This window comes from Microcebus murinus, chromosome 5 (assembly GCF_040939455.1).
Source record: "Microcebus murinus isolate Inina chromosome 5, M.murinus_Inina_mat1.0, whole genome shotgun sequence".
NCBI classification, from domain to species: Eukaryota; Metazoa; Chordata; class Mammalia; order Primates; family Cheirogaleidae; genus Microcebus; species Microcebus murinus.
The window spans coordinates 86875554-86947642 of NC_134108.1; the positions used below are offsets into that span (position 1 = coordinate 86875554).

Below are 72089 nucleotides of genomic sequence, written 5' to 3' on the forward strand. Positions count from 1 at the left end.
AAAAGAGGAAATATGGACAACACCAGCTACTAAATTTCCTAAATTAATAGTGTTATAAAAATGTATTCTGTGGCACTTTCCTTCTTAAAAATAGCTTGGGCTGTTTTGGAATAATTTTTAACTCATTATATGTGATTGCAAGCTCCTTATGTGCTTTGGAATTCAGAATTTCATGCTTCCACATTCTCAACTGACTTCATTTAACTTTATGAAGTTTGTGCTAAATATATAAATGCTTAAGGATATGTGCATATCATTGAAAGTGCTGAATTAAAATGATTTTAAACAAGTTCTTTATTGTATCAACTTGACATAATTATCATGTATTTTTTTCAGGGAGTTGCATTGTTTTCTACACATTGCTTAATTAGGTTTAAAGAAGGGGAAAATGACAGGGGAAATTAACTTTATAGAGTAAATGAAAGGGACAAAAAGAAGTTCTTCAGGTTCCCTGCCAATGTGTGTTCCTTCTCAGCCCTGAATTCACTAATCCTCTGCTTGTCCCCACTCCAATTATTTATTTATTTATTTTTACAGATTTTCAATCTCAATCCTGTAAAAAGATCTACCATTTTCTTAGAGAATCAGCTGTTTCTGAACAGAACTAGGAAGTGGTAGGAGCTGAGTATGTGGAGAGGACTTTTGGGGGCTTTTGTGAACAGGTGTTCTAGAACTACTAGGACATTGAAATATTACTCTTCATAATTTTTGCACCACATTCTCCATAATAAAAGGTGTCATTGCAGTCTTCCAGTTGTCTATGTCACATTGGATGCATATAAAGGAAGAATAAATCGATGCAGCTTGTAAAACAATCACAAATTTGGAGAAAGCTAAGGTGGAAGTATTCTTCTGTCATGGTTATTATGGCCTTATGCTCACCTGAAACTACATTTCTGTGATAGATGAAGGTTGTGGGAAAGACTATTCCCTTCTTGGACTCATATATTATTCTCAAAAATCATTCCCTTGGTTCCACTGGGCATGTTTTTATCCTATTTCTTTAACAGTTAGTGCTGGGATGGCAAAAACTTTGTGTTGCATACACTATACTGTAACATATAATTACATAAACATAAAACAAAACCAGAATTATTGTGATTGCATTTTCCCCCACAATAAAAAAATAGGTTTAATCCTTTACTTAATTTGCATCCTTGCTCCTCCAATCCTATTTCATAATTCATTAGTAGGGAGTAGCTTAGTCATAAACAACATACTGTTTCCCCTTGTTGGTACTTAGTAAACTTTAGCTTCTGTAATCTGTTCTCATAAAATGAATCCCATAATTCCTTTAATCATTTTAGTCACTCTTCTCTAGATCCATTCAATTAGATTATAACTTTTTGGCAAGAGAAGTACTTGAGTTGAACAGTCTTCCCATATGTCGTCTCAGAAGAGTGGTTGGGGAAAGGCTTAAATCTTTTACATTTATGGCTCAATGGCTACAGTCATTTTGACTGATGTAGCTCTCGGAATATAATAGGTATTGAACAGATGCTTGTGAATGAAAAATGTTGAATATGGACTTATTGACAATTTATTATTTTTCCCATCTATCTCTTAAGCCCTTTACTGACATGTAGTTTCTCCTTTGGAAGAACTCATTTTAAATAACAGAAAGACTTTTAATGTATATCATGCTAATATCATAGATTTTGTTATAATACCATATGTACAACAAAGCTTTACAATATTTTTACAAAAGTGGTCATAAGAAGTGTTAGTATTATACATTGGTATGAAATCAAGGGCCCAGGAAAGGATATTAGAAAAAACTCATGGGTACACATTGAGAAGATGAGATTGTCAAAACAAGGTATGGGAAACAAGACAAAATTAATCAAATTGGATATTAGAAGATGATAAAATTCCCAGGAAAAAATTTGGGTAAGTAGTGCTATAAAGAGAGAATTTTGTTTTTAATGTGGCCTAATATGTAACCCAGCTTGGATAGTTCTTTTCTTTGACATAGGGAAGCATTTCAGAAATGGAATGAAATGAACATTTTCCATAAAACACTTCTTCTTAGCACAATGGCACCTATTTTGCATGGAGATGAGCACAAGCTGGAAAGAGTTGTAAAAATGGAAGTAACTATTAGGTTTTTAAGTATGAAATGTCCTATTTCCTTAAGTATTCAGTTTGACAGTTGTTATCTCTGACATTTCACTTTGACACTCTTTGTGTTATTTTTATTGTACATCCTCAGTCTTTCAAACACACATTTTGGTTTGTGATTATCTTTAAAAAAATTTTTTTAGAGCAATGTTTGTGAAACCGTGGATAAGTAAAAAAATTGTGTTTTTCAAATATGGGTTCTGTCATGGAACCAATGCTACGCAGACAGCTCAAAATATCAACAAAGTGTTTGGGAAGTATGTGGCTAATGAACATACAGTACGTTGATGGTTTGAGAAGTTGTGTTCTGGTGATTTTAATCTTGAAAATGAGCCATGTGGGTGGCTTGACACCAAGGTAGATAATGATGACCTGAAAGCTAAAGTGGAAGCAAATCCATCTCAACCTATGCCTGAATTAGCATCAAGGCTATTTTTTTTTAATTTTTAAATTTATTTTTTATTTTTTTAAATTTCAGACTGTTAACAGGGGTACAAATGCTTTGGTTACATAAATTGCCTTTGCACCACCTGAGTCAAAGATATAAGCAGGCCCAGACAGCATGCACTGCAGCTGTTAGGTGTGAGTTTATCTATCCCTTTCTCCCCCCTTCCTCCTGCCCAACACCTGATGAATGTTACTTCTATACATATGCATAAGTTTTGATCGATTAGTACCAATTTAATGGTGGGCACATGTTATATTGGTTATTCCATTCTTGTGATACTTCACTTAGAAGAATGGGCTACAGCTTCATCCAGGATAACACAAGAGGTATTAGTTCACCATTTTTTTATGGCTGAGTAGTACTCCATAGTATACATACACCACATTTTATTAATCTGCTCATGGATTGATGGGCACCGGGTTGTTTCCACATCTTTGCAATTGTGAATTGTGCTGCTATAAACATTCATGTGCAAATGTCTTTTTTATGGAATATGTTTTTTTTCCTTTGGGTAGATGTCCAGGAATGGGATTGCTAGGTCAAAGGGTAGTTCTACCTGTAGCTCTTTGAGGTATCTCCATATTACTTTACACAGAGGTTGTACTAGTTTGCAGTCCCACCAACACTGTACAAGGGGGCTTCATCCCAGAGATTCAGGGATGGTTCAATGTATGCAAATCTATGAATGTAATTCACCACATCAATAGAAGAAAAAATGAATATCATATGATCCTCTCAATAGATGCAGAAAGAGCATTTCACAAAATTCAGCACCATTTTATGATAATAATGCTTAAGAAAATAGGCATAGATGGGACTTACCTAAAACTGATACAAGCCACATATGACAAACCCAAGGCCAACATCACACTGAATGGGGAAAAATTGGAAACATTCCTGCTTAGAACGGGAACCAGACAAGATTACCCTCTATCACCACTTCTATTCAACATAGTGCTGGATGTCCTAGACAGAGCAATCAGACAAGAGAAGGAAATCAAGGACATCCAAATGGGGACAGGAGAGGTCAAACTATTGCCCAAAGAATCTGCCAAGAGACTACTGGAATTGATAAATAAATTCAACAAAGTCTCAAAATCAATGTACACAAATCAGTAGCATTCATATATGCCAACAACAGTCAAACTGAGAACCAAATCAAAGACTTAATACCTTCCATAATAGCAACAAAGAAAATAAAATACTTAAGAATGTATTTAAGGGATGAAAGACCTCTACAGGGAGAGTCATGAAGCATTGAGGAAGGAAATAGCAGAGGATGTAAACAGATGGAAAACTATACCATGATCATGGATTGGCAGAATCAACATTGTTAAAATGTCTAATAGTACCCAAAGTGATCTACAGATTCAATGCAATCCCTATTAAAATATCAACAACATTTTTTTGCAGATCTAGAAAAAATAATTCTACATTTGTATAGAACAGAGAAGACCCCATATAGCCAAAGCAGCCTTAAGCAAAAAGAACAGATTTGGAGGTATCAGTTTACCAGACTGACTACAAGGCTATAGTAGCCAAAACAGAATGTTATTGGCATAAGAACAGAGAGATAGACCAATGGAATAAGACTGAGCACCCAGATATAAAATCATCCTCATATAGGTATCTGATCTTTGACAAAGCAGACAAAAACATACATTGGAGAAAAGAATCCCTATTTAATAAATGTTGCTTGGAAAAATTGGATAGCCACATGTAAAAGATTGAAACAGGATCTACACTTTTCACCACTCACAAAAATCAACTCACGATAGATAACAGACTTAAACCTAAGACATGAAACCATAAGAATTCTAGAAGAAAATGTTGGAAAAACTCTTATAGACATCAGCCAAGGCAAAAAATTTATGAAGAAGACCCCAAAAGCAATCAAAGCAACAACAAAAATAAATAAATGGAACCTAATTGAATTAAAAAGCTTCTGCACAGTCAAGCAACTATCATTAGAATGAATAGACAACTTACAGAATGGGAGAAAATATTTGCATGCTATATATTTCATAACAGGCTGATAACTAGAATCTATATAGAACACAGGAAAATCAGCAAGAAAAAAACCATACAACCCCATTAAAAAGTGGGGCAAAGGACATGAAGAGAAACTTTCAAAAGAAGATAGACTAATGGACAACAAACATATGAAGAAATGCTCTACAGCTTTAATCATCAGACAAATGCAAATCAAAACCACAATGATATATCATTTAACTCCAGTGAGAATAGCTTTTATCACAAAGTCCCCAAACAACAAATGTTGGCATGGATGTGGAGACATAGCATAAAGGTTTGACATTATTATTCCAACAATATTGGACCATTTCAAACAAATCAGCAGGGCAAAGAAGCTGTATGGATAGATGGGTTCTGCATAAATTAAATGAGCATCAAAAGAGAAATCATCTCGAAGCTTGCCTTTCTTTGCTGTCACAACATAAACGTGAACAATTACTACACCATATTGTTAAGGGTAATGGAAAGTGGATTCTTTTTGACAATCTTAAGTGTTTGGAACATGCTGAGATAAAGATGAAGTGGCAAAATTCAGTCCAAAACTGAATGTTCATCCAAAACGCTAATGGTGTCTTTTGGTGGTCCAGCGCTGGTATCCACTACAGCTTCATGAAACCTGGTCAATTGATGACAACAGATGTCTTCTGCAACCAGTTGGATGAAATTATGAGGATGCTTGCAATTAAGCAAAGCTGCTCAAACTAGACAGGCTGAACTTGGAAAGTTTCTGTCATCCACTGTATTCCCTAGACCCCACACCAACTGATCACCACTTCTTCCAGGCTTTGAACCACTTCTAGCAAGGAAAAATATTCAATTCTTAACAAGCTGTGGAAAATGCCTTTCACGATTTCATAGCCACTCACTGTCTAGGTTTCTTTGCTACTGGCATAAACAATCTACCATTAACATGGTAAAACTGTGTTGCTAGTTTAGGCACATCCTTTGATTAATTGTACTGGTTCTTGTTTGAAATATAATGAACTAAACTTTTGATTCCAAATCAGACATTTTATATTTAATATAATCTCGGAATAGGATTGGCAAAAACCCAGGTGAGGCTCTGGCACAAGGCATTGTGGGAATTAAACACCCTACCAGAGATCTGGAGAAAAGCACTAAGAGCAAGTCTAACACTAAGATAGAAGACATGGTCTTTTTTGGGTGGGAAGATCTAAGAGTTCACAACAGCCATGTTGAGGATACAGTTTTAGGTGGTAATCAGCATCAGAACTAGGTGTAAATCCAAGATCTGCATGTAGGTCAGGTTGCACAGAGCAGAAGCTTTATAGTCAATCATAGAACCAAGGTCAATGAGATGAAAATAGAGACAGTTATCACTGTTATTAGGAAATGAGACTTTTAAAATGGACCAAGAGAGTCAGGCATGATTGGCTGATTGAAGTTCTGGCTTGGTATTCCTCAGGCCCAGAAGACCTGGACAGAAGTGATCAGCCATGGATACTGTGCACTCATACGAGGGTCTGGTTTTGATTCAGAAAAAACTCCCTATCGTTCTACTCCAACTACTTTAAATTGCAGTTGATGCAGCATAAGTGAATTTTAGACTCCTTTTACTAGTGAAGAGAAATCATTCCCTATTTCCTCTGAGTTAGTATTGTTTCTGGGACCCCATGGGGCAGCCTGTAGATGATTCCATGTTCACTGTGGACAGCTGGGATGGGCTGGGAGTTGTCAGAAACTGACATTTAGAGAATTGGAAGGCTAAAGAAAGATAGCTACAGTTTTATAATGAAGGACCAGAATTAATTTGGAAGCCAGAAGGGACCCGGAAAAGAGAATAAAAATGGGAATTACAAATGAGTGGATCTTTGCCATTGGTAAAAATCTGGGTCATTTACAGCTGTATTTTTCCATTCGTGTTTTTGTCTGTGGGCTTTGATAACACAGTTGTCTAATAAATGTTTCATCATCTGATTCTGACAATAGATTTCTTTCTAGAATACAATTGTTATATAACAAAAATTCAGTATGTTGGAGAAAAAAAGTCAATCAACACAATTTTAAGCTTTGTATGTCCTTTGTTTGCAGGGAGTCAGGCATAAACGAGCATTTGTCATTTGACTCTTCCAGTGCAATCCTAGCACACTGTGCCTTGGGCATGACACATCAGAGTCTGATGTTCATCTTTTATTACCTGCCAGACCCCTCTGGAAAAAGCCTCCATGGAATTCATCATCTGCAGTCTTTGTTGTAGGTATGCATATAAATACACAGTGAACGCATTTGTTGAGGATATTGTGGCTTCCAAAGCTGACTTAAATAAAAAAGTGTTGAGATGAATGATGAAGGGGACCTTCTGCAGGAGGTATGAAGCTAATAATTAAAATGTTATTTACCAAAATACTGACAGCAAACCTTTTATTTTTCTATGTCTACTATTTGAGTGCCAGTAAGAATAAGGGCAGCATGACTATACCTGTTATAGGTCTGCTTTGGAGAAGTCTGTGAAGAAACTCTCTCGTCTATGACACAGTGAGTTTATAAATATAATAAAAACCAAACAATTCAAAATTTTTGTCTAGGAAAGTTCAGTTAGTTTGAACAATCATTTAAAATAACTTCATCAGGCTCTGAGTTGCAGCAGCATAAGTATGCTGTAAGTATGCTATTTATTCCTGTTTTGGTTGTTATTGAGAGAACAATCTTTGTTTTTCTCTTCAGGTTTACTAGTAAAAATGCTTTGAGGTTAAATGACTGAAGTTGAAAACCTGTTTTCAAATTTTATCTGGAATGCACAGCATATTAAATAGTGATAGCCACTCATTTGGTCTAGAATATATTAAAGTAATTGATTGTCAACAGGTAGCACTTCTCATCAGTTCTTTATGTGTATGTACCCAATTTCTGCTCTTCTATTTATGACAGACCATTCTGAAAGACTGAAGTGTAGACTTGGAGTCAAGCTGTGGTAAAGTCTGAGAGGATACAGGTTTTCTTTAGGTGAAATTAAGAAAATATAATGCAAGAAGCATATCCACAATGTGCAGCGTGCAGTGGGAGACCAGTGTTTTGTGTATGAAATAGTTGCATATAGAGGGTAGATCTGGTCCCCATTCCTCCATCTAGTGGGAAAGGTAGCTGAAATATAAGAAGAATGGAGTCACTGCTACATATAATGAATATAAGCAGTGTGCTTTGGGATGAAGACAAGAGCTAATGTACTTTCCACAGGGGAACTGGGCAGGATTATGTGAAGAAGGGACTCAATGAGGAGGAGCTGTGGCTTATCCTGTATTGTCATGTCATTGCCTTTGGCACAAAACGATGGATATGTTTGTGTAAGTGAATTTAGCTGAAAGTAGATTTTTAACTGCAAATGAAGGCTTACAGAAAGAAAGTAAAGGTGACCACTATGTGCATTGTTAGCTATTTGGGATTTTGATTCTAACTATTTAACTTCTTTATGGACTAGGTTTTACTTATTATTCCTGAGCGTATGGCAGAACTGTGTTTTCTTCCAAGTTCCCACAATTTTAGCCCAGAATTCCAGGTGATGTAGCTTCTGTGAAAATCCTTAAGAGCCAGACCCTCTTCAAGACCAGTCCAGACCAAATGTTGATTCTTTACTCTTAGGAGAATAACAAAAACCAACAATGTGATTTCAAAGTACATTATTTTCATAGTAAGAGACATACTCTGTCTTTTGGGAAAAGGTTTCTTGATAACTAGAACAGAACATTATATCTAATAGAGGAAATAAAGGCGAGCGTTTGCTGGACACTTGACCCACCTCTCCACTGAATAAGCTCCTTCATACTCTGCTGCTCAGAGTCATACTCTCAGCAGGAGAAAGAATACGGGAGGAAGAAGAGAGATGGCATGTGACACTCCTTTTCTAGCTAGCTAATGTTTGTAAAAGAACGATGATTTTGTTCCATACCAGATGCTCTGGTAGCACGAGCAACAGCAGCATGAAGTTAACTGCAAAAATGCGGCAGCTGAACAAAGGTGTGATCGATTTAGAAGGGCAGATTGTGTGTGTGAAGAAAATCCCCCAGGATGATCACTTCCCCAACCTGAACAAATTCTTTGTCAGAATCTTCAGTAAAATGAACGCTTACTAATCTTAGATTTGGTACTCCCCTAAAGAACACTTTACTGAGATTCCCTGTTCAAAGCAGTGCCATACAGTCATGCAGTTAGCCAAATTCTTAGCAGTGGTGAACAGAAAATAGGTCAAAAACACATTCTTTTTCCTCAGAGTAGACCCTCTGGGCGAATAAAGTTGTGAAATTGAGGGAAATGGCAGCACATAATACTAATTAAAATCTATTTATCAAGAACCTTCTATGTGGTGCTGAGCTGGGTGATATGCCAAGTGAATTGGGTAAGAGCTGTTCTCCGTTCTGTAAATACTTATAACTCAACACAGAGAAGACTGGAACAGGTAGACCTAAAGGGCTGACGTTTGCACATCACGGAAGGAAAGAACACCATCTGGGGGGAGGGGACCAGAGATTCATCCTGCTCTGCAGCCTTTATCCATTGGGGGCACAGAGTGCAGATGTATGGGAAGCTCTGACTGACCTTCTAGCGGCTGGCCTCAGGGCTAGAGATTTACTTCCTTCAATTTACCCTATATTCCCTGCTTTATGCCATTTATGCTTTGTGTCTGTGTGACTCTAGACACCTCCTGATCCTTTTTTAATATTTTCAATGTGTTTTGTCTCTTAGGATTCAGAAGGTTTGCATCCACATTTCAAGTTTTATAGTTCATTTTATACTTATTTTTATTTACATCAAACCTACCTACTTCCATTTAAGAAATCTCAATGTTAAAAATTAGGTTTGTGTTTCAAGTGCAGAGGGGAAGTTCACATTCCCCGAAATCAAAATGCCTGTATTTTAATCTTGGCTCTGCTATTTAATAGCTGTGTGACATGGGCAAAACTTCTCTGTGCCTCATTGGGATATTAACAGTGCCTACAGGAAGAGATTTTACAGACATTAAATGAGTTAATACATGTTAAGTACTTAGAACATAGCACTCATTAAAAAGGAGTCATTCATTATATATTCTTAATTGTGTTATGCTGACCATTAATAGCTACCCTAAGTTTTCATTTTTACAGCTATAAAGACTTTTACACATTTTCCTTTACATGATAGAATTTTATTTGCCTATGATAATAATGATAACAATTATATATTATATACATTTATATAAATAAACACATAGCTATCCACTTCTAGCCCATTAAGGCTTTCCTAAGGCTCAATGACTAGAACTATTTTTAATATTCTAGTTATAAGCACATTATAATTTTTTAAGGATAGAATGCTTTCTCCTATCATATTTAAATTATTCCTATTTTTATCTGTAGCAGCTCATTAGCTGATAGCTTCACTAATAGTTCAGTGATGTTCTTGGATCTTTTTTCACACCATATTTAGAGCCCATTATCATAAATATATATTATATACACATGGCATAACATTGCTCCTTCTTCTAACATTCTATCCTTTTTCCTTTCTCTGATAGCAGAAGATGTATTCAAATTAATCCCTTCATTTCAACCCTAGTTTTCATCCTTCCTACCCTCTCAGGGACTTCACTTTATTCTTTATCTCTTCTCATCAATATCTTTTTTTATTGGTTTCTTTCATTAAGCATTTAAATGTGTAAATCATTCTTACCTAAAAGCAACATAAACTTTTCTTGAACCTCTCTGTACTCCTCCAGTGGCCATCCTTTCTGTCTTTTTCTCTTCATATTTTGATTGTATTTCCTGTCTTCATTTGATAATATTTCTGGTGTGCTTACTGTGTGTACATCCTGGGCTAAGCACTTCTCATTCCTCTTCAACTCACTGTGTCTAACAGCTGCTCCCATTCTTCTACTGAAACTGCTCTTACCAAAGCCTCCAGTGACTTGGGTTGCAAAATACATTGGTCAAGTCTTAATACCAGCATTATTTATCATTTCAGCAGTGTGGTCCATTGGCACTTCCTTTTTTAGTATAGCTTTTATCTCTTGATGTCAGTGAAACCACTCTGTCCCGGATTTTATCACCTTCTGGTCATTTCTTCTCTGACTACTCTCTGAGATTCCTGTTTATTTATTAAATATGCCTATGATAATAATGATAACAATTATATATTATATACATTTATATAAATAAGCACATAGCTATCCACTTCTAGCCCATTAAGGCTTTCCTAAGGCTTAATGACTAGAACTATTTTTAATATTCTAGTTATAAACACATTATAATTTTTTAAGAATAGAATGCTTTCTCCTATCATATTTAAATTATTCCTATTTTTATCTGCAGCAGCTCATTAGCTGATAGCTTCACTAATAGTTCAATGATGTTCTTGGATCTTTTTTCACACCATATTTAGAGCCTGGCCGATTTTTTCTATTTTAGTAGAGATAGTGTGTTGCTCTTGCTCAGGCTGGTCTGGAACTCCTGACTTCAAGGGATCCTCCTACCTTGGCCTCCCAGAGTGTTAGGATTACAGGTGTGAGGCACCATGCCTGGCCCAGCCTCTTATTTTCTTGATCTGCTCTTTCCCTTGATGATCCCAACCACTGTTCAGGCTAGGTTTTTCCACTTCCATTTTATCTTTTGGATTCTGACTCATTTGGTCAATGCTTGCTGGACACCTCCAAATGACAGTCACCTTAGATTCCATATGTCCCTAACAGAATCCAGTATTTTGTCTCTTAAGTCTTTTCCTTTTTGAGTGTCCTAGTTCAAAACTTGACTGTCATTTTTGACCCTTCTGTCTCTGTCTCTTTCTATATCCAATCAATCACTAAACTGCCAAATCTACCTTCCAAGTTGTCTGCAGTATGCTCATTTTCCCTCCACCCCCATTCCCACAGCAATTATCCTGGTTCATATCAATGTAATCTGTGCCCTGCATTGCCCAAATAAATACTGGTGATCTATGTAGTTCCTTGGTTTATAGTATCCTGACCTAGCTGCAGTGTTTCTAATTCTACAAGAGACACCTAAATAAATATTAATATATACATGACACTTAAGGGATCATAATGCCTGGGCTAAACTAATTATTGCCTTTTGGTTTGGAGAAAAAGAATGTAGTTAAAAGAAATCCACTTTAATGATAATGAGAGTTATTTAAAAAAAAAAAAAAACACTAGGTGAGATCTCTAAAGGGAGACTATACAGTTTACCAATTGTAAAGAAGACAACAATAATTATGAGTTATTTGAGCAGACCACAAAATTTAATAAGAGCTTTACTTTCACTGGGGACTGAAAAACATTAATCATCTATTAAAAATAGAACTACCATATAATCCAGCAATCTTACTACTGAGTATATATACAAAGGACAGGAAATCAGCATATTAAGAGATATCATGCACTCTCATGGTCATTGCAGCATTATTCACAATAGCCAAAATGTAGACTCAACCTAAGTGTCTGGTAACAGATGGATGGATCAGGAAAATGTAGTATATATACACAATGGAATAGTATTCACCTTAAAAAGGAAGACAATCCTGTTGTTGTTGTTTTTTTTAATAGATGTAATTGGCTTTTATTCAGATTTCATGAAACAGGGCAATCTCTATTGCACAAAATAGAATGAGAGTGATGACTGGGCAATGGCAGAACAAAGGATTTTGTAAGGTGGGGAGAAGAAAGCAGAACAATAGAAAAAAAAGCTGATTGGTTAACATCAGATTACTTCAGGTTACTTTTTAAAAATTTCAATAGATTTATGGGTACAAGTGATTTTCAGTTACATAGATTAATTGTATGGTGGTGGTGTCTGGGTTTTAGTGTACCCATCACCCAAATAGTGTTTATTGTATCTGATAATAGTTTTTCATCCCTCAAACCTCTCTCAATCTCTCCCTTCTGAGACTCCAATGTCAATTACAATATTCTGTGTGGCCATGCATACCAATAATTTAGTTCTCACTTATAAGTGAGAATGTGCAGTATTTGGTTTTCCATTCCTGAGTTACTTCACTTGGAATAATGGCCTCTAGTTCCCCTCAGGTGGCTGCAAAAGATATTATTTTATTCATTTTTATGGCTGAGTAGTATTCCTGGTATCTATCTATCTATCTATCTATCTATCTATCTATCTATCTATCTATCTATATCACATTTTCTTTATCCACTCATCAGCTGCTGGGTACTGAGGTTAGTTTCATATCTTTGCAATTGGGAATTGTGCTGCAATAAACATATGAGTACAGGTGTCTTTTTAATAAAATTCCTTCTTTTCCTTTGGGTAGATTCCTACTGGATTGAATGGTAAATCTATTTTTAGTTCTTTGAGAAATATATATATATATATATATATATATATATATATATATATATATAATAATTTACATTCTCACCAACAGGGTATAAGCATTTCCTGTTCACCCCATGCATATTAATATATATTGTTTTTTGACATTTTAATAATGGTTATTCTGACTGGGGTAATGTGGTATCTCATTGTGGTTTTAATTGGCATTTCTCTGATGATTAATGATATTGAGCATTTTTTCATGTGTTTGTTGGCCATTTTCATATCTTCTTCTGAGAAATGCCTGTTCATGTCATTTGTCCATTTCTTAATGGGGTTATTTGTTTTTTTCTTGTTGATTGGCTTGAGTTATTATTTGTAGATTCTGTATATTAGTCCTTTGTTAGATGTATAGTTTGTGAATATTTTGTCCCATTCAATAGGTTGTCTATTTAATCTGTTGATTGTTTTCTTTTGCTGTGCAGAAGCTTTTTAGTTTAATTAAGTCCAATTTATATATTTTTGTTTGTATTGCATTTGCTTTTGGGATCTTAGTCATAAATTCTTTGCCTAGGCCAATGTCCAGTAGAGTTTTCCCTAAGTATTTTAAATAGGACTTTTATTGTTTCAGGTCTTACATTTATGTCTTTGATCCACTTCAAGTTAATTTTTGTGTATAAAGAGACATATGAATCTAGTTTCATTCCTCAGCATATGGCTATCCTATTTTTCCAGCACCATTTATTGAATAATGTGCCCTTTCCTCAGTGTATGTTTTTGTCTGCTTTGTCAAATATCAGTTGGTTGTAGGTATTTGGATTTATTTCTGTGCTCTGTATTCTGTTTTGTTGTTCTATGTGTCTACTTTTATACCAGTACCATGCTGCTTTGGTTACTGTTGCCTTGTAGTATAATTTGAAATTGGGTAATGGGATGCTTCTAGATTTGCTCTTTTTGCTTAGGATTGCTTTGGGTATTCAGGATCTTTTTGGGTTCTATATGAATTTTAGGATTATTTTTCCCAATTCTGTGAAGAATGACATTGGTATTTTAATTGGAATTGAATTGTATCTATAGATTGCTTTTGGTAGTATGGATATTTTTGCAATATTAATTCTTCTGATCCATGAACATGAGATGCTTTTCCATTTGTTTGTGTCATCTATTATTTCTCTCATCAGTGCTTTGTTGTTCTTTGTTTCACCTCCTTGGTTAAGTATAATCCTGTGTATTTTTTTTTTTTTTTGTAGCTACTGTAAATAGGATTGAGTTCTTGATGATTCTCAGCTTGGTCACTATTGGTGCATAGCAGTGGTACTTATTTGTGTGCATTGATTCTGTCTCTGAGACTTTACTGAATTCATTTATCAATTCTAGGAGTGTTTTCAAGTAGTCTATAGGGTTTCGTAGGTATAAAATCATATTATTGACAAATAGAGATAGTTTTATTTCCTCTTTTTCAATTTGGATGGGCTTTATTTCTTTCTCTTGCCTGACTGCTCTGGCTAGAACCTCTAGTACTACGTTGAATGGTGGTGGTAGTGAATGTAGGCATCCTTGTGTTTTTCCAGTTCATAGGGGAATGCTTTCAATTTTCTTTACTCAGTATGATGTTGTCTGTGGGTTTGCTATATATGGCTTTTATGAATTTGAAGTATGTTCCTTCTATGTTTAGTTTGTTGAGAGTTTTCTTAAATCATATTATGAACAGATGTTGGATTTTATTGAATATTTTTTCTGAATCTATTGAAATGATTATATGGTTTTTGTTTTTAATTTTATATATATGGTGAATCACATTTACTGACTTGTGTATGTAGGATAGTGCTGGGGAAACTTTTCACGTTGGTAGCCCACATTAATTTAGCTATTATGAAATAAGGCCACATTAAAGAAACTTCAAGTAGATATACTTAAAATGTACATTATTTTGTAAACATCTAACTGGTACATACTTAATAATTTCAAAAAAAGGAAAACTATTTGTTAATTTTAAAATTAACTAACCTTGTAATGACCTTGTTGTGTCTACTTTTTGTTGGAAAGCATTTGAATATTTGGTTGCAGCATGGACGTCTGCAGTTTTAGTTAATCCTCTAGATGGGTATCAGCCATTTGTGATGTTAAGGGCATCTTGATTTGAGTTAGGTAGGAGAATGTAGATTTACAGCAATAAGTGGTTGAAAAGCAAGAAAGCATTTTTTGGGTTTGTTGTCGAAGGTGTGGGCATTCTACTGCATTTTTTTCATATTTCAATTGTATCTTTCTTGGCATCAAACAATGACTTTAAAATGTCATCTACTGAGAGTTCAATCAAATCCATCTGTAGTTCTTTAGGTGCCTTGGTGATATCAACTAGGTGAAGCTGAAATGCTAATTGGAGTGTGATGTCATAATTCTGAAAGTCAGTGAATCTTTCATTGTATTCTCCAATTAATAGGTCTATGACAGCTGTGTATTCTTCAAATGATTTGCATATATCATGCTGTTCATCAATGACCTTTGCTAACTGGGGAAAATGTTCATCCAAAAATTCCTTTTGAAGAAGTGCTTTGAAAAAAGTTACCTTTTTCCAAAATGCTCACATTTTTTCCACATATCTCTGAGACTTTACTGTCTCAGAGATATATAGACTTAGTTTTACCTTGCAAAGAAATATTCAAGTCATTTTGATTTGACATAATATCACACAGAAATGCTGCATTCCTATAGAAATCTTTCAAAAAAATCTTCTTTCAATAATTCACATTGCTGATTCTGTTCTTCATAAAATTTAACTATCTGTTCTCTTTAGCAGAAACAAGATAATATTGCAATTCCCAATCGTCATTAAAAAATATGTTTTCTTCCTTCAGCATTCTCTTGGTCTTCTTTGCTGTGACAGGCTGTTAAGCAGACAGAATTAAAAATACTGTTGAGCTGTACAACTATCACAAATCCACTTCAAACAGAAACACAGTGCACTATTATCAAAAGCTGATAACAGACTGGCGTACTTGACCTCCATAAACTCTTGCTGACCAGCCTCGTTAAGTGGTGGTGCCAGTCAGGTGGGGAAAGTTAGAACTAAATCATGAGAAAAACAGCTATCAATTTAGCCCTTATGGCTTACTAATGTTCTAATTGTGCTAATCAATCTGGGAGGATTGTTTTTGTTGAAATTTATTTTATTCTTTGCTATTTAAAATACACTCATTTTAAAAATAAAAAAAATATAAGAGAAAAAAGTATTAATAAAAATAAAAGGATTTGTTCTATAAAATTTAGATTCAGTCAAAAGGCTGCACTTAAGGACCTAGAAGGCCACATGTGGCCTTAAGGCCTCAGGTTCCCCACCTCTGATATAGAGCCATCCTTGCATACTTGGTATAAAATTCACTTGATAATGATGAATTATATTTTTTGGATGTGCTATTGGATTTTGTTTGTTGCTATGTTGCTGAGGATTTTTGTGTCTATGTTCATCAAGGGTGTTCAGCTGTAGTTTTCTACTTTTGTTGTGTCTTGTTCTGGCTTTGGTATCACGGTGATACAGGCTTCATATAACGGGTTAGGGAGGATTCTCTCCTTGCTCTTTGGAACAGTTTCAGTAGAATTGGTATCAGTTCTTCCTTGAATGTCTGGTACAATTTGGCTGTGAATCTTTCTGGTCTTGGGCTTTTTTTGTTGTTGTTGGGTGATTTTTTTCAGTGCTGATTGTATCTCACTACTCATTATTAGTCTGGATTTCTGTATATCTGTTTCTTCCTGATTTAAGCTTAAAGAGTTGTAAGTTTTTAGGAATTTATCCATTTCCTCTGGATTTTCTAGTTTGTGTGCATAGAGGTGTTCATTGTAGTCTCAGATAATCTTTTGTGTTTCTGTGGCATCAATTGTAATGTCTCCTTTTTCATTTGTGAATCAAGTGCTATATGGAGCCATCCAGGGATTTAATTTTTAGTTGTGGCCAGAAGAGCAGTTAACTATTTCATCAAGAGAGGCCATCAGCAGTCCCCAACCTTTTTGGCACCAAGGACCAATTTTATGGAAGGCAATTTTTTCATGGTGCGGGGGTAGTGGTGGTGGAGCTTAGGTGGTGATGTGAGCAATGGGGAGTAGCTGCAAATACAGATGAAGCTTCGCTGGCTCACCCATTGCTCATCTCCTGCTGTGTGGCCTCTCCTTTCTTAAGTTCATGAAAGACAGATTTTTCATGGATGGGGAGGGAGGGTGGAGCTTTGCGTCTGGTCCCTAACAGGCCACAGACTGGTACCGATCCACAGGCTGAGGATTGGGACCACAGGGTTAAATAATCAATAGGAATCTAGGCAAGAGTGACATAGTGTGGGCCCAAGGAATGACAAAACTGGTTTTGTCTATAGAGGTGGAGGTAGGGTTCGTGTGTGAAAATGGCCAGATGTGAAGGCTGGAGAGATTGGTAAGGAGGGATTATTGCAGGGCCTCAGAGAATACTAACTTATATGTTTCCTGAAGGTAATGGGGAATTGTGGAGGTATTTTCAGGAAAGAAATAACAAAACCAAAATTGTGATTTAGAGAAATAACATGGCAATAGTCCAAAAGATGGGTAGAAAAAGGGTAACACTGGCTGTAGAGAGAGCAATTAGATAAAGATTGTGGTGGTGTTGGTCAAAGAATGCAAAATCAGAGATAGGAGGAATAAGTTTAAGAGATCTATTATACAACATGGTGACTATGGCAAATGACTACAGACTGTATTCTTGAAAAACACCAAGAGTGGATATTAAGTGTTCTCACACAAAAATGAGATGATGCATTTGTTAATTAGCTAGATTCAACCATGTTACAATGTACATATATTTTAAAACATCATGTAGCTAACCATACATACAATTTTATCTATCAGCTTAATGAAAAAAAAAAAAGAAAAAAAGAAAGAATACAAGAAAGTCAGGTGCGGTGGGTCAGCTCACATCTATATTCCTAGCACTTTGGGAGGCTGAATGGGAGGGTCACTTGAGTCCAGGAGTCTGAGAACAGCTTGGGCAACATAGCGAGACTCTGTCTCTACAAAAAATTTTTTAGAAAATGATCTTGGCATGGTGGCACCTGCCTGTTGTCCTAGCAACTCAGAAGGCTGAGCCAGGATGATTGCTTGAGCCCAGGCATTGAGATAGCTTAGCCCAGGTGACAGAGCAAGACTCTGTTTCTTAAAAAAAAAAAAAAAGAAAGAAAGAAAAGAAACCCAAAAGGGCAAAAATAGATGACCCTAGAAAAATGGGCAAAATTTTAAAAAGACACTTCAAAACAGAAGATATTTTAAAAGATTTGTGGTAATCCAGGTGACAAAAGAAAAATGGAAGCACTTATTTCTAAGTGGTGAATCCATTGAAAAGAATCACCACATGCATTTAACTCTTCCTACTTTGTTCTGTGCTGCTTTCAAGTTTTCGCTGTTATAGCAAAGATGACACTGGACATACATGACTTTAAATATTTTGGATTATTTTCGTAGACCAAATTACTAGAAGTAGGAATACTGGGTTAATGGGTATGAATATTTTTTAATTAGTTGATACAAGTTTGTGATGTATTCTTTAAAATATCTCTCTGTAAATATTTTAAGTACATTTTCCTTCCTTTTTCTTTGAAGAACATACTTTAAGGAAACTGAAGGTACATTCTTTTCTCTTTGACATATTCTTTACACTTGATTCTAGCCAAAAGGCTGAGAAGTGATGATATACTTTCAAATTAGATAATCATTGATCCTTTTTTTCCACTATTTCTAAATTAAAACTGGATGAGATTTTCTTTTGGTTGCTTTCTTTTTCATTCACTTCTATCATCACACAATCAGAGTGTTTGGTAAGTGAATTAATGATTACACCTCAGACTATGGCTGCTATACAGGGGTCAAAATAAAGGTTTTTAAAGTATTGACATTAAAAAGGTAACTGTTAGAGAAAATGAAAAGTAAATGAATAAAATCAGTGATATTTAGAATCTAAATAACACTGATTACTATATTGGGAAAAACTTATTAAGTCAAATTGGGGTCTAAATTTAATGCTTGGTGGATTCCTTTAGGTTAAGTCTCTTTGAGTCAATTTGACTAAGCCACTGAATTGAAATGCAAAATGACAAATTTATATTAAGTCATACAATTGCCATTTTGAAAGGAATACCATGATGAGAAAAACATAAATTATGAAAATGTCTTGTAACATGAAACATTCTTTATGGCCATTGCCGTATATGAGATAAAAGAGCCATCTGATGGAATGACAGCGAAAGCATTTCTGAATTGAGAAAAGCTGCTCTGGAGGAAATGTCAAAAATGACCAGAATCAACCTTTCATGGTAGAATTTTGTGATTGTCTAAATTAAGCATGAATTAGATTTGTATATTTGTGCCATGTGATCAAAATGATATTACATCTCTGTGCTCATGGTTTGTTTTATTGTAACTCACCCTTTCTCTATCATCAGCTCAAATGCTCCCTCTGGCCATCTGAAGATTCTATTAGATGTTCTGCCTGTTTAGTAATAATAGCAGTACTGTAGAGTCCAACCAAGAGTATTTTGGTCACACTGTCCCCTCTGAGAATCCTCAGACTGGCTTGACATGCCCTCATCAATCTGAGAGGTTCTCTTAATTTATTGCGTTCAGAATCTAGAGCTGCTTACATAAGGGATTAGAGCCTGACCTAATGAGAACCATCTCTAGGCTGGTGAAAGACCCATAAGTAACCTAAAAACAGGTGTCTTCTCAATAGAGATCACCAGTAATTCATGATGCCTGGGTGTGAAATAATCATGGCTAACATCTGTTTAGTACTTACTATGCATCAGGCATTGCTCGTCAACGTAATGGTGCAACCAGGGAGAACTGTATTACTGACTGCTAAATAAATGCCGAGGTGTTTCTAAACGGATTGATAATCAGCTGCTAAGAGCTTTATAATGATCTCTTCCTCCTAAACTCTACCTGTCCTACTATTTCCATGGGGCCTTTGGACCAGTATACCATCAGTCAATTAAACAGTTAAAGAGTTAGCACCTGGCCCTGCAAGGCCCTTTAGGATCTTGACCCAAATTCCTGACACCCAGCAATTGTGAGGGGGCATTTGGACTGAGTATCATTAAGAATACATTAAGTACTTGCTTTGGAGCCAATTGACTGGGTTCAAATCCTAGCTCCACCATTTATGACACCTGTGACCTTGAGCTAGTTAGTCTTTGACTTAGATATCCTGATCTCTAAAACAAGGATGGTAATGTGTTTATTTCAAGGGATTGTGTTGAGACTAAATGATTTAATACACATAAAGCATCTAGAAGAGACCTGACACATAGTAGGTGTAATAAAAGTGTTGGTTATTTTTATAAGCTGTACTAATGGCTAAATATTTTGACCATCACCATTTGATACCACGCTAGATACCACTCCTGGGGAAAAGACAGGTGGTCACTTTTGACATAATAGTGCCCAGTGGCCCTCTAAGGTTGCTGCATATTTTGAACTTCACTTCAGTTGTTTTGAGAGCAGTTATATGGTATTAATAGTTGAGAAACTTTCTTTTCATCTTTGCTCCCTACCTTACATTTTAAATTAATGGCCAATATTTAACTATCATAAAATTTCAAATAAAAATCCAGATTTCTGCCATTACTTGAAAATTTGTAAAACTGGCAATACTGGGGCCACAATTTGACATGGCAACAATTGGCTGACGCCAAGGGATGGCTCCATTTTGAGAAGGAGTAGCAACTCTTGTGTTCACCACCCAGACTACTGAGTCTCTTTGTTATCTGCTTGATATTTGAGTTTGCTAACCTCAAACTAGGGTAACCTAAGCATATCTCTTTTGATACAGCATGGAAGTCCTTAACTGCTATAACAACTCATTATTGTCTGTACTAGCTTGTAAGAGCCTTTGTGAATCATGTTTTATTTATTTTCGTGTCTTTGATTTTGAGGTTACATACTGACTTTTTGGACTAATGAAATTTAAGCTGGTGGTAATATGAGTTAAGATAGGTTTGACTCTTATACAGGAAAGAGTTATGAGGTATAACAAATACAATGGAAAAAGAATATATAATTGGACAAGTTGACCCAGTTTGTTTTTAATTTGTTTTAATTTTATTTTTTAATTGACCAATAATAATGGTACATATTCATGGAATATGTAGTGATGTTTTGATACATATAATATATGATAATCAGATCATGGTAATCAGCATATCCATCATCTCAAATATTTATTATTTCTTTGTGTTGGGAGCATTCAATCTCCCCCTTTTAGCTATTTGAAACCAAATATTATTGTTAACAGAATAACAGAATCTATTATACAGAATAGAACTGTTATAGGAAACAGAATCCTATAGTGCTATAGTACACTGAAAATTACTCTTGTTTTCTAAATGTACCTTTTGTATCCTTTAACAAATCTCTCCCATCCTCCCCTTTCCCCTATACTTCCTAGGCTCTAGCGTCCTCTGTTCTACCTTTTATTTCTATGAGATCTACTTTTTTTGACTTCCGCATGTGAGTAAGAACAGTCAGTGTTTAGCTTTCTGTTCCTGGCTTATTTCACTTAACATAATGTCCTCCAGTTCTATCCATGTTGCTGTGAATGGCAGGATTTCATCCTTTTTTATGGCTGAACAGTATTACTGGTGTGTGTATATATATATATCATATATATATATATATATATATCACATTTTCTTTATCCATTCACCTGTTGTTGGACACCTAGGTTGGACACCTAGGTTGAGTCCATATCTTGAATATTGTGAATAGTGCTGTAAAAAACATGGGGGTGTAGCTATCTCTCCAATATAGTGATTTCCTTTCCTTTTCATAAATGCCCAGTAGTAGGATGGTTGGATCATATGATAGTTCTATTTGTAGTTTTCTGAGGAACCTCTATACTGTTCTTTACAGTGTTTGTAATAGTTTGCATTCCCACCAACAGTGTATAAGAGTTTTCTTTTCTCCACATCCTTCCCAGCATTTGTTATTTTTTGTCTTTTTGATAATAATCATCCTAACTGGGGTGAGACAACACCTCAATGTGGCTTTGATTTGCATTTTCTTGATGATTAGTGATGTTGAGCATTTTTTCATATATTTGTTGGCTATTTTTATATGTTCTTTTGACAAATGCCTGTTCAGATCATTTGCTCATTTTTAAATGGGATCGTTTTTTCCTGTTGAGATGTTTCAGTTCCTTGCATATTCTGGGTATTAATCCCCTATTGGATGAGTAGTTTGCAAATATTTTCTGGAGAAATAGATTCTGTAGGTTGTCTTTGCACTCTGTTGATTGTTTCTTTTGCTGTGCATAAGCTTTTTAGTTTAATATAATCCCATTTGTTTAATTTTGCTTTTGTTGCTTTTGCTTTTGAGGTCTTATTCATAAAATTTCTCAAACCAATGTCCTGAAGCATTTCTCCTAGTAATTTTATCATTTTGCGTCTTTCATTTAGGTCTTTGATCTAATTGAGTTGATTTTTGTATAGGGTGAGAGGTGAGCATCTAGTTTTATCCTTCTGCATATGGATATCCAATTTTCCTAGCACCATTTATTGAAGACATGATCCTTTCCCTAGTGATGATGAGAATATCAAGGCCCCAGAAGGACTTGCTATTTAGTGGAAAACTGAAAATTAGAATCCAAACCTCATGTATCTTGGCTGGTAGGTTTTTTTTTTATTTATTTATTTTTTTTTAATTTTTTTTATTTTTTTACTGAGATAGTCACATTGTACTTAAAAGCAATTTAATGATTATGGAGAATTAAAAAATACTCTACCAGAGAAGGGACAAGCCAGGGATACAATGAATAAATTTAAGCTATTATAGCTATGTCTATACTCTTATCACCCTAGTGTATAAGAAAATCAAAGGACTGAATGAAATATATTCTTCATTTTAACCTCCTTTCTTCCCTTCCCTTGCTTTTTATTATTGAACTTTTTTATGGAGTAAGAGGCATGTACTACAACACAGTTTTCAGGTTCTTACTGGTGAAACTCTCAGGTTAGTAACTAGGTAAATTGTCTTTGTTGTTTTCTTAAAAAACTTTTGCTTTGATCTGGTTTAAATGAAGGCAGGTGAATGTTTTTAAAATGAATTTTCTCTGGTCTTGGATCTCTGGCTTTTAGGAAACAGAACTGCATTTTGGAAATCGGAAGACCTTTTTGTAAACTGCATCTTCCGTTCACTATTGTGGCCTTGGGCAAGTTACTCTGGGTCTAATTTTTCTCATTTGTAAAGTAGAGATTTTATTACCTTAAGGGGTGTGCTGAGAAAAGGCATCTGACAATGTGCTTAGCACATTGTTATTCAATTGCAGGTTAAAGTTTGAAGCTGAAAAGGATCTTAAAGTTTATCTCATCTGATTCCTTCAATTCATATATGAGGGGACCTCAAAAGGGTCAAGCTATGACAAATGTTAGTCTGCTCAGATTTCTTTTATATTTTATATCCCTGGCCAAATATTACATTTTCTCAACAAGACTTCTTTAAAAGACCACAAGGCCAGGCGCGGTGGCTCACGCCTGTAATCCTAGCTCTCTGGGAGGCCGAGGTGGGCGGATTGCTCAAGGTCAGGAGTTCAAAACCAGCCTGAGCAAGAGCAAGACCCCGTCTCTACTATAAATAGAAAGAAATTAATTGGCCAACTGATATATATATAAAATTAGCCGGGCATGGTGGCACATGCCTGTAGTCCCAGCCACTTGGGAGGCTGAGGCAGTAGGATCGCTTGAGCCCAGGAGTTTGAGGTTGCTGTGAGCTAGGCTGACGCCACGGCACTCACTCTAGCCTGGACAACAAAGCAAGACTCTGTCTCAAAAAAAAAAAAAAATAAAAAAATAAAAATAAAAAAAATAAAAGACCACAGACGTCTCTATATAAAAACATTTGATAAAAATAAAATTATATATTTCTGGCAAAGCAATTTTAGAAATGGTGAATGTTTATAATAGGGCTTTATGTTATGGCCAGATTCTACCAGAAGTATACTGGGAAAATTTATGCAACCATTTGAACAAAATCCTAAACTACTAGAAAAAGATAAATTACTATATCACATAGTAAGTACCATATAATCCAAATTTAAGATTATCTGGATTGAAAGAGGCCGCAGTTTTCTAATAAGAGAAAACTTTAACATCATAGAAAAGACTTTGTTCTATGAAATATATCTTTGTTAATACAGTAACAATAACAACAATGCATCATAAGTACATATAAACACAAAAAAATGAAAATCCTTCCCCCCCCCTTTTTTTTTTAGCCTTCAGAGGCTGAATTGGTTTATATGGATAAATTGATGCAGTTGTTCCCCAGCTCGTGCTCTGGACATATATTTATATAACTTGCCTCCAGATATGGAGCCTCTCAGAGACTGCCCTTCAAAAAGACAAGAAGCTCAAAACATTTAGAATATACTTTTTTGACCCTGACCCTGTCACTTTCTTTTTCCTTCAAACCACAGTGAAGAAGTTTGTAAAAAGCCTTAAAAATACTGCTGTCAGTTTTTTTTTTTTTTTTTTTTGAGACAGAGTCTCGCTTTGTTGCCCAGGCTAGAGTGAGTGCCGTGGCGTCCTAGCTCACAGCAACCTCAAACTCCTGGGCTCGAGTGATCCTTCTGCCTCAGCCTCCCGGGTAGCTGGGACTACAGGCATGCGCCACCATGCCCGGCTAATTTTTTTTATATATATATCAGTTGGCCAATTAATTTCTTTCTATTTATAGTAGAGACGGGGTCTCGCTCTTGCTCAGGCTGGTTTTGAACTCCTGACCTTGAGCAATCCGCCCGCCTCGGCCTCCCAAGAGCTAGGATTACAGGCGTGAGCCACAGCGCCCGGCCTGCTGTCAGTTTTTAAAACAATTTTAATATATATTTTTTAGTGACAGATTTTGTGTCCCAGGACTGCAGGGATGGTTTTGTCCACTGTTAGTGCTGAGACACCCAAGCTCTCTATCAGCAGCCCCTGCCTCACTGCCCACCTCCCTGCTGGGAATACCCTGTCAAGGATTATAAGTAGATTGTAAAAGTTGGGTTGTTTTGTTTTAAATGTATTTCTTTAGATTTTCCAAAGCTATAAAATAGTTTGAGTATGACATCTGTTTTACACATATAAAGCACAATCACAAAACAGCAGTTTATTGGTGGGAGTACTTTTTTGAAACAAAATAAATATTGATGTAATAAGGATGGAGTTAAGGGAAAAGAGAGGAGAATCCAATTTTCAGGTGCTTATTTGGTCAAAAAGGTTAGAGATCCTAAAAAACATAGAAAGCATAATAAGTAAACTTTCCAGCTGAAATTGGTTTTGTAAAGGGATTTAGAAATAAATAACATAAAATTTCCCGAAGTAAAAAAATAAAGATAGAAATTGAAAGGGGAGGCCTTGCAAAATTAACAGGAAAATATCTCGTTCCGCAATTTCCTAGTAACAGTTAAAGATCAATCCTATGAGTTCTCTCACTAACAGGCAGTCTGTAGGAGTTCTGTTTTGCACAACTTCTGGAAAGAGCTGAACAGATGAGATGTAAATCTTTCTCTTTTAAAATTGCTTTCGAGGATCTGTTTTTACTGAGTTCCAGAGTGGGCAGCAGGGTGCAAGTTTAAGGCCTCAGCCCTATCTTGAGGGCAGAGTCACATCTTCTGTGACAATCCCTTCTCCAAGGAAAGGCAAGAGAGCCAGCTCTTGGACTTTGACATCCTGCTGCCACTTCTGCTATATCATCTTGCCACCAAGAAGAGACGAGTGGAGGCAGCAGTCTCACAATACCCTGTTAATTTGGCTACAGCCGTAAACCTTCTTCACCCCCTACATAAAAAGCCTCAATCGCTGGTTTTCGAGGCCAGTACATTCCTGCTTTCTCCACCTCTGTGCTGGCCGCTTTTCCTGGCCTTATTTTCACCTAGGAAAAAGTCAACAAACTTCTTCTTCTTATCCTAAACTTTGGAGAAATCTTTCTCAAAACCCGCATGCACTAGCTCATACCCTAACAGAAATCTTGAATAAGTAGACAAGATCTTAATTTTTTTAGTGATATTTTCTGTATCACATATAAAAGGAGATAGAGAAAATCTATTCTGTCAGCACAATGTTGGGCTTCTTAATTTTGAGTTATTTAAGTGACTGTGGAGGTGATAAAATTTACCTCATTATAAAAGTCTCTTACGCTCATTTTAAAATCTAGCTATCCAATTGTCATAGGTTTTTGACATCGAAGTTTGTTTGCATGATATGTCATTTGCCTTTTTGTTTATTAATTATTATAGGATACAACAAAAGATGAAGTCAATGAGACTGAAGCCAGCAAGATGAATAAATTAAGAAGGACAAGAAAGAAAGTCACTAAACCGCATGTTTGTTCAACTGAAGTGGGAGACATGGATATATCCAATTCAAGTGGTATGTAACTACTATTATCCCTCAAAAATGGTTCTTTCGGCCGGGAGCTGTGGCTCACGCCTGTAATCCTAGCTCTTGGGAGGCCGAGGCGGGCGGATTGCTCAAGGTCAGGAGTTCAAAACCAGCCTGAGCAAGAGCGAGACCCCGTCTCTACTATAAATAGAAAGAAATTAATTGGCCAACTGATATATATATAAAAAAATTAGCCGGGCATGGTGGCGCATGCCTGTAGTCCCAGCTATTCGGGAGGCTGAGGCAGGAGGATCGCTTGAGCCCAGGAGTTTGAGGTTGCTGTGAGCTAGGCTGACGCCACGGCACTCACTCTGGCCTGGACAACAAAGCGAGACTCTGTCTCAAAAAAAAAAAAAAAAAAAAAAAATGGTTCTTTCAATAACAATCTCTATTTGGTCTTCCTTTTCACAAAACATTTTCATTTTTTCTTTGGGAGAAGCAAAAAGACAAAGAAAAAATTTATTCCTACATAAGTGACATAAAAGGTGACAAACATAAGCTTACAATGTAAATATGTGGGAAAAAAATCAAAATATTCAGAATTTAAAGAGGGTGTTAATGGAAAAAAGCCAAACTTTGTAAAATAATTTTAAAGAGATTTATTATGAGCCAAATTTGAGGACCTTGACCCATAGCCACGCCCAAGAAGGCTTGAGCAAGTGGACTTGCTATGGCTGGGTTACAGTTTGGTTTTATATATTTCAGGGAGACGGAGGTTACAGGTAAAGTCATAACTCAATATGTGGGAAGCATACATTGGTTTGGCCTGAAAAAGTGGGTCATCTCGAAAGGGGGTGGGGGCTTACAGGTTGTAGGTGGGTTTAAAAATTCTTTGACTTGTAATTGGTGAAAGACATGAAGCTTTGTCTAAAGGGTTGGAGTGTTTTAAGATAATAAGCCATAATCAGAGATAAGACATAAGTTTGTTCTATCAATTGAGGATCTGAGGTTTGTCTTGAATACACTTAGGCCTGTTAATGGGTTACAAAGGGTATCCTCAATAAAGGAGGGGAACATGATAAGGCATGTCTGACCTCTGTCCTCCTGGCAGGAAATTTAGTGTTAGGATATTCCTTTGGCCATGGGGGTGTCCATGCAATTCAGCTGGTGGGGAGGTGAGCCTTAAAATTTTATTTTAGTTCACAAGAGTTAGAAGTAGGATGATAGTAATAAGAAAAAAAAAGGACAAAACAAAGCAACATATGAGTAGGAAGAGAAGCACATTTCTGCACTGAGAATGACTACAAAGATCATTACTGACGATTTGGGAAGCCATGAGAAAGTTTATGGAACAAGTTTTTATACCACATGTTGGAATTCCAACTGGACTCCAATAGATTTGAAACAAGGCGAAAACTAGGAGTTAATTTAAACAACAGAATCAATCCTAGGAATGACGGTCTTCCAAACCAGGAGCAGTAGGAATTGACAGCATAGGGTAACAATAAAAAGCAGTCAGACTTTTTGTAGATTTTGTTATTGTTTTAAAATCCTCTACAGATAATGCATTCCCTTATGGTCAGCAACTAGGGTGACACCTTCCACTGCCTCTCCTTTGGTATGTCACTGCCTAGGAATACAGTATTTTTTTAAGTATTCCTCTCCATATCATATTAAAAGACAACTGAAAACAATGGCAACATGTGCTTACATTTTTCCTTATTATTGCAGAGAGGATCAGAAACCAAATGGTGTGCCACAAATTAGGAGATACAAGCAAACCGGTTGTGGGACCTGACTCTGCTAAGTCTCATCTATCACATGATGACAAGGACTCCCAGGATCAGACAATAATGATAAAACCATCATCCCCCCAGACATCAGCCAGTGCTTCTAGTGGTGAATCTAACCCAAACTCTGGTAAGGATTTACTGGTGAAAGTTCTGGAACAAATTGGCATGTGGTTCTAGTCACTAATCCCAAATTTGTATTTAAATTAGAGATAATGTGATTTTGGTTGAAGATTGCTAGCCTGTGAGTCAGATACTTATCATTTATAAAGTATTTTGCTGTTTTCTTTACCTCTGGGCTGCTCATCTGGAAAACAGAGGGGTTGCAATGGAAGATCTAACAGTCCTCCCCCACCCCCAACAATCTTTTCTAAAAGTGAAATTCTATTATTTTAAGTTTCTAGCTTATTGATAGTGTTGTAACTGCTTTCATACATGAGTGTGTTGGTTAAAACTCTCTTAGATGCAAATGATGGAAACTAGTCAAAAAACGAAAGCTACAATGAAAGGGTTAAACAAATATGCTTTGGAAAGGTGGGAATATACCAGGATGTGAAATCAGAGGAGCAGTGTCCTTCATGTTACCCTCACTCCTAATACCAATTTTAAGTTTTGGAGTTTCCCAAGACGAACCTTAGTTTAGATAATTTGAGAGAAGTACTCACAGAATACACCGAAAGCTGTTATACTCAAGGCTGTAGTTTATTACACTGAAAGGAGACAGATTAAATTCAGCCATGGGGCAGTCTAGGCATGTTCTAAGCACAGAATGTTCACTTGTCCTCTCTCAGGGGAGTCAGGGACTGTGCTAGTCTCTTGGCCATGATGTGTGGTAATATGCATGGAGTGTTGCCAGCCAGGAAAGATCACCTGTGTCATGACATCCAAAGTCATTATTGGGGCTCCATGGCTAATTGGGTAAGTGGCTTACTCCAGTCTCTAGTTCCTCTGGGGATCAAGTTGATATTGCATGTCTCAAAGTCCCCACTACAAATGACACTGTTAGACTTTCTGGCATGGCCTAGAGCCCCCAGGTAAACAAAGACACACTCTTGTCAGGCAGGACATTCCAATGGCTTAGAGATTACTTCTCAGGGACCAAGGGCAAAGGCCAGACCTCTCTTTGGGCAGGGTTAAATTCTTTACTGTTAATACCTACAGAGCCTAAGGAGGAACTGGAGCCTGGGAGGTAATCACTATCAGGACCTCACATGTATAGTCTTCTATTGCCATCATAACAAATCACCCAAAAATTTGTACCCCCATAATATGCTGAAATAAAAAAAAAACCATAAAAGATAAAATACAACCCCCCCACCCAAAACAAAAAACAAACAACACATTTCTCCCTTAATATGTTGAAATAAAAAATTCTTATTTGGGGTCTAAAAAAAATACAAATGTATTAATCTGCACTTCTGTATGTTAGAAGTCTGGGTTGGCTCATCTAGCTTTCTTGTTTCAGATTTTGCAAGGCTGAAACCAAGGTGTTGCCATCTGAGTTCTTATCTAGAGACTTTAGGGAATAATACACTTTCAAGTTCATTCATATTGTTGGAAGAAGCCAGTTCCCTGCCACTGTAGAACTGTTTCCTTGCTGACTGTCAACTGGGATGGCCCTTAGTTCCAAGGAGCCTCTCTCAGTTGTACATTTAGAGACCATACCTCAAATTCTTCTCATAGGTGGAATCTTTCTGAATTCCCCCTTTTTCCACATTCCTTTTCTGCCTTCAGCTGGAGAAACTTCTCTGCATTTAAGGGCTCAGTTTGATAATCCAAGATAATCTCCCTATTTTAAGATCCATAACCATAATTTCATCCGTAAAGTCCCTGTTGCCATGCAAATTAACATACATAACAATCACAGGTTACAGGGATTAGAGGATGGTGCACATCTTTTTGGGGAGGCCATTCTGCCTACCACACCATCTCTCATCTCTGAATTTATCTCTGGTTTGGCTTCATGAATTTCTCCATGAAGTGAAGAACATGAGCATTGACAGCCTCTTAACATCAGAAGCTGTCAGCACAAATGTTCACAGGGGTCAGGCAGATACAAATGTGGGCTGCTGTAAGGAAATAGGGAGTGGTACTGGGCATGACATACTAGAGTAGAGGGCAACAAAATATGGCCCAAGGGCCAAATTCAGTTTGCTGGCCAGTTTTTGTAAATAAAGTTTATGTATTATTTATAGCTGCTTTTGTGCTGAAGTGGTGTAGTTGAGTTGTTGTAACAAATACCACGTGGCCTGCAGAGTTGCAAATATTTATTATCTGGTCCTTTATGGAAAGTATTTGCCACCCCATGAACTAGAGGGTGCATGCCCCATCCAGGCTACCTCAGAGCTCCAGCCAACAGTTGCTGTGGAGAGATATCCACTCAGTGTTGCCAAATCTAGTTTTAAGAGAAGTGTGAACTCAAGATTTTGACATAAAATTTTCTAATAGTTAAGTGTTGTCAACTAATTCAAGTTCTGCTCAGCCACAAAAAACAATGATGATCTAGCACCTCTTGTATTATCCTGGGTAGAGTTGGAGCCCATTATCCTAGGTGAAGTATCACAAGAATGGAAAAACTTGCACCACATGTACTCACCATCAAATTGGTATTAACTGACTTAATGGATCAACACTTAAGTGCACATATAGCAGTAACATTCATTGGGTGTAAGACTGATGGGAGGGTGGGAGAGGCGTGTGTATATTCACACCTAATGGGTGCAGTGCACACCATCTGGGGATGGACACACTTGAAGCTCTGACTCGGGTGGGGCAAAGGCAATATATGTAACCTAAACATTTGTACCCCTGTAATATGCTGAAAAAAAAGTTTCTAAACACTGGGAAGACTAATCAGAAAACATCTGGCCATGTTGGCTCCTCCAGTTTGTGATCTTTGTTTTATATATCCTAGTTTTAGCCACAAGAGAGATGGAATCGACCATTTCTTAGTCTTAAACCAAAAATATGGAGAAAGAACTTGTGTCATGAGCTTGCTTTGCACCATCAACCACGGCTGAAGAGTGTGGGTACCAAATTCACTGAACTCTACAGGCCCTTAGTACCAAAAAGATTATAATCCCAATCAAACCACTAATACATAATTTAAAAGTAAATTTAAAAATTAACCTCCAAAAGAAGTCTAAGAAATTTTGGTGTAATATTTTCTTCTTTGTGATAACTACCCTGAGTTTTCCCCAAAATATATTTATTTTTTAAGGTAAAAAGCTCCCTTTCCCTTCCACATTTTTTTTTTTTTTGAGACAGAGTCTCGCTTTGTTGTCCAGGCTAGAGTGAGTGCCGTGGCGTCAGCCTAGCTCACAGCAACCTCAAACTCCTGGGCTCAAGCGATCCTTCTGCCTCAGCCTCCCGAGTAGCTGGGACTACAGGCATACGTCACCATGCCCGGCTAATTTTTTATATATATATCAGTTGGCCAATTAATTTCTTTCTATTTATAGTAGAGACGGGGTCTCGCTCAGGCTGGTTTTGAACTCCTGACCTTGAGCAATCCGCCCACCTCGGCCTCCCAGAGAACTAGGGTTACAGGCGTGAGCCACTGCGCCCGGCCCCCTTCCACATTTTGTTTTGCTTTTGTTCCTGCTTCATGCCTGGTTCTGTCTGGCTTCTGTCACCTGAGCTTTCCAACACTGTCTGGGCTAACATTATGGGGCCAGAGTGTGGAGTCACATTTGCACTAACAGGGTGGCTCCTACGGTAGCCATGTGGATGAAAGACGGCAGGCCCTTGGAAAGGAATGTGGTTGATCATCGGAGCGTGCAATGAGCTGATTGTGTTACAGAGTGTTGTCTCAAATGCACGTTTCCCTTTTTTTTGAATTGGTATTTCTAAAGGCCCAATGTCTATTCAATTTGTCTTTTATAAGTGACCATGGCTTGTTCTCTATAACTGAAATATGTCCTCATTGTCACTAAACACGGACAATATTTCTCCGAGGCCTTCTAGTTGCTATAGAGCTTTGAGGGTTTATTTATTTATTTTTTAATATTATCTTATTTTTTTTCCCTAAACGTTCAAAGCAGCAAAACTTCCTCTGTAAGAACACATTGATTTAATTTATTAGTCCTCTGAGGGGCTAGGAAAGGAGAACACCTCCCAGAAACCATGCTGTAAGAAAAACAAATGAGCCCCTGAACTGGCAATTATCTTCCTGCTATTCATCATGTGCAGCTGGCAAAGGCTGACCAAAAGGTTTAATTGTAAATAACAAGTATGATTTATTTGAAGAAAAGAAATTCAGACAATGATGCAGCAAGATGAGTTGATGCCGTGAAAATGAAATTAGATTGGATAGGGTTCTCCTAGTGGGTGAAAGAATTGAACTTTGAAATGAAAAATTGATACTTAGGATACACACTAAAATATGTGATGCCAATTTTTGCTCATTAATTAGACAAGGTCAAACCATACAGGATGTATTAATTAATTCGTTAATTTATTCATTCATTTACTCACACACTCACTTATTAAAGGAATATTTATTAAGTATGCCTGCACTGTTACAGGGACTGGGATAAAGCAATAAGTAAAACTAAGCCTGTGCTCTCAGGGAGCTGATATGCAAGTGGGAAAGGACAGATAGGAAACATAGGAGTACACGATATGGCAGGTGGCAGTGAGGAATCCGAAGAAAATGGAAACAAAATGACATACTGTTATGGGCTGAGTTGTGTCTCTCCAAAATTCTTTTTTTTCTTTTTTTCTTTTTTTTTTTGGACAGAGTCTCACTCTGTTGCTCAGGTTAGAGTGCCGTGGCATCAGCCTAGCTCACAGGAACCTCAAACTTCTGGGCTCAAGCAATCCTGCTGCCTCAGCCTCCCAACCTCTCAGGTAGCTGGGACTACAGGCATGAGCCACCATGCCCGGCTAATTTTTTCTATATCTTCTTAGTTGGTCAATTAATTTCTTTCTATTTTTAGTAGAGTCGGGGTCTCGCTCTTGCTCAGGCTGGTTTTGAACTCCTGACCTTGAGAGATCCTCCAGCCTTGGCCTCCCAGAGAGCTAGGATTACAGGCATGAGCCACCGTGCCAGGCCTGTCCAAAATTCTTACGACAAAGTCCTAACCCCCAGTACCTCACAATATGACTGAATTTGGACATGAGGTCTTTAAAGAGGTAATTAAGCTTACATGGGGTCAGTAGGGTGGACCCGAAACATACATTTGTTAATGGCAGCCCTAGTATTTGTTAATGGCAGCCCTAGCAAACTAATACATACATAGCACTCACTGTCCAGCCCCAGTGCAACTTTGAGATCCTAAAGTAAATCGAGGGTTAGATCTATCCATGTTGTGATCAAGTCTCATACAATTAATATTCTAGGTGATAATGGTTTATTTTTTTCAGCACTTTCCTCATATGAAATTATCCCACCTTTGCATTTGATGGCATGTTTATTGCCTATAGTCACCCCACTCAATAATATAAAGTTTTTTGAGGGCAGGGCTGCTTCCTAGATATAAATCTCGTGTGAATAGCATGTGGTGATGAAAAAAATCTATCTTGAGTGGATGGATATAATTCTTATTTTAAAATAATACATATTTATTGTAGAAAATTTAGAATATACAGATAAGGTAAAGAACTATTGATAATAAGATTACCTGTCATCCTTTTACTGGTGAACCAATAAAATGTACCTTTTTCCTTTTATGGGAGATGCCTTCTTTATAGCATGTATATAATTGCTTATTATGTTTAAAATGCTGATTATTTGAAAATTTCCATGTTTTAAAATACCTACAAATTTCATTTTATTTAAAAAACATTATTCATATTGGGCTGAACACCCAATATTTCATAATAGATTGGGAATACAGCAACTGTTAATTTAGCATGAAACATTGTAATTGCTAAAGCTTAATTGTTTGTGTTAAATGGAAGGTAGTAATAAAGCCTCAGGAGTCTCAGAGTAGCCAAATGTATCAGTGACAGGACATTATCTGTAATATATTTGCATAGGTGGAACCAGTAATTTGTTTTCCTCATGCTTCATGTACTTAAAATCTACTTCATCTGTGTTTTTAAACTGTCAATCTTTATACTCATTTTTAAAGCCTAATTATATCTTGAAAAAGGATACTCAGGTATCACTTTAAAATTATAGCTGTTCAATGTCAGCAATCTGACAGATTGATGGGTGTTTGGATGCAGACATGATCATGGTACCATTTGTGAGGATTAGCATAATTGTGCTCACTTTACGTGGTTAAGTAGCACTTATGTGGTGCTTACTGTCTGCTAGTAACTGTTAAATAACTTGTTTAATCCTCATAATAAGCCTATAAAGTAGGTAATATTTTATCAATGAGGAAGCGAGGATAAGATTCCTGTCAGGGCAAAGAGAATTTGGAGGGAGGCAGACGGGCTTCAGTGTTTTATGCTGAATCACTACTTTTTGCTGCCTCTCCTAAAACTTCCGACAGTAACTAACATTTGTAATGTGTACTATGTACCTGACCCTTTTATGTGCTATATTCAATTCAATTTGTGGTAATAAGCCACCCAACAGGAGTTAAGAAGTCTGAATTCTCTTTTCAATTTTGGCAATGAATTGATAGTGTGACTTAGAGTAACTGTATCACTCTGGGACTCAAGCTAACGAGTTGGCTAGATTAGATGATTTATCTCTAAAGTCTCTTCTAGCACTAAAGTTTTAGACTTTGCAGACTATCTTAAAAGTATTTAACATTTTTTTATGTTTCTACTTTTAAAATTGAGTATGCAGTCCAGATTTTTCATCTCCTACACTCTCATTCTTAAAAAAGAGACTTGGTTTGCTTACTTACATTTTATATTTGACAGAGAGATATAGTCTTCTTAGATTCAGATGTCATTATAAAGATATAAAACCCTTTTGACAAAAACAAAAAACAAACAAAAAACACAAAAACCTCAAACCAAAACAAAAATCATACAACAGAAAATAAAAACAAACAATTTTACCTTCAATCATAAAGAAATTTTAAATTTAGGAATTAGCAGTTTGTTCAAGATGCCTAAAATCTTTTCAATGATTGTCATCTACATACAGACTTTTATGGTGCCAGTTATGCAAATTTGTTCTAATTTACATAAGCAAAGGGATTTTTGTAAGTACCTACATATGGTATTGCTATATACTTATGCAAATAATGTTAACTTTAACCCAGTCCCAACTGATAAACAATCGTCCACTTTTAGAAACATGATCTTGGGAAGATGATAAAGGCAGGAGGGTAAGAAAGGTAAGATCGTCAACTTCAAGCTAATGAAGTGATAAACCATACAATGCTTTTGTTGTAATCATAGTGACTAATTCACTACTCTCTAGTCTCCTTTTGCTTCTCAGTCCATCATGATCTAGTGACTTAGAACCATTCTTTATTTTACAGATTGCACCAGGGACATCAATCAAATTTTGACCACACCGCAACTCTCTTCTAGAATGAAATACATTAAACAAGCAATGGCCAAAAATCACCTCCAGTTTGTGCGATTTGAAGCAACAGATCTCCATGGTGTGTCCAGGTCTAAGAGTATCCCTGCACATTTTTTTCAAGTGAGTTTTACATACAGTTGTGATTGAATGTAATTTCATGACCATTAGTAAGCAAATGGTTCTTATTACCCTTCCTTATTTTCTTGTAATCTATACAGCAATTCAAGCTGAAAATCAATAATTTGTTTCCTCTCTTGTTCCTCCCCAAACACATAATTGCTCCCCAAGGAGCTGAACATATACTCTCAGTTCTCAAACATCAATTCCTTTACCCAACAGAAATACAAAACTAATTAAGACTGGTAATTTTAATTCTTCTGCCTTGAATAGTTTCCCTCCATAGAATTTTCTTTCTTGTTGCAATTACGAAGATTATATTTTATTTGACATGAGAAAATTGTAACAGAAGCCCCAAGAGCAAATATGAAAGGGAAAATTATTAAATAGGCAGAATTTGTTAGATGAAAAGCATATCCCTTTTAGCAACTAATTCTGATAAGAAAATACCTCATTGAATGAATTAATTAATACAATTAAATTCCTGAAAATGGTGACATCAAGAAACATTATATTTTTATTGTTTTGAGGCATTTTTAGATTTTATTTGGTCAGTTTATGTCATGTTTTTATTTTGATGACTGATTTGTTGTGTAAGGATTTCTTAGGAAGGGACATTAGTCAGTATTATGTAAGAAAGTATAAAAGTTAAGCATCCACTGTATTTAATTATTTAAAAATAAATAGTATATATAATATTTTTATCACTTTAATATCAAATTATATTTTTTCTTATTTGCTTTATTTTGTGAAAAACTGGGGATCTTCACAAATACTTTTTTAAAGAATACCAACAGGTTCAAACTTATTTCTTAAGAAATTCTTTGGATCTACCTATAGATATTGTTTCCTCTTCATAAAGGCAAAAACACATGTTAGTTAATTTTGATAACAAAATGTAGGCCGGGCGCGGTGGCTAACCCTTGTAATCCTAGCACTCTGGGAGGCTGAGACGGGCGGATTGCTTGAGGTCAGGAGTTTGAAACCAGCCTGAGCAAGAGCGAGACCCCTGTCTCTACTATAAATAGAAAGAAATTAATTGGCCAACTAATATATATAGAAAAAATTAGCCATGCATGTTGGTGCATGCCTGTAGTCCCAGCTACTCACGAGGCTGAGGCAGCAGGATTGCTTGAGCCCAGGAGTTTGAGGTTGCTGTGATCTAGGCTGACGCCATGGCACTCACTCCAGCCTGGACAACAAAGCAAGACTCTGTCTCAAAAAAAAAAAAAAAAAAAAAAAAATGTAAAGTTTCCTGTGGACAGGCCCAGAATATAATTCACATGAATCTCTTTCAGTCAATAAGAAAACATATCTGGCACTTCAGGCCCTTTTCAGAGACCTCAATATAAAACCATTTTCTGTTTAGTTTTTGCCAAGTTTTAATCATTTTTTTCACTAATGGCATCTAAAAGCTACATATTTAGAATATTGCTCTATTTCTTCAGTGGCATCCTTTTACAAAAAACTTAATATGCTATTTATCTTTGCAGAGGATTGATATTATTTTTTAATTTCAAAATATTAATTAAGGGGGCACAAGAGTTTACATGGATAATTTGAATAATGGTTAAGTCAGGCCTTTTGGTGTGCCCATCACTGGAATAGTGTTCATTGTACTCAACAGATAAGTTTTTATCACACACTTACCCTCCCTTCCCCTTTCTTGGTTTTTAAAGTCTTGGTTTTTAAAGTCTTAGTTTTTAAAGTCACTTTTTGCCCTTATGTACCCATTGTTTAGCTTCTACTTACCAGTGAAAACAAATAGGTATTTGGTTTTCTATCCCTGAGATACTCCACTTAGGATAATGATCTTCCAGTTCCATCCAATTTGCTGTAAAAAACATTATTCCATTCCTTTTTATGGCTGAGTACTCCATGCCATATATACACCACATTTTCTTTATCCACTCATGAATTGATGGGCACTTAGGTTGATTCCATATTCTTGCAATTGTGAATTGTGCTGCAATAAACATTGGCATGCAGCTTTCTTTTTGATAAAATGACTTCATTTCCTTTGGGTAGATACCTAGCAGTGGGATTACTGGATTGAATGGTAGGTAGATCTATGTTTATTTCTTTGGGGAATCTCCATTCTATTTTTCATAGACATACTAATTTGCAGTCCCACCAGCAGTGTGTAAGCATTACTTTCTATCTGCATCCACACCAACATCTATTGTTTTTTGACTTTTTAATAATGGCCATTCTGAAAATGGCCATTAGGGGTATGTGTGGTGGTATCTCTTTGTAGTTTTAATTTGCATTTTCCTGATGATTAGTGATGTTGAGCATTTTTTCATATGTTTGTTGGAAATGAACCTATCTTCTTTAGAAAAACTTCTGTTCATGTCTTTTGCCCACTTTTTGATGGGGTTGTTTGTGTTTTTTTTTTTTTTTTTTTTTTTTACGTGATGTGATTGAGTTCTTTGTAGATTCTAGATATTAGTCTTTTGTTGGATGTATAGATTGTGAATATATTCTCCCATTCTGTAGGTTATCTATTCACTCTGTTGATTATTTCCTTTGCTCTACAGAAGTTTTTTAATATAATTAAGTCCCATTTATTTAGTTTTGTTGTTGCTGTATTTGCCTTTGGGGGTCTTAGTCATAAATTCTTTGCTTAGGATGATGTCTAGAAGAGTTGTTCCTTTATTTTCTTCTAGAATTTTTATGGTTTCATGCCTTATATTTAAGCCTTTTATCCATCTTGAATTAATTACTGTAAATGGTGAGAGATAGGTGACCTGTTTCCTTCTTTTGTGTGTGGCTATCCAATTTTCCCAGCACCATTTACTGAATAGGGCATCCTTTCCCCACTGTTTTGTTGTTTGCTTAGTTGAATATCATTTAGTTGTAGGTAGATAGTTTTATTTCTGGGTTTTGTCTTTAGTTCCACTGATAGATGTCTCTACTTTTATATTAATACCATGCCATTTTGGTTACTATAGCCTTGTAGTATAATTTGAAGTCAGGTAATGTGATGACTCAGATTTGTTCTTTTTGCTCAGGATTGATTTGGCTATTTGGGCTCTTTTTTGGTTCCAAATGAAGCTTAGGAGTCTTTTTTTTCCCCTGGATCTATGATATATGACATTGGTATATTATTTTTCTTTTTTCTTTTTTTTTTTCCTTTTGAGACAGAGTCTCACTTTGTTGCCCAGGCTACAGTGAGTGCCATGGCATCAGCCTAGCTCACAGGAACCTCAAACTCCTGGGCTCAAGCAATCCTTCTGCCTCAGCCTCCTGAGTAGCTGGGACTACAGGCCACCATGCCCAGCTAATTTTTTTATATATATTAGTTAGCCAATTAATTTCTTTCTATTTATAGTAGAGATAGGGTCTTGCTCTTGCTCAGGCTGGTTTTGAACTCCTGACCTTTAGCAGTCTGCCCGCCTCGACCTCCCAGAGTGCTAGGATTACAGACGTGAGCCACCGCACCCGGCCTAACATTGGTATTTTGATGGGGATTGTGTTGAGTCTGTAAATCACTTTGGGCAGTATGGACATTTTAATGATGTTGATTCTACCAATCCATGAGCAAGAGTTGTTTTTCCATTTGTTTGTGTCATCTGTGATTCCTTTCATTAGTGTTTTTTAGTTTTTATTGTAGAGCTCATTTACCTCCTTTGTTAAATATATTTTTATATATTTTTTTCTTTGTAGCTATTGTGAATAGTATTGATTCCTTGATTTGACACTCTGCTTGACTTTATCAGTATGTAGGAATGCTATTGGTTTGTGTGCATCGATTTTGTAACCTGAGACTTTGCTGAATTCATTTATCAATTCCAGTAGTCTTCTTGTGGAGTCCTTAAGGCTTTCTAGATACAAAATCATATCATCAGCAAACAGGGATAGTTTGACCTCCTCTTTCCCAATTTTGACATCCTTTTTTACCCCCCTTCTCTGATTGCTCTGGTAGGACTTTAAGTACTATGTTGAATAGAAGTGGTGATGGTGGGCACCCTTGTCTTATTCCAGTTTTTAGGGGGAATGCTTTCAACTTTTCCCTATTCAGTATGATGTGACTGTGGGTTTGTCATATACAACTTTTATACTTTTCACATATGCTCCCTATATGCCTACTTTGTTGAGGATTTTATTTTTTATCATAAAAGAGTACTAGATTTTATTGAATGCTTTTTCTGCATCTATTGAGGTGATCATATGGTCTTCGTTTTCTTACTGATTTGTGTATGTTAAATCAAATTTGCATCCTGGGATGAAACCAACTTGATCATAGTGGATTATCTTTTTGATGTACTGTTGAATTTGGTTTGCTAGTATTTTATTGAGGACTTTTACATGTATTTTTATAAGGGATATTGGCCTGTAGTTTACTTTTTTCTTATTATGCCTTTTCCTGACTTTGGTATCAGGGTTATACCGGCTTCATCGAATGAGTTAGGGAGGACTCCTTTCTTCTTGATGTTATGGAATAGTTTTTGCAGGATAGGTACCTGTCCTTTTTTATAGACCTGGTAGATATCAGCTATGAATCTGTCTGGTCAAAGGATTTTTTTTGTGTTGGGAGATTTATTACTGCTTCAATCTCACTGCTCATTATAGAAACCTTCTGGATTTCTATTTCTTCTTAATTCATGTTTGGGGGATTGTGTGTTTCCAGGAATTTGTCCACTTCCTCTAGGTTTTCTAGTTTGTGTGGAAGTTTTTATAGTATTCATGGATGATATTTTGTATTTCTGTGGTATCAGTTGTAATGTCTCCTTTTTCCTTTCTGATTGAACTTATTTGAGTCATTTTTCTTCTATTTGTGGTTAATCTGGTAGTGGTCTATTGATTTTGTTTATCTTTTCAAAGAACCAACTTTTTGTTTCATTAAGCCTTTGTGTTGTTTTATTGGTTTCCACTTCATTTAGTTCTGCCCTGAGTGTAGTTATTTTTCTTCTGCTACCTTGGGTTTGGTTTGGTCTTCTTTTTCTAGTTTCTTAAATTGTGACAATAGGTTGTTAACTTTGTGATTTTTCTGTATTTTTGATGTAGGCATTTATGAACATTCACAATACTGCATTTTTTTTTTATTTCGGCATATTATGGGGGTACAGATTTTAAGGTTTCAATAAATGCCCATTTCCCCCCTCCCCCCACAAGTCTGAGTCTCCAGCATGACCATCCATTAGATGGTGCACATCTCACTCATTATATATGTATATACCCCCCCTCCCCCTGCCCAATACCCTATTACTGCAGTACCTATGTGACCACTTAGGTGCTACTCAGTTAATACCAATTTGCTGGTGAGTATATGTGGTGCTTGTTTTTCCATTCTTGGGAAACTTCACTTAATAGTATGGGTTCCAGCTCTAACCAGGAAAATATAAGATGTGCTATATCACCATTGTTTCTTAGAGCTGAATAGTACTCCATGGTATACATATACCACATTTTATTTATCCATTCTTGGATTGATGGGCACTTGGGCTGTTTCCACAGCCTTGCAATTATGAATTGTGCTGCTATAAACATTCGAGTGCAGGTGTCTTTTTTGTAGAGTGTCATTGGATCTTTTGGGTAGATGTCTAGCAATGGGATTGCTGGATCAAATAGTAGATTCACTTGTATCACTTTAAGGTATCTCCATATTGCTTTCCACAGAGGTTGAACTAATTTGCAGTCCCACTAGCAGTGTAGGAGTATAGAATTTTTTTATTTCCATCTTGATTTCTTCATTTATGAAGTAATCATTTAGTAGGAGGTTGTTTAATTTCCACATTTTTGTGTAGAAATGTGAGTTTCTGTTAGGGTTGATTTCTACTTTTATTCCACTGTGATCTGAGAAGGTACATGGTATGATTTATATTTTTTAAAATTTCTTGAGATTTACTTTGTGTCCTAGGATATGGTCAATCTTAGAGAATGTCCCGTGAGCTGATGAGAAGAAAGTATATTCAGTGGATTTTGGGTAGAATGTCCTGTAGATGTCAGTAAGACCCACTTGTTCCAAGGTTTTGTTTAAGTCCATTATTTCTTTATTAATTTTCTGTTTGGAGGATCTGTCTTGTGCCGTCAGTGGGGTGTTGAAATCTCCGGTGATTATGGAGTTGCTATTAATCCATTTGCTTAGATCCAGTAAGGTTTGCTTTATGAAACTGGGTGCACCTAAGTTGGGTGCATATATATTTAAAATTGTTATCTCTTCTTGTTGAAGTGTGCCCTTCACCATTATATAACTACTTTTGTTAGTTTAAAAACTAAATCGTCTGAAATTAGAACTGCCACGCCAGCCTTCCTTTGGCTTCCACTTGCCTAGAATACTGATCTCTACCCTTTTACTTTTAGTCTATATGCATCCTTGCAGGTTAGATGTGTTTCCTGAAGACTGCATATACTTGGCCTGTATTTTCTTATCCATTCAGCTAGCCTATGTCTCTTGAGTGGAGAGTTTAAGCCATTCACATTTATTGAGAGAACTGATAGGTAAGGTAGATTACTGTTCATTCTGTTGGGTTGGATGTTGTTGCTTTGATTTCTATCTTGAGCCATTGTATTATCTGGCCTTTAATCTTTGGGTTTTGGTTGTTTTTATATTCGTGAGTTTTTATTATGGTGTTCCGTGCGTAACATTGTTTTGAGTACTTCTTGTAGGGCTGGTCTTGTCTTGGTGAATTCTCTGAGACTTTGCTTGTCTGAGAATGTCTTTATTTCTCCTTCATATATGAAGCTTAGTTTTGCAGGGAATAAGATTCTAGGCTGGGCATTGTTTTGTTTCAGAAGAGTGAGAATGGGGCCCCAGTCTCTCCTTGCTTGTAAAGTCTCATTAGAGAAGTCTGGTGTTATTTGAATTGGCTTTCCCTTGTATGTCACTTGCTTCTTTCGTCTTACAGCTCTTAGAAGGGCCTCTTTAGTTGATATTTTGGTCAGTCTGATGACTGCATGTCATGACGTCTACCTGTTTGCATTGAATCTCCCAGGGGTCCTCTGAGCTTCTTGAACTTGTATGTCAAGATTTTGAGCAAGGCCTGGGAAATTTTCCTCTATTATATCTTCAAATAGCTTGTCCAACCCTTGGGTGTTGTCCTCTTCCCCTTCTGGTAACCCTGTGACCCTCACATTAGGTTTCTTCACATAATCCCACATCTCTTGTAGGCTTTGCTCTTTTCTCTTGTTTCTCTGCTCTATCTCTGGGATGGTTTTATTTAGTTGGAGGGTGTTATCTTCAATCTCTGAGATTCTTTCTTCTGTTTGATCTACCCTGTTCTTGAGACTTTCCACTGTATTTTGTAGTTCCCTGAATTGATTCTTCATTTCCAGGAGTTCGGTTAAACTTTTCTTCATTGTGTCTATATCTTTAGTGAACTTTTGTTCTAGGTCCTGGAGGCTTTTTGTGGTTTCTTTGTGTTGGTTATTGAGTTGTTATTGCAGGTCAGTGAGTGTTCTTATGATCCACATACGAAATTCCTCTTCTGTCATTTTGGTAGCCTGATTTGGGTTGGTGTCCGTTTCTAGAGGGCTGGTGCTCCTCTTTGGGGGTGTGTTTTCTGTTTGGTTCCTCATATTTTCGGAGTTCCTCCGCTGATTTCTTCCCATGTCGATCAGTTGTTGCTTCTTTCCTTTAGATTTTTGTTTGGGTATTCACACGCCTTGTTTAGTTTCTGGGCCGTTAGGTGGTGTCTGTGGGTGAAATTGGACCACTCCCTGTATAATGAGTCAGTGGGTGCCGTGAAAAGGCTGTGCAGGATGCCGTCCCTGTCAGTAGGTGGCACTTGCTTGGAGGAACAGGCTATGCTGTTGTTCTTCTGTCCTGTTATCAGCTCTTGTTCTGGGCGGAGCTGGGTTGGGTAAGTCTGCCCTCAGGCACCACCAATGCCATTAGCAGGGGTCAAAGTTCTGTTCTCTGCTTCCAGGAAAAGCTGTCAGGGCAGGGCTGGAATGGTCCCGCTCAGCCAGAAAGTCTGGGGGTGGGGGTGGGGCTGTCTGAGACCCACAGTCTGGAGCAGGCCTCGCTTCTTTCCACCCTCTGCAACTCCGCAGCTACTCCTGGGCCTCTGCCAGCAGGCCAGACCACACACCACCACGCCTCCCCGGATTGTGATGCCAGCGGGGAGGATCCCTGGGCAGAAACACTCCCTGGGCTGGGCGCATGGCCTCCCTTTGGTGGGAGGGTTGCCCTCTAGGATGCTGATCTGCCCCTGGAGGCACACACACCTCAGCAGCCTGTTCACAAATATCCCTTCTGTGCCCTGGGCAATGCTAGACCTCGGTGCAGGGGATCTGGTCTGCAGGTCGGACCTCTGGGTCTCAGAGTTCAAACTGTATCCCCACCAGGGAGAGGAGTTCCAGTCCCAATTCACTCACAGGGAGCCCAAGCTGTGTCTGTGTCTCTCAGCCTCTGAGTCGGCACCGTTCTCCTAGGAACACCATGCCAGCAGCACCTGGGAGGGCTAGCGGGTAGGGAGCTCACAGTCTGAGTTCCCCTTAGTCAGCTATAGGGTCCCAAAAGGGAAGGTCCCGTTCCCTGGAGGTGCCTCCGGCTGGTGGCTGTATTGTCTCTCTGGGCAGCCACAGGTAGGGTCGGCAGAGGGGAGAAGGAGTCAATATGGTGCCTGCCGCGTGGCTCGGGTCTGTGCACACGGAGGTGCCCCGAGGGATTTGGGAATCTGGTGCCGCGTCCGCTACAGGCTCACCGCTAGCTGGCGGCGGCCGTCTCTGGGCTGGTGACCGCAGGTCTCTCCACCCGCTGGGGAGCCCACCAGCAGTCCCAAATGCAGGGGAGGAGAAAGGTGATTTATCCACCTACCCTTCCCGCTGGTCTCCGGGCTGCTCCGGCGGTCTCAGCTTCCAGTTCTCCTCCTCAGCCTCCTCCCGTGGAGTCTCCCGGGGTCTCAGGTAACCCTCCTTCAGGCCCTCATCTCTGTATGCTCGCCTTCTTGCTTCTTTTTTCTAATTTCTGCTAGAATCTGTCTTCTCTGCAGAGACACTCTTTCTGGCGGTGTTTCTCGTCTGCCATCTTGATCCTCCTCCCACAATACTGCTTTGACTGTATCCTATAGATTTTGAAAACTTGTGTCTCCTTTGTCATTTAGTTCAAAGAATCTTTTAATTCCCATCTTAATTTTATCATTGACTCAAGGATCATTTACCTTTTGGTTGTTTAATTTCCATGACTTTGTATAGTTTTGAGTGTTTCTCTTGAAATTGATTTTTAATTTTATTTCACTGTAATCTGAGAGGATACATGGTATGATTTTGACATTTTTGAATCTGATGAGACTTAGTTTGTTGCCTAAGATATGATAAATTTGAACAATGTTCCATGTGCTGATGAGAACAATGTACATTTAGTAGTTTTAGGGTAGAATTTTCTGTAAATGTTGTTAGGTCCATTTTTTTTCTAGAGTTGTATTTAAGTCCAGTGTTTCTTTATTCATATTCTGGTTCAATGATCTGTCCAGTTCTGTCAGTGGGGTGTTGAATTCCCCAGCAATTAAGATGATACTGTGTATTTCTTTACTTAGATCTAGAAGAGTTTGCTTTGTGAAACTGGGAACTCCTGTGTTAGGTGCATATATGTTTAGGATTGTTATGTCTTCTTGTTGAATTGTTCCCTTTTCCATTATATAATGATTATCTTTCTCCTTTTTTTTTGTTGATTTAAAACCTGTTGTTAAAACCATTGTTGATTTAAAACCTGTTTTATCTGATATGAGAATGGCCACACCTGCTCACTTGTGGTTTCTATTTGTGTAGAATATCTATTTCTATTCCTTAACCTTGAATTTCTGTCAGTCCTTGTGGCTTACATATGTTTCTTGGAGACAGTAATTACTTGGGCTGTGTTTTTTAATTCATTCAGTCATTCTATATCTCTTGAATGGGGCATTTAGACTGTTCACATCAAGTGTTAGTATTGATATGTGGAATATGGTTTTGTTCATCATGTTGGATGATACATTATTGTTTTGCTTTCCCTGTTGTGCTGTTGTTTTATAAGAGTTATGAGCTATGACACTTGGGTGTTTTTACACTGGTGGGTATCTATCGTGCTGTTGCATGTGTAATGCACTTTTGAGCATTTTCTGTAGGGCAGATCTAGTAGTGATAAATTCCATTCGTGTTTGCTTATATGGAAAAGTATTTATTTCTCTATCATTTATGCAGCTTAATTTTGCAGGATACAAATTTCTTCGTTGGTAGTTGTTTTGCTTAAGAACATTAAAAATGGGGCCCCAATTCTGTCTAGTTTGTAAGGTCTCAACTGAGAAGTCTGCTGTTAGCCTGATGGGATTTCCTTTGCAGGTTAGTTATTACTTTTGTCTTGCAGCTTGTAGAATTTTCTCCTTCATTTTGACCCTGGCCAGGTTGATGACTATGTGTCTTGGAGAAGTCCTGTTTGTTATAAATCTTCCTGGTGTTTGATGTCCATCTTATATCTGCATAGCTGAATCTCTTGTGATACCAGGGTAGTTCTCCTCAATCATTCCCTCAAATAGGTTTTCCATGCTTTTTGCTTTTTCTTTTTCTCCCTCTGAGACACCTATAATTTATATATTGGCTCATTTCATATAGTCCCATATTTCTCTAAGTGATTATTCATTCTTTTTATTCTTTTTTCCAAATTTTTGACTCATGGGGGATATTCATTGATACTGGTGTATTGGTCCATAGTCCATTGTTGGACGCTCAGGCAAGGGCTGTGCAAAACCTACTCCACAGAGGCAGGTGGCATGACCTTAGTCAACACCTGGATGAGTCATAGGAACTTGGCTGGTGCTTGGGTACATCATTGGACCTTGGCCAGTTCCTGGGCAGATTGTGGGACCTGGACCAGTGCTGGTGGATCTTCATGTGAAGTAGGAGTGGTGGGTTGGTTCGTAGTCCACTGTTGGAAGCTTGGGCAGGGAACTGGATAAGTCCTTCTTCACTGAAGTGGGTATTGTGAAAAATTGTTCTGCCCAGATCTCCCCACAGTGGTGAGAGTGGCTCTTTGGTAAGGATATCTAGGCAGTGGCAACAGGTCTCAGGGTTCCAGGTGTTTAACCCATCCCAGTCTAGATGTAATGGCAGTATGTGGTGGGGGTCAGCTTGTGGCTAGCAGGTCTGGGGTGGAGAGATAGACCACAGGTGAGGCATCATGCAATTCTGTGGGAATGTGGCCCACTGGCCAGTGTGCAGGACCAAGAGTTGTCTTGCTGGTCAGTGCTTGAGGACACAGAGTGTGTCATGTTAGCCAACAGGAATTTCCCAAGGACTGTAGCCTTTGTAGGCCAATTGCCATGAATTTAGTCCAGGACCCAGGCTGCTTTTTGTTAGCCAGTGGTGTTGCTAGCGGTAATTTGGGTTTTGGGGTGTAGGATTTCCCTCTGGCCAGGCTGGTCTAAATGCTCTCTCTGTGGACACTGGCAGAATTCTGCCTTGTGCTGTACTTCCCTGTGCCAGGTTGGCCCTGAGTTTAAATGCAAAGTCTCACAATCACTTCATTTTCCTGGGCACACAGATTCTCTCTCCACTTGGTGAGGGATGGCACAGCACTGCTGAGGGATGGGGAAGGGGTGGTATAGGCAATGCAAGATTGTCTTTTCTGCCCTCTTCAGTGCCTCTTTCCTTGATATAAGGTCAAAACCATGTAGTATAATCATTCAGCTGATTTTCGGTTCTCATGAAGTTGTTTGCTTGTGTGAATAGTTGTTGAATTTGGTGTTTGTGCTGAGGGACAGTAGCTGGAGATTTATATTTGGCTGTCTTGCTGTGTGCCCTCTCTTGAATATTTGTAATTTAAGATTAAATAATTGATTTTGGAACATTTATTGTGAATAGGCATTAAAAATAAATCCATTTATGCATGCTCATCTAAACAATGCATATATATATGTATATATGTACATGCACACACACAATTCTACATGGAAAATTCATTAAACAAAGAGTGGAATCAATAGTTTGAGTCTTCACATGGCTTAGTAAAAAGTAACTTCAATCTTTATAAAAATAATTTTAAGTTGTTTTTGTTTTCTATTCTATGTATTCTACTTGTGAAAAATAAAATATCAATTTGAACATTATTGTTAGACCATGAAAGCAAATAGGTAATATAATCCATCTTCTTCATTTGTAAGTGAGGAAAGTGAGACCCAGAAAAACTACAAATAGCTTTCCTAAAATTGTGGAGGCAGTTAGTAGCAAAGCTCAGATATTTATCTGTGACTCCTCACTTCCAGTTCAGTGCTTTTTTTTATTGCACCTACTGTCTCCAGCTTTAATATGTCCTTTTATTCTTCATTTGAGCTATGTGTTCTTTCTTATTAAATCAAAAAAATATTGATTTTTTAAAAAACAGACCATTTACTAGGAATGGAAAAAAAGACTATTATATAATTGGAAAAGGCCAAATAGGGAATCTGTGATAAAATGGTGTCTACTCTTTTTAGAGAGCTCACCATATACCTGGCTCTGTGCTAAACGCCTTGCAAACGTTAGCATATTTAAACCTTACAACCAACTTATACTGTCTTTGTTTGATCAAAGAGTTGATTTTTATTTAAATTATATGCAGATAATGTGAGCTCTTTCTTTGATCTGATGAAAACATGATATATTTCTATAGAACTCATAACTAATTTTTGGCTTATTTCAAAAGGTAACCTTTACTATGATCCAAATTTCAGTTGTCATAGGGATTTAAGTTATTCTGAAAAAGTTTTTATTGTATCCATAGTGATCTGTATTGGAGTGTGAAGTTGTCCCTGTGATTTATATCTATAAATACAATTTACAATAATTTGTCATGAATATGTTCATATATATTTGCATGTTTCCTACAACTAATGGAGAGAAGTTTGAATTCTGCATGTCCCCCCCCTGCCAAAAAAGCAAATGACAGTGTTAGAAAAGAGTGCTCACAAAAACATGGATTACATAGCCTGAAGAATAAAGTGTGACTTTTTACTATTCTTCAAGTCCATGAAGGACTATTTGAGTGAAATGGGAACCAGCCGTTCTCTACTCTTCACAGCCAAGTGAATACAAACACAAATTTACATTGCAGAAACTCTTAGAAGTCTCATGAATAAAATAATTATTTCTCATTTTAGACACATACAAAACTAACATACAAATTGTCAAATTAAAAACTAACAAGAAGGGAAATAACGTTATTTCCTACAGTGAAAATTTGAATTAAAGGATTCCATACCACAGTATTCTAAAATTCCACAGTGTGTGTGTGTGTGTGTGTGTGTGTGTGTGTGTGTGTATAAAGTTTACATGTACAGGTCCTTGACTGAAATGAAAAATTAAGTAGCCACTGGACTAGTGCTTGGCTCACTCAACTTTATGACCAGTAAAAGCAGAATTGGATCAGTCATTTCCAAATAGCATTTGAAAATATGTGTAGATAATCCAAAAGATATGAAATCAACCTAAGTGCCCATGAATTGACAAGTGAATAAAGAAAATGTGCGGTATATGTACCACGAAGTAGTAGTCAGTGATAAGAAAGGATGAAATAATGTCTTTTGCAGCAACTTGGATGGAAATGGAGGCCAGTATCCTAAGTGAAGTCACTCAGGAACAGAAAAATAAATGCTGCATGTTCTCACTTGTAAGTGGGAGCTAAACTATGGCTACATAAGGACACACAGAGTGATATAATAATGGACATTGGAGACTCAAAAGGGGAAAAGGTGGGAGGGGGTGAGGAATGAAAAATGATCTATGGGGTACAATGTACACTATTTGAGTGAGGGGTACGCTAAAAGCCCAGACTCCACCATTATACAATATATACCTGTAAAAGAATTCAACATGTACCTCCTAAGTCTATTAACATTTTTTAAAAAGGGGAAAAAGTAGCGTGAATAATGAGTAGAGAAGGTGGAAAGTGAAGAAGGCAGCAGCTCATGGCCAAAGGCAAAAGAGTGGACCAGCAGATTGCCTTTGCTAGCACCAGCCCCTCCTACGTAGCCATGCTTCTCGGGATCAGGAGAAAACATAGAAGTAGGCTGGCTTGTAGAATGTTAGGATGTTTTATTAACTTCCCATGGAGTCCTTTATTACAGACTCCATGGGAACCAAACTTTGTAGTCAGGGCTTTTTCTCCACCAATTAATGTAAAATTTAACCTTGTTGCTATCTCTAATACACAATTTTTAGAAATTGTTTTATGTGTCTTTATAACCTCATCTCTTCCCCGTTGCCAAGCACACAGCAAAAGTTAAATAAATGACCAAATCTGTTGAACCCTAGAGAGAGATGGCTAGAAAGTGCCTTAGCAATCATCTAGTCTAACACTTTATTTTACACACATGGAAGCTGAAGCTTGTGGTCCAGACACTTGCCTAACACCACAGAAGCAATTAGTGAAAGAATTAGGGACAGATGGCAGACTTGCTGACACCTAGTTCATGTTGATGTGAAGGCTACAACATTTTAGAAACAATAGCTTTGAAGCTTTAGGTCCATAGTCATAGACAAGGTTTCTGGGACTGTGAGACAGCGAGGTAGTTGATTCTTAAATGAGTTGTAACAGTAAATAGAGGAGTGCAGCTGTCAGCCAGCCTGTCTTCTCTGGCTTGAGGACAGTCCTCCATGTGCCACAGGACTGACCAGTCACCTGTGCGAGGAAAATTAAGGATTCTTTACTGTAGACTTTTGAGAGTCAGTTAACTCAGGATTACAATAGAATACACCAGAATAAAGTCTTATCTGAAGTGTTAGCAATTATACTATAAATAAGAGCTTTAAAGAGTACTTGTGATTATGATTATTTCAAATAATTTCATAAGGCTTTGCCTTAGTCTTCTGGTATAAAGAAATTTTCTTTATCATTATATCTCTTATTTATGATGGCTATTTTCAGATCGAAGAGCATATACTTACAATATTGAGTTGTTTATCAAGGTACCTTTGGGGGTTTTATTTTAAAATATTTAAAATTTACCTGAGATCAAGTTAGTGTTAACCAACAGATGCAACACACATTTATTTTCCCCATTAGCCAGGCTCTTTTCCAATGTTTTTGTTTGTTTTTCAGGTTTCAAAACCTAAATAACTCTATCCTTTTCCTTCTTTAGGAAAAAGTGGTCCATGGGGTTTACATGCCCCGAGGTTATCTTGAATTGATACCGAATCCTAGGGACAATGAAGTGAATCACATAAGAGCCACCTGTTTTAACAGTGACATAGTCCTGATGCCAGAGTTATCGACCTTCAGAGTTTTGCCCTGGGCTGAGAGAACTGCAAGAGTGATCTGTGACACCTTCACTGTGACCGGGGAGCCTCTGCTGACGTCCCCCAGGTACATCGCAAAGAGGCAGCTGAACCAGCTGCAGGACTCTGGCTTTTCCCTGCTCTCTGCCTTCATCTATGATTTCTGCATTTTTGGGGTGCCTGAAATCATCAACTCAAAGACCATATCTTTTCCCGCAACGACGTTACTAAATGACCACGACCAGCCCTTCATGCAGGAACTCGTAGACGGCTTGTATCACACAGGGGCCAACGTCGAGAGCTTTTCCTCCTCTACCAGGCCGGGTCAGATGGAAATCTGTTTTCTGCCCGAATTTGGCATCAGTTCGGCTGACAATGCCTTCACTCTCAGAACAGGTGTCAAAGAAGTGGCGAGGAAATACAATTACATCGCAAGCTTTTTCGTGGAGACCGGCTTCTGCAATTCAGGAATTTTGTCTCACAGTCTCTGGGATGTCGGCGGGAAGAGGAACCTGTTCTGCAACAGTTCTGGAACTGAGCAGCTCACGGTCACTGGGAGGAAATGGTTGGCAGGACTCTTGAAGCACTCTGCTGCTCTCAGCTGCCTGATGGCACCTGCTGTTAGCTGCCGAAAGCGTTACGCCAAGGAGAGCAAAGACCTGAAGGACAGCGTGCCTACAACATGGGGATACAATGACAACAGCTGTGCGTTTAATATCAAGTGTCATGGTGAGAAAGGCACGCGGATAGAAAATAAACTAGGCTCAGCAACGGCAAACCCTTACCTGGTGCTGGCTGCCACTGTGGCTGCAGGCTTAGACGGACTTCACGGTAGCGATGAGGTCGCGGCCGGCCCGGATGACAGCACAGACCTTCACCGATCAAAGCCTTCCGAGATCCCTTTGAAACTGGAAGATGCCCTTGTGGCACTGGAGGAAGATCAATGTCTGAAAGAGGCTCTAGGGGAAACTTTTATTCGATATTTTGTTGCCATGAAGAAATACGAGTTGGAAAATGAAGAAACGGATGCTGAGAGAAATAAATTCTTAGAGTATTTTATTTAGAATTAGAACAGTTAACTATTCCTGTAGAGATGTGATGATTACTTAAGTAGCTAATTACCAGAACCAAAAGCCAAACTTTTGTAATTAATGACAACAAGATTACAAATGTTTTTGTGATTTTTTTTTTTTTGTCCCATGGAATATTTGACAGATGAAGTGGGACTGCTGAGAGGATTCTGATAACAGAAATAAACAATAAAGTTGTGGTGAAGCTGTAATATGCAAATTTACTAGATCTCGACAGTCATTTTTCTGTGTATGTTGACCTACATAGGAATATTCCGTTTTTTTGGGCAATAAATATATTCACAAACTTTAAAAAAGACTTAAACATTAGAAAGCAAAATTTAAATGACTACAAGAAAAACAAGAAGGAATAATTTCTTCTTCTCTTTTTTTGAGACTCACTGTGGCTCCAGATGGAGTACAATGGTATGATCATAGCTCACAGCAACCTTAAACTCCTGGGCTCAAGCGATCCTCCTGCTTCAGCCTCCTGAGTAGCTGGCACTGCAGGTGTGTGCCACCACACCCAGCTACTTTTTCTATTTTTGGTAGAGACAGGGGTCTTGCTTTTGTTCAGGCTGGTCTTGAACTTCTGACCTCACACAATCCTCCAGCCTTGGTATCCCAGAGTGCCAGGATTATAGGCATGAGCCATTGCACCCAGCCAAGGAATAATTTCAATTATACAACTAGATTGCAACTGCCAGGGTGACAAATATTCTAATATAATCTCACTAATCAAGATATAACCTATATCAAGAGGATGCAGGTTGTAAGCATCATTATGCTCTTTCTAAATAAGTTAAGAAAAGTTTTGCAAAAATAGGTCATCATGACAAGTCAGCAGAATTTTTCCCAGGAAGTTTTCTCTTTTCACCCTTCTCTGTTAGCTCCTGACAGGCTTAGAAACTTCAAGGTTATAACATTCTCAAGAAACAAATCCATAAGCAATAGAATTAGGGCTGAGCACAATGAGGTCAGATTTTAAAAGTAGTCAAAGCCTTTCATTAAACAATACCCCATATAGAAGTCCAATATATAAAACATAGATGGAAGAGTATGTGCATGGGGGTGAGTGGGCTCTGCCAGCTCTGCTTGGTTCTTTGAAACTAGACATCCCTCTGACTCCCCTAGTGCTCTGCGGAGTGTGAACAACTGCCTAGCTAGCCAGGGCTGTGTTTGCAGCTTAAATTTGTATTTAAATGACTGATTCTGCTGCCCACAGAGGTTGATCACTCCCTAGAGAATATTAAAAGTTGCAGGCCTTTGTTTGAATGATATAACACCACAACTATCACTAAAGTTTAGCTTCTTTTGGGAAGAAGTCCAAAATCCACTTACTAGCAAATGAAAACACTGTTCTGCTGCTTAGGATCAAACAGGAGATTTTATGTTCAATTAAAACTGACCGTGGTCTCAATTTAGATAGCAAACTCACAAGCAGAGAATTAGGATTTGGCTCAGATCCTTCTATTAAAATTCTTAGTCCTCAGTAGTTTAAAGAGTGAAAGTTAGTCTGTCCTTCACTAATTGCTCCCCTCTTTTCTCCTTTGAGCAGAAGTGTGTCTGGATACACAGTAAAGTTTTTGGGTGGATTAAGGGGTAGAGAGAAAGGCAATGTAGGGTGGATGAAGAAGGAAAGGAATTTGCCCTGAAACCCCTGAGAGAATGAAATCCCACACATAACATAGATAAGAAGGAATCCTGCCACAGCTTGCTAGGTTGGCTGATGTTCATTTTTTGCACTGTTCTCAGTATTATAAAAGCTCAATGTGTCCACTTGGAAACACAGTGAAAAATAAAAATGACATTTCTGAGCCTTCATGTGGTTGACTGTGTTCATGTTATTAGGTTCAGGCCAAAGAAATGTAAGTGGAAGTGTTATATGGGACTCTAGGACATTTCCTTAAAGGACAAATGCTGTGTACCCATCTGTGTTCTCCATCTTTTTGCCTTTATCCTTCTTGCTGACTGACCTACAGATAACGTGGCTGGGATAATGTCCTCGGGACGGGAGATTTCCTCCACAAAGTGGAGGAATAAGGTGGAACCTCCACTTTGTGTCACAGTTTGACTAGACTACACTCAGATTTTTACCTGAGAAAGAATCAAACTTCTATCACCTTTAGGCTACCATGATTTTGGTTCTTTGTTACTTGCAATAAAACAATAAAACTCTCTTTCATTAGTGTGTGTGAGTGGGGCATTTGAGAGATTTGGGCATGAAAGAATAGAAGTAAAAGAACAGGGAAAGGTCACTTCCTCAGTGTTTCTACTTCTAGAAAAGAGAATCTGCATTAATCAGAGGGATCTACACACTCAAAAAAATTCTATTGTCTCTCATCCTAGTAGAGCTGTGTAGACCCCTTCATAATCTATGGGCTTTCATGAAACATGTTGAATGCTTTGGCTTGAGTTTATTATAATGAATAAAAGATGCTATAAAAACTGTGCTAATCACCGTGTTTGTAGCCTTTATGTTTTCTTCTTATACATTATTAGCATAACTTAAAAGACACAATACTTAGGATACTAGTGTGAAGAAATTATATAACTGAGAATATATCCTTCAGTGTTACATGTACAGTAGTGAGCTGACAGAAAATACTCAGCCATAGATTACTAATCAGTTTGTAACAGAGGGCTGGTGTGGCAGTCTCCACAGATATTTCAGCTCGGTGTGTCTCAGGGTGTATATTCTCGGTTTTTAAAACAAAACCGAAAGGAAGCATTGGCCAAGATAATTTAGGGCTAAAGAAAAATTGGGGTATATAGATGTAAAAATTCAGTTATATGCTTTTCTGTTTCTTTTTTCTGTTCACAGGCTTTCTATTGTTGAGGGGACTTTCTGCTGATGCTTCTACCTTCTTGGTTTAGGTGAAGAGGGTCAACATTTATTCAACAGCATTTCTTGAGCACTTTTTGTGTGCTAAGGATTCTGCTGGGAGCCATTGTACTAAGGGAGACCAAGACAAAGAAGAAGAGCAGACAATGAAAGCGTTTAGGATCTGTGTATCTTAAGCAGAACAGAAATAATTTTTCTATAGGCCTAATGCTGGAAAAAACTATTTCGGAGCCTGCTTTATGACTTGAAAAGGGTGCTTTATGAATCTCTCTGCAGAAATTACTTTCTTATTTTCATTTACTATAATTGTTCTAATCAAAGCTTAGGGGAAAATGTGATTACTGAATTTAAAGTTGGTTATTAAATGAGTATACATAAGAAATGTAAATTAAAAATGATAATGTTTTAAGACTAGAAACTAAAACATTAGTATCATAGTAAGAAGTTTCTATTTTCAAGGACGTTTTATGTTCTAAAATTTCATTTTACAGTGTCTGAATAACAACAAAGCTTGAAATGATGATTTGAAGGCAATGAAAGATCTAAAAACTTTAAGATGAATAAAAATTGAAGGCACTCAGTAAAATCTGAGCTTATCAGCAACACAGAACAGTCTCTTGACATATCTCTAGTCACTTGTTTAACAAAATAGACTTACTAATATGTTTATGATATAGGTATTCTTGGACAATATCTTTAACCTTGGGGTCCCTATTACAGGTGTAAAAATTTATATCTTCAAACATTACCTGTGTGCCCAGTGACATCCCTGTTAAAAATCTCTTCTGATGTTGCCTATAATTAGTGGTTTACATGACATTTCCTAATTAGGATGTGAGTTCTAAAAAGGAAAGGAACAGATCTTACTCATCTTCATATTTATATTTCTTGTTCCTTGCATATGTTTTGGAATTCAGTAATATTTAATCAACCAACAAATCAATCAATGTATATGGTGTAAGCATAATACAATACTATGCCTATCTAGTATAACACACACATTCATATACCGAGAGAGTGAGGAATAGAGATGGAGACAGCTGAGTGTATCAATGATTTGTGGTTCATCATCAGTCCTATAAGTTCTGCCATTAGATGAACTTCTTTAAGTTTTCTGTTTTTAGAAGCTCCTGAGAAACACAATTTGATCAACTTGATGGAGATCATTAAAAAACAGAGCATGGCCAGGCCTGGTGGCTCACGCCTGTAATCCTAGCACTCTGGGAGGCCGAGGCGGGCAGATTGCTCAAGGTCAGGAGTTCGAAACGAGCCTGAGCAAGAGTGAGACCCCGTTTCTACTATAAATAGAAAGAAATTAATTGGCCAACTAATATATGTAGAAAAAATTAGCTGGGCATGGTGGCGCATGCCTGTAGTCCCAAGCCACATGGGAGGCTGAGGCAGGAGGATTGCTTGAGCCCAGGAGACTGAGGTTGCTGTGAGCTGGGCTGATGCCACGGCACTCACTCTAGCCAGGGCAACAAAGCAGAACTCTGTCACAAACAAACAAACAAACAAACAAACAAACAAACAAACAAACAAAGAAAACAGAGCAGGGGGAAGTGGTCCTGCTTTTTGGCCATGTGGACCCTTTCAATAGCTTTCTTATGTTTGTGAAATTCCTCCCCTTTGGACTCCTGTCTCCCAAAATAGAAGTCAGAACCTCACCTTCCCAGTGTTTCTTGTAGCTGTAGTACAAATACTCTTGTCAATCAGGGGTAGTCATAAAACCCTTGTGGACTCCTCTCTGGCTAAGCGTGAGGGAGGCCCAGCAACAGGAGTCCCAGTGGAAGCATCTGGGGTGGCCTTGGTGGTGCCGTTGCCCAGTGTCAGTGGCTGTAGAGTCTTTCTGGAACAGTCTGGCAGAGCTTCCAGACTTGATTTTCTGGCCCCTCCCCAATTTGGTGTACTACTGAATATCTTTTAATAAATTTCTTTTCTGTGTAAAGTAGCTAGAATTTGCAAAAAAAAAAAAAAAAAAAACCACCCAAAACAAACCCAAAGCCTGATTTAAAAACAGTATATAAACAGATATGCAAAGAGCAAGAAAACTGTGATACAGGAAAGGGAGAAAGAAAGGCAGAGAAAGCTCCTTCATCAGAAGACTAAGAACAATTTCATGCTTATATTAGATTTGATTAAACAAAGGTTTATTAAGCTCCTGTGTATGACATACATCATGCAGGGTGCTTTCTCATCCATTGCCTTATTTCATACCCTCTACAATTTTATAGGATTGGTATGCCCATTATTTTAAAAGTAAAAGATTTAAGACTCAAAGAAGTTAAGTGTTGAAAGAACTGGGAATCAAATTCAGATTTCTACCCTTTGAGTTCCATGGTCTCTGTGCTATACCAAAATGCCATTCACTATATACAGTTCCAGCTGAGCACAACATCAAAAATTATGCTGCACTTTATATTTTAATTTTAAGGCTTCTAGGCACTAAAGTGCAGGGAGATAGTTAAATAATTGGACCTTTTCTTTTTGTTAATATGCAGTTCAATTAAATATGCTTTCACTGAACTGTAATATGTTAGACTACAAACAGATTTCAGCAAACCAAGTGTGGAATTGTTTGTGTTAGTAGCTACCTACCTGATAACTCTATCCAGGCTAGAAAATCTCATCACAAAGGATTATCATAGCATCATTTCAGAACTTTTCTCAGAGAAGAATAGTAATTCAAACTTTAAAGAGTTTTATAATTTTTGAACATAAAAATACTTTGTTGAAATTTCTGACAGTCCTCAGAATTTGAACTGGTGCCATTTAAATTATTTTGTTCCATCTTTGGAAAATTCTTTCACAAGTACTCAGCATTCATTGAGATTATAAAAGATTTGATACTTCTCTCTGGCTGCTTAAGGAGTAGCAGATAAGAAAACACATTGATTTTTGAAAACAGCCAACCTACATGAAGGAGAAAGATGCAAATTAAGGTGAACAAGAAAATTGGCTGAGAATCTGCCACACAATGAGATAATAAGAATTTTTTCATTTCTTTCCTTTTTAGGTTTTTTCCTAAGATTACGAAAACCAGGAAAGAAAAGAAAAATAATACTTCAATTAATAACCCTACAAATTTAATCTTTATAAAGGTGCTAATATATGATTCATTAAAAACGAATGGATATCAATTTATTGGGTACATACAAGAGACTTACTGAATAAATTGTTACAATGTAGGGAACCTTTCAAACATAAGCTAGAGGGCAGCAACGTACCATTAAACAATCAGTATTGGTGGCTCAGAATTCATCACAAAACCGACTATTAAACGTGAAAGTAACTCGATCTTAAATGAATGAGAATTGAAATAATGTATTTGAAATACTAACGACAGAAAGGCATTTACAAACACATGACTTGTATTTGAATATATTTAGGTTAACAGTTATTAAATGTAGGCTCAAAGTCAGCAGGGAGGGGAGAGGATCTTTGGAAGGATATGATGTTACCGACACCGAAGAGTATATTCAAGAGATATTAGAAATATGAAACCATGGAAACATTAGCTGCATTATATGATGCCTGAAATTAACCTGGGTTTCTTAAATTCTGGATGACTTTGCAATGGATTTGACATAAACAGTTCTAAAAAAAAAACTAAAGAAGAAATGTTTAATATTTAATAAACTATGACAATAATAATAGAAAAATCTAGCTATCATTTGTTACTTATTTGGAGGTTCATTTAAATGAATCAGGTTATAAGAGCCTTTAAAACATCTATAAATTAAACAAATCCTACAAAGTGCTGGTTTTCTTTTTATAACCACTAGAAAACATATATCAATTCACATTTTAGGAGGTAAGCAGAAATTATGACACTTGAGTGTCTGAAGTGAAAAAGGATGGTTAGATATTAAATTGTTGTTGAACACTAAATAGCCTTTCTATTAAATCTAGTAAGAAATTTTTATGTTGTTGATTTACTTTTTTTAAAATTTCAAACTATTACGGGGGTACAAATGCTTTGTAAAAAATTGTTTTTGAGAACCATTTGTACCTAAATTACTGAAGGGGAAGATGCAAAACTGGACAATGCATATTTCTCTCCCACAAAGAGCTTTCAACTTAATTGAGAGAATAAGACATGTTTCTAAACGTCTGTGGGGAGAGGACAGAATTTATGTGTTGAGAAGGAGAATAAAACAGCATAGAGGAAGACAACAATGATCAAATAATACGAACGCCTTGGCTGGATCACAGATTTCCTTGGCTCCAGCCATATGGAGGATGGATGGCAGGGGTTGTCAGGTCCCATGCCCCCAGGACTTCAAGAAGCAAAGGAAGTATGGCTAGGAAGGGGAGGAGAAAACTAACACTAATGAGGCCGTGCTGGGTGACCCCACTTCCTTGATTCCTGCCAAGGAATGGGCATCTCACCTCAGCTCCTCATCGTGTTTCTTCCTTCCCCTCACTTGCGATACAAGAGGTGTCCCTGGGGTGTTCTCAGGTCCCCACCCCTCTGGCCGTCTCAGGCCCTGACACTACCAGTGCTCCTTCTCTCCTGTGTCTTCAGTGTGTGTCTCACCTTTTGTTTCTTTCCCATCGGAATTTAAAAATGTTGGGCCGGGCATGGTGGCTCATGCCTGTAATGCTAGCACTCTGGGAGGCCGAGGCGGGAGAATCACTGGAGGTCAGGAGATCAAGGCCAGCCTGAGCAAGAGCGAGACCCCTGTCTCTACTAAAAATAGAAAGAAATTAGCTGGACAACTAAAAATATATATAGAAAAAAAATTAGCCGGACAGGGTGGCACATGCCTGTAGTCCCAGCTACTCGGGAGGCTGAGGCAGAAGATCGCTTGAGCCCAGGAGTTTGAGGTTGCTGTGAGCTAGGCTGATGCCACCTCATTCTAGCCTGGGCAATAGAGCGAGACTCTGTTTCAAAAAACAAACAAACAAACAAACAAACAAAAAACCCAACAGAATTTAAAAATGTTGGCATGGTTCCAATGTGTATAATACACACATACACCCCCCCTCCGCCCCCTGCAAGGGAAAAAAAAAAAAAAAACAGACAAACCTCTTTTCATCCCAAGTACCCTTTTCACTTCTCTCTTTCTCTTTCTCTTTAAAATCAAATGTATTGATTGGGAGACATATCCTTGCTCTTTCTACTTCCTCTGACTATTGACTCCTTTCCATCACTGCCCCCAAATATTTTGGTGTCTACCTCCATCAATCCACTCCAACTGCCCTCACCAAGGTTAGCAGTGACCTTCCTGTTACTAAATCCGGTGGCCACATCTCATTCATTATGTTCTGTGACAAATGGGCAGAATTTGACACTGCTGACCTCTACCTCTTTGTTGAAATGATTTTCTCTTGGCTTGTAAGATAGCGGAGGTTCTAGGTGTTCTTTTGTTTCTGGCCACTTGCTCAATCTTCTGCAAACACCTCTCTGCTGCCTGAAATTTAATGTTGGATCCTTCCACTCTCTCTCCTCTCCTCACAGAAGAAAGCGTACTCACAACGTCTTATCTATTATTAATGCTAATTTTTGTTGATTAAGACTTTTGGTTTGAAGTAATAAAAATCAACTAGAACTTGATTAAACACAAGAAGACTTTTGTTTTTTTTTTTCAAAAAGATAAGAGAGTTCCTCATGAACTTTAAAACCTTCAGTGCATCTAAATCTTACGAATGGATCTAGTCAGGAACTGAAGCACTGTAGACAGGACATCTTTTCTTTTCTTTCTGTCTTTTTTTGAAACAGAGTCTCACTCTGACACTTGGGTTAGAGTATTGCAGCATCAGCCTAGCTCACAGCAACCTCAAACTCCTGTGCTCAAGTGATCCTCCTGCGTCAGCCACACAAGTAGCTGGGACTACAGGCGCATGCCACCATGCACTGCTAATTTTTTCTATTTTTAGCAGAGACGAGGTCTCACTCTTGCTCAGGCTGGTCTCCAACTCCTGAGCTCTAGTGATCCTCCTGCCTTGGCCTCCCGGAGTGTTAGGATTATAGGAATGAGCCAACCACACCCGGCCCAGGATATCTTTTCTATCTACTTCAATTCTATGTTTTTTTCATGCTAGCATCATATTTTCTCTTCTGCTGTAGACCGGATTTTTATGTTTCCTTCACTGCATGAAGGATAAAAGCTGCTGAAAAAACAGCCCAAATTAGTATCTTTTATGTTGAAGAAGCAACCTGTTTAAAACTGGACTCTCCTAGTCCCACCTCCAAATCCCCCTACCCTGGTTCAGTTTAGGCATTGTAGTCACTCCTCGTCCAGTTAATCATAGCCTGGAAGGGAGACATCACAGCATGTGAACACGGTGGCCCTCTCTGTTACAATGTGGATGTATCAGGCAAAGGGAATCATTGTGGGTTGGCATGAAAACTCAGTGTGTGTTGATGGTACATCCCATACATTCAGTTTCCATTTACAAGCAGATGGTTGCCAAATTGATTTCTCAACATGTACCTCTGCTTGAACGTCCCACATGCATCTCAAACTCAACACATCCAATGTTTAATTTATGACCTGTTCCTTATTCTTTTGGCTTAAAGATCTACATATTGGTTCTTTCCCATTTTTTAAGTCTTCACTAGCCTCCCTTTAGGAGAAGTCTCTTGTCTCACTTCGTTATTGGTCATCTACTGCTATCTATTGTTTACGTCCGAGGGTTAGTGAGACATGTGGTCTCTTTTCACATGGTCAGGGCACCCCCTAGATCCTTCTCTTGTGCGGACTCAGTGGTACTTCAACTCTTCCTGAAACTATTGATCCTCTAGTCTCAGCCATGTCTTCCATCCAGTGAAAGACCTAAGGAGCCCACTGGGCAGCATCAGCTATGGCTTCACCTCACTCCACACACTCAGTGTGGCCACAGCAAGCCTGCTGTTTCTCTATGCTCTTAGCATGTGGTCTTAAACAATAACTTAATTTTTGAGCCATAATTCCCCCATCTATAAAATGAGGATATACTTTTCCCATATAACAGCAAATCTGTTACACTAATTATTTTTTTAACTTAAAAAAACTACTACATATAAAGTCAGACCATGTTGCTAAGATGCTTCCCAAATGTATTATTATTATTTAATTTTTATTTTTAATTATTGTGGGTACATAATAATTATATATATTTATGGGATACATGTGATGTTTTGATACAATCATACGATATGTAATGATCAAATCAGAGTAAGTGGGGTATCCATAATCTCAAGCATTTATTATTTCTTTGTGTTATGAACATTTTAATTCTAGTCTTTTAGTTATTTTTAAATATGTAATAAATTATTGTTAACTATAGTTGCCCTTTTGTGCCACCAAATGCTGTTTTTTATTCCTTCTATCTGTGTTTTTGTACTCGTTAGTCATTTCCACTTTATCCACCCCCTCCACTCCCGCAAACTACCTTTCCTGACCCCTGGTAAACATCATTCTACTTTCTAGCTTCATGATTTCAATTGTTTTAGCGCCCACTTATAAGTGAGAACATGTGGTATTTGTCTTTTTGTGCCTGGCTTATTTTACTTAACACAATGTCCTTCAGTTCCATCCATGTTGTTCCAAGTGAGAGGATTCCATTCTTTTTCATGACTGAATAATATTCCACTGTGTATGTATATCACATTTTCTTTATCCAGTCATTTGTTTATGGAAACTTAGGTCGACTCCATATTTTGGCTGTTGTGAATAGTGCCGTATGAAACATGGTAATGCAAGTATCTTTTTGATACACTGAATTTCCCTCCCTGAGATATGTATCAAGCAGTGGAATTGCTGGATCATATCGTAGTTATATTTTTAGCTTTTGAGGAACTCCCTACTCTTCTCCATAATGGCTATACTAATTTACATTCCCTTGAACAGTGTACAAGGGTTCCCATTTCTCCATATCCTTGCCAGCATTTGTTATTGCCTGTCTTTTTGATAAAAGCCATTTTAACTGGGGTGAGATGACATCTCCTTGTAGTTTTTTTTTTTTTTGGAAGTAAACAGCGAAGGAAATATCTCCTTGTAGTTTTGATTTACACATTTCTGATGATTAGTGACACTAAGTGTTTTTTCATGTACCTGTTGACCTTTTGTATGTAGTCTTTTAAAAAATGTCTATTCAGATCTTTTGCCCATTTTTAATTGGATTTTTTTTTTTTTTTTTTGCTATTGAGTTGTTTGATCTGCTTATATATTCTGGTCATTAATCCCTTTTCAGACGGGTAGTTTGCAAATATTTTCTATCATTCTGTTGATTGTCTTTTCAATTTGTGGATTATCTTTTCACTTTGTGGATTGCTTCCTTTGCTGTGCAGAAACTTTTTACCTTTATGTGATTTTATTTGTTCATGTTTGCTTTGGTTCCCATGCTTTTGAGGTCTAGCTCAAGAAATATTTGCCCAGACCAACGTCCTGGAGTGTTTCCCTAATGCTTTCTTCTAGTTGTTTCATAGTTCCAGGTGTTAGATTTATGTCTAAAACATAGTTTCAGGTCTTAGATTTATGTCTAAAGAGAGCTGTTTCTCCGTCTTATTAGTATGAAAGATAAGAAAAGAATAGTGAGAAAGTGAGATAGTTTCAGGAATCACAATGGTCACAAGGGTGCCTTAAAACAGCAGTGTTCAAAGTGGCTCAAAGTGGGGTCCTTGTAGCAGCAGAAGCATTACCCAACAACAAATGTTGGCGTGGATGCGGAGAGATAGGAATGCCCTTACACTGCTGGTGGGACTGCAAATTAGTACAACCCCTGTGGAAAATAATTTGGAGATACCTCAAAGAGCTAAAATTAGAAATACCATTTGATCCAGCAATCCCACTACAAGGCATCAACCAAAGGAAAAAAAGACATTCTGTAATAAAGACATCTGCACTTGAATGTTTATGGCAGCACAATTGCAAAGATATGGAATCAACCCAAGTGCCCATCAATACATGAGTGGATTAATAAAATGGGGTATATGTATACCATGGAACACTACTCAACTACAAAAAACAATGGTGATATAGCACCTGTTATATTATCCTGGATAGAGCTTGAGGCCATCCTTCAAAGTGAGGTATCATAGTAATGGAAAAACATGCACCACATGTACTTGCCATCAAATTGGTACTAACTGATCAACACTAAGGTGCTCACATGGTTAATATTCATTGGGTGTCAGTCAGGTGGGGGAGTGGGGAGGGGTAAACTCACAACTAATGGAGATGGAGCGTACTGTAAGGGGGAAGGGCATGCTTCTAGTCCTGGCTTGGATGAGGCAAAGGCATTACATGTAACCAAAATGTTTGTACCCCCATAATATTCTGAAATAATAATAATAATAATAAAAAAGAAATGGAAACTCACAGGCCCATAGTTATGTGTTTTCTCAAATGCTCTAGGCAATTTCTCTGCATGCTTAAGTTTGATAAGCACTGTCCTGCAAGATCAAGACCTGTCCAATAGTTCACAGAGATTTCCATAGCCCTGAATCTAAGGGAAAAAGTAAAAAATTCACAAAGGCTTCTACTGCTTTTAAGATGCTACTTCCATGCTTCTGGTTTCTTGTGCCCCTGGGGCTAACGTTTGCTATTCTAAACTGCTACAGAAGCCAAACAGCTGTTCTCACACCTAGAATATCTTCTTAATACCCAAGAAAGGCTTTTACATGCTTTAGAAAAGTATGTGATCTGCTGTGCTATTAGGTCCAACGTGATGACTATTAATCAAGTTCGCAGCTAAGACAGTTAAAAGCTTCTTGACATGTGAATGATCTCATTTCATCACTTATTCCTTTTAAGAGGGAGAGAGACTCCATAAAGAATAGTCTCCAATTGAATGGATTCCAACTTATTTGGTTTGGGATATTTTTAAGAATAGAATTTTGGCATCACATTCAGCCTTATTGAGCTATCTGATATTTCCAGGAGGGAAAATTCTTGCCAAGAGGTCATGTGATTTTTGTTTGATACTGGCTGGAGTTATACAATGCTTCTTAATTCTCTTTAGTAATAAGCTCAGTTTTTCATAGAGAATTAGCTATGTCAGAATATGTACTCACAACAGGAAAACACATTTTACAAGTTGCATTTGTCCATATTTCTGTAAAGGATTCTGAAATGCATTGTTTACATAAGATTCACACACATACACACAGAGTAACAGAAGAGAGGGAAATAATGTATTTATCCATAATAAATCTAAATCTCTACATAAAACACACACAACTGTACATTTAAAAAAGTTATATCATTATGCTTGTTGAGGAAGTTTAGTGTAGTCTTGTACAGCACAGTCTCTGGAATTAGACTGTTAGAGGCCCATTACACACTATCTCTGAGTCCTTTGGGAGGTTTTCTAAACTTTTTTTTTTTTTTTTTTTTTTTTTGAGACAGAGTCTCGCTTTGTTGCCCAGGCTAGAGTGAGTGCCGTGGCGTCAGCCTAGCTCACAGCAACCTCACACTCCTGGGCTCAAGTGATCCTTCTGCCTCAGCCTCCCGGGTAGCTGGGACTACAGGCATGCGCCACCATGCCCGGCTAATTTTTTTTTTTTATATATATATCAGTTGGCCAATTAATTTCTTTCTATTTATAGTAGAGACGGGGTCTCGCTCTTGCTCAGGCTGGTTTTGAACTCCTGACCTTGAGCAATCCGCCCGCCTCGGCCTCCCAAGAGCTAGGATTACAGGCGTGAGCCACAGCGCCCGGCCAGGTTTTCTAAACTTTTGGTGTTCAGTTTCTGCATCTGTAAAATGAGGATCATAATAAAACCTCAAAAATCAATATGAAGATTAAATTAGTTAATGCAGGTAAAACTATCTAAAATAGTACCTGGCATTCATTAAATAGGCATTAAGCGTTTGAAAGTGCTCTACAGAATTTTTTGTGTGTGACGAGAGAGAAAACATGCATTTCTCTTTACCCCATCCATATGGTTTGAGACCTCTTAAGTTGAGGGCTATAGTTTAAAAAAAGGATTTCCCTTGGGAAAAGCTATGCTGGGGGTGGTATTTAGGGAAAGCAAGGGCAGACTGTTTTAGGCTTTTAACTCCAAGATCTTCTGGACTTTAGGTTTGATTTACTGCTTTCCATTCTCAATAATTGTCATTGCTCTGGACAGAATAAGGGAGCACTTTTTTGTGTGTATGTGTGATTTTTAAAAAATTTACTATGTTACTTGTAATAAATAGACTTCAGAGGTATTTAGTCTTTGGCTGACAGAAAATATAATGGTATGTCAGATTCGAGCAGTCCCTCAAACATCATTTTTTGAAGTTATATTCTATATACATGTAAGAAGAAGAGAATATTCACAAATGGAACTTTCTGGTAAATCTAATGTAGCCTGGATTTTTATCTGCCTATAAAGTTGGAAGAAATCTTTCTGGTACACTAAAGCATAATGTATTTCTTGAACAATAGAAAGGATTGAAATGTAGGGCTATTCACTCATTTTCTTACTACTAAGTACATTTTTATGATAAGTCAGAGAAGAAATATGTAGGGTTAAGAGAAAGGCAGATTTGAATAATTTATACAAATGACAGAAACTTACCATATACAGAAAATGATTTTTGACACTGAGGTTTCTTCTGAAAAAGCTCATTTTATTAGATTTCAAGGAAAATTTTCACTCTAATGAGTGAAAGATTTATGATAACCTTTTAAACAAAAATGTTTTTCCAATGAGAAGTATCTACAGTTAAATTTAGAAAAAAATTTTAAATTAATCATGGTATTTAGATAAAAAAACATCATATGATTATTTTCATTTCATGGCTTCTTCTATATAATTTTCAAATTTGGAAATTCTGCCAAACAATATGCATCTTTTTCCTGAAAACTTTAAAAAAATCATCCCTAGAATAATAATCTACTTTATTTTGTGCTACCTCATTTAGTTCTGTAGTTCAAATAATGATGAATTGGTTTTTCTAAATAGAAATTAAAATGTGGCAAATTAAAATATTCACAAGCAATCTCAAAGTATTTATAAAATATAGCTAATCTTAAGATGGATGAACATCGAAGATGATCACATTGTTATTTGCCATTTCAGATTTGACATATTTATACTAGAACTTTGTTATTAATGATTTTTTGATGAGGGCAAAATCTTTCTTTTTATTGAGTAGATTATCAGTCATCAGGGAAATGCAAATTAAAACCACAATAAGATACCAGCTTACCCCTGTCAGAATGGCCATTATAGAAAAAGTCAAAAAACAACAGGTGCTGGTATGGATGCAGAGAAAAAGGAATGTTTATACATTGTTGGTAGGAGTGCAAACCAGTGTAACCTCTATGGAAAACAGTATGGAGAGTTCTCAAAGAGCTGATCCCGCTACTGGGTATCTACCCAGAGGAAAATAAGTCATTTTATAAAAAAGATACCTGCACTTGAGTGTTCATCACAGCACAATTCAAAATTGCAAAGACATAGAATCAACCTAAGTGCCATTCAATTCATGAGTGGATAAAGAAAATGTGGTATATATATGCCGTGGAGTACTACTCAGCTATAAAAAGAAATGAAATAATGTTGTTTGCAGCAACTTGGATGGAACTGGAAACCATTATCCTAAGTGAAGTATCTCTGGAATGGAAAAACAAATACCACATGGTCTTACTAATAAATAGGAGCTAAATGACGAGTACACACAGGCATAAAGAGATGTAAAGGATGTTGGAAACCTAAGAAGGTGGGAGGGTAGAAGGGGAATGAGGGATAAAAACTTACCTATCAGGACAATGAACACTGTCCTGGTAATAGGCACACTGAGAGCCCTGACTTCAGCATTATATAGTTGTATCCATGTAACAAAAACATTTGTACCCCCTTAATATTTTGAAATTAAAAAAAGGATAATTTTTACTCTACTTCATAGGATTCTTATAAGAGAGAGAAAAAGTGGCTCTGAAATATTACCTGTTCAAAAATATAAAAGTATGGATATTTTTATTATTAAATAATAATATGACAAAAAATAATAATAAAAAATGCAAAGATTGTTAGTAGCACACATGTCTTAATTCAGAAGATGTTCTCCTGAGGTTGAGTTTTCCTGACTTCCACATAATAAGACTGAGCTTGTCATTGTCCATGGTTGGCTAAAGCCACATTTCAGGCTACAGAAGGGCTTTTACTGAGAAAGTCACAAGGAATTAATGAAATTTTGAGTTTTATTACCATAGCAAGACACAATATAATCCTTTGGGATCCATATTAAATCAGAGTTTCACCATAAAGTGAATCTGTAGGTTTCATGCTACTGCATAGTGAGAATCTCACAATAAAGCTACACCGTGAACTTCTATATATCGTACAGCAAATCAATAGCGTTTTACATCAGAATTACATGGTTAGCTTCTGTGTGCTTTACTCTAAATCAATGGAGAGTCGCAATAGGATTCACCTTTTAGCTTCTGTGAATTGCATGGTAAATCAGGAATCTTTATTCATTTCAAAACTGGAGAGTTGCCATCACATGAGACAATAAAGCTAAAGACATACCATTACTGATAAGGAGGAGGTCCTATTAGCAGGACTTGCCTCAAGATCACTAATGAGTTTCTGAAGAATAAAGGTAGTTACCTCTAAGATGTCAAATATTTAAATCACTTAGAGGAAAGGAGTTAAACCTACTGGAAAGGACAAGGCAGTTTTCTGAACTGCAAACTCATGAAGAAACTGAGAGCTAAGAAAAGTCTTTCTGTGGGTGGGACGTAAGATGAGGGTTAGGAGAAAGGATTCAGGGGGAATGAGGAAGTTACAAGAGGGAAGAGGATAGTGTGCTGGTCAAACACTGGACAATCCCATCCATGAATAGTAAAAATCTTAATCTTTCTTGCCAGAGATAAATAGTTACTTGATTTCACCGTCTTCTTTAATTAAAACATTTTTGGGATGTGGTATCAAGGGGAGACACTTTCTATAAAAATATTTTACCTTGAAACATTTTCTCAATCCCAGAAACTTTCCTGACTTTCAGTAGAGCCTGATTAATTTTCTATAGACTAAATTTAAGCAGAGTAAATTCAGGTTGGGTTTTAGTTTATTAATGAGGGAGGGAATTATAAGTATGAATTTCAATTTTAAAGTAATTTCACATAAAATAATCAGATGTGCAGACTTTTCAGACAATGCAAAGTTTGAAGTTTCTGAGTATATATGGAATGAGAAATTTTGGGGATGTAAAAGATACTAATTATTCCTTACATCTCTTTTAAGTATAAAGAACCTAAGGCTCGGAAAATTTTATATGACTCACTGAGCTGTTGGCTACTGGTTGAGCTAAAACTGTGTCAGTATCTGCTAATACCCAGTATGGTGCTTTTTTTTTTTTTTTTAAATGCTGTACAATGTCAACTTCCTACCATCCCATATTTAAATAGGATTTTTGTACTGTCACTGGAACTTGTAAAATATTTTTACCCTTGAATCTGCCCTTATATAATATTTGCATTTTGCCATGTTTTAAACTTCTATTTTTTTTTTTTTGCCTAAAAGAAGGTTGAACTATATCATCTTTTAGGTCCAAAATTTGTTTTCAAACTTGTTTTGAATTGGCTTATAAAACTTTGAGCTTGTCCTGCTTGGGTTTGGGCTCATCCTCTGATTTCAATTGACTTAGACGTAATTGGGGATAATTTTCAATTTTTCTCTACTTTCCAATCACCAGTCAGACTCTTGCTATCTTATTTTGTGTTCTCATGACAGAAACTGAGGAAAGCATCCCAACCCTTGAGGTGATTTTAGAGCACCTTGGACCAGATTCCAACACATTAGGAGAAAAAAAAAATGGAGGTAGATTTTAGATAAAAAGCATATTCAAACCTGTTCCAGAAAAAGTGCCAGCAGGTGTTGATGACTCATAATCCTCCAATCCTTTGTCACCTCATTAAGCTTTGATGGCCTGACCCTGGATGCTCACTGCTGCTTTGTGTCAGCTGCTGGCTTCCGATTTTCTCTGAGGAGTCTCAATTATCCCCTTAACTCAGCTTAAAGCTTTTATTGAGAATGTCCTTTGAGAATTGGATTATCAGAGAATTGCTACGTAAACATGTTGTATCTGTTTTTGACACCTTTACCCCTAACATTCAATAATCTTTGACATTTTAATTTTATCCACCGTGTGTTCAGTCTTACGCAGACAAAACAGGCAGATTTATCTGGACTCTAGCGTTCTTAAAAATTCTGCCCACCTTTCTTCCCATCACAGTCCTGACCATATACAAAGGGACAAACTTTTAAACAAGAGTTTGCAAGAGAGATCATATAACTCTGTGTGTGTGTGTACGTGTGTATGCATCTCGCAGAGTTTGTGTGCAGATGTGTGTAAGCAAGTTAGAAATAGAAAATCATCTATATCTTTTTCTTCTTTTTAATGTATTTTAATTTTTTTTTTTTTAAAGACACGGGCTCACTCTGTTGCCCAGGCTGGAGTGCAGTGAAGTAATCAGAGATCACTGCAGCCTCCAACTCCTGGGCTCAAGCAATCTTCCCACCTCAGCCTCCTGAGTAGCTGGGACTACAGGCACAAGCCACTGCACCTGGCAGAAAATTATCTCTATGTCTTTAAGCGAGTGAAAGGTAATGTTTACATTCAGCTTAAATATCTGTTGCATAAATGAATGAAATTAGGATACATTTTTCTTTCACATTTCAGTTTGGGATACTTAAATATTTTGATCCAGTGGCAGACAGGCCACCCAGAAGCTGCGACCCAGTTCCCTGCTCTCTGTTGGAGCTACAATCAAACTGCAGACAGATGTTCACATATCATCACATTCAGAGTGACAGCTCCACAGCTGCAGCCCGGAGAGTGGAACAAGGAATAGAGAAAGCTGAACCAGGAGATAAACAAAACAAAACAAACTTGGACTGATTATTTCCACCCCTTAAAGCAGTGGTTCTCAACCTTGACTGCACATTTAGTTACCTGAGGAGCTTTAAAAAATGCTGATGCTCAGGCCCTACTTTGAAACACCCTGATGGAATTGATCCGGGCTAGGGCCTGAGCATCAGGATTTTAAAAAAATCTCAAAAGGTGATTCTGATGCGTAGCGGAGTCATTCTTAATCTTGGCATTAAGGAATTATGATCGATTCTGCTTTTGCTTTAGCCAGTGGTTTTCCAGCCTGCCTGTGAATGAGAACCATCTCAGAAGGCCATCAAAGAGAATTCCCCAGCTTCTGCCCAGCTCAACTAAACAGAATCATTTGAAGGAAATGCCCTCAAAATCTGCATTTAAGAATATACCTTTCTGGTGATACTCTATGTAGCCAGCCATTGAGAAACAGAGAATTGTTTATCTGCTCTGACAATTACTAAATGAATTGCTATTGGGGTCATGTCTGGAGAGCTCCACAGGAACTTTAGCCATCAGTACTATTCATAGCTGATGAAAGGGAGAGGGGTACGCGGAGTAGAAGTTATGCTGAGAAATACCTCCCAGGTATGAAGAAGAAGAAGAGGAAATATAGAAAAGGAGGAGAAAAATTTCGTGCAAATTTAAAACTATCTAGTAATAAACCTATCTTTTGACTTATGTAGAAATCAACAAGTAACTCTCCGATGCTGTAGAAAGAGCTGGATTTGCACTTGTGAGATCTGTTTTCAGCTATGAAATGAAAATAAGACTGCCTTTTCATGGGGTGGTTGTGAAATGACGTCTGTGAGGCGCGTAGTGCAGTCTTCAAGTGGAGGATACTCAGTAAGAGGCAGCCATTATTTTTACGCTAGATGCATAAACGTTTTTTGAGCGATAACACATGTGGCGAGGATGACAAGGAGAGAAAGATAATTAAGCAGAAGCACATCGAGCCTGGAACAATTGTAAAGCTTAATTGTTACCTATTAAGAAAAACAAAATTTTCGAGGTTATTTTTTATTTCAGTCTTATTATATTGCTTCTAAAAATGTAGATGGTCTCAAAAAATGAAATTTTATGTTGAAACATTTTCTTTAAAATTTATTAGTGTCTGCTAGCTAATCATCTAAAAACCTTTGCAATTATCACCATATGATAATTATCCACAGACTTATTATTTTTCCAACTTAGATATGCAAAAATAGCCCAAAAGATCAATTTTGGCTTCACTATATTATGTTTTCCTTTCTCTTTTCCAAAACCCTACACGTTTCTCAACTTACAGGAAAACATAATAAGTGAAGTTTGAGTCTGATATTTATTATATATCTACTTGATATGATACCTCAATTTTAATATATTTAGGCCTCTTAATAGTCTACATGAATAGCAGACTGCCTATATTTGTTTTGATTCATTGATAAATCCTATAATTATAAACAGCAAAAAGACTTAAAATACCTCCTGATCTGGCAACAGAAAACCATTTAATCTACTATCCTCATAGCCTAGTTTCAGGTAGGTAGATAGAGGTGGAGAGATAGGGACAGAGAGAGACAGACAGAGACAGAGATAGGGACAGAGAGAGAGAGAGAGAGGGAAAGAACAAGGAAGGTACGTT

At 37.3% G+C, this 72089-nt stretch overlaps 1 protein-coding gene across 1 annotated transcript; it reads left to right on the forward strand.

Annotated features, from left to right (window-relative positions):
• The first annotated feature begins 7891 nt into the window (after positions 1–7891).
• Positions 7892–51802, forward strand: LGSN (lengsin, lens protein with glutamine synthetase domain). Its single transcript, XM_076003579.1, has 6 exons — positions 7892–7905; positions 8511–8601; positions 26135–26267; positions 27951–28139; positions 35404–35570; positions 50603–51802. The coding sequence occupies exons 1-6, from the start codon at positions 7892–7894 to the stop codon at positions 51800–51802; spliced, it is 1794 nt and encodes a 597-aa protein (XP_075859694.1).
• Positions 51803–72089: the final 20287 nt, after the last annotated feature.

Coding starts and splice junctions, on each gene's coding strand:
- LGSN (XM_076003579.1), top strand. Junction 8,602..26,134: donor TCGATTTAGAAGGGCAGATT/GTGTGTGTGAAG, acceptor TAATTATTATAG/GATACAACAAAAGATGAAGT. Junction 26,268..27,950: donor GGATATATCCAATTCAAGTG/GTATGTAACTAC, acceptor TTATTATTGCAG/AGAGGATCAGAAACCAAATG.